Source organism: Neltuma alba, unplaced genomic scaffold (assembly GCF_004799145.2).
Source record: "Neltuma alba isolate B1F8T4 unplaced genomic scaffold, ASM479914v2 tig00012988_pilon, whole genome shotgun sequence".
Taxonomy (NCBI): domain Eukaryota; kingdom Viridiplantae; phylum Streptophyta; class Magnoliopsida; order Fabales; family Fabaceae; genus Neltuma; species Neltuma alba.
The window spans coordinates 199001-271089 of NW_021637341.1; the positions used below are offsets into that span (position 1 = coordinate 199001).

Below are 72089 nucleotides of genomic sequence, written 5' to 3' on the forward strand. Positions count from 1 at the left end.
TTCGTCTTCTTATCGCTCTAACTTCCTGCAAATCAGGCCCTCATGAACTTGTGGATCTTGTGACTTTCTGCAGGGTAGTAGTGGGATTAATAGTAAGTTTTCATAGTGGAGGGGTCTTTTATTGAAATTAGGAAGAATGATGTTCGAGAACATGTGTTCATTTCAGAAGCTGAAATTAGATTGAGGGAATTATATATTTTCATGATTTGAAGTTTATACAAGTTAATAGTAACTGGGGAAACTTGATGTTAAATATACTCAGTTAACCATGTAAATTTTGTCCTTGTGTAATGTAATTTCTCGTTCTCTGTATTTTCACTTGTGATGACTTTTTGATGAACCTGATGTTAAAAATGGCTTCATATGGTGCTACGTCAACCGACAGTCGTAAAAGGAAGTCAAGCAGGGAAAATGCTGGCAAAAGAATCATTTTGCCACTGAAGAAGCCTTCTTATGTTCAAAGACTGCGTCCTAACACATTGAGGTCACGACATGTGGGTATATTGCGGAAGCTCTTACACAAGCTTGTGAACCAACAAAATTGGGTGGAAGCTAGTGGTGTTCTTAGTGTGTATCTGCGAGCAACAAATAAAGATGCGTCCCCTTTTGAGAATCAGTTTAAGTATTCGGTATGAGTTTAATATAATATTAGCATGGAAACCATTTGTTTTGAACAAGCTTATTTGTTCTGGCGTTTTGGCATTACTGTGGTGATTTTAAAATTTGGGATTGGGGATGGGATTTTAGGTTCTTAGAAATTATTTGGCAATTTTTAAAATTTCGTCATCTAATCCTTTCCGTTGGAAGAGAAGGGCACGAGAGGGGGAAAAGGGATGGTTGAATAATTGCCATTTTCTTAGTTTGAATTAACTTCATAATAAGCTAAAAAGAGGTTGACAAAAAAAAAACTAAAAAGATGAAATCAGTAAGTTCAATATATGTTTTGACACATTTATTTATCATTATATGCTCTGTTTTGATAATTTGATTTATTGATATGAAATTTAAAGGATAACCAATAACTTAACATGTGTTAGTTAACTTCTCTCTCGAATATCAAAATTTATAGATTGGGAACTTAAATATTTGAAGTTTTGAGAGATTAGCGGATGATTTTTCATTCTCTATCCCTCCTTGTAAAATACTGGTAAACAGAGTCCAATGAAGCATTTTCTTCTTGTCCCTTTCGTTTCATTATCCCCACGCAAATATGGCACAAAGTTTGTGCAAACTTGATGTCTGGATAAAGAATTTTACAAGGTATGATAGGATGGTGCACTTTTGCCAACTCTCTATTTAAATGTAAACTGTTTTGAAGGAGGGTTTTTTTTTTTTTTTTTTTTTAATTTTTAAATTTTAAATTTTAAATTTTTTTTTAAATTTTTGTCTGCAAACAAATTATCAATAGCTTGCTTTGTTGTTGGGTTGCAATATATTCTAAAAATGTGAGCTAATATATGAAAAGTAATTCCAGACTTACAAGTCTAAATTGCTGAGAAATGTACCATTTGTATGTAACTTTCATATTTAGATGTACTGCCATAGTACTAGGTTGTGATTTATTTTTCCAGTACTGATATCCATATTTAGATTTTCAATACCATGATTTGTGTTGTCACATCTGTAGGTTTTACTGAGGCTTCTCAAACATGTGGAAAATGGTAATATCAAACCAAGAAGAATAAAACACATCTATGATATTTGGATGAAGAGGAATGGAAAAATGAAACATAAGCCAACAGAGGTATATTTCGTGGTACTTTTTCCTAAGTTGTTTTTGCCAATTGTTTTCAATGCTGCTAGATTCTAACTAGTTTTGACTTATTCTTGATGCCTTGAAGGGATTAACATGATAGATTACCAATTATTGTGGGATAAGGGGTGATGTGCGACTTAAAACAGTATCTGGAATAAATATTATTTAAGTTATTTTTTATATTTTGCATTCAATAATATTATTTAGGTTATTCTTCTGTTTTGTTGAGTGGTCCTCAAATTTAGAGTCGTGGGTCGTAGTACTAAGTAATTTTATTTATTTATAAATTATTGAGGTAATTATTCCCTATTATTCCGAGAATCTGAAAGAAAAACAAAGAGTAGCGAGCCAGGCCGAACCTAAAATACAATAGAGAATGCAAGTTCAGCGAAGGGCAGAATGGGAATAGAGTTGCCTAACTTTATAATTGCCTTGTTTACTTATATTTTGATTTTGCAATTGTGATGCCGAAATGTTTCTTGAGGCTTCTGCAATTGATATAAAGTGTTACTTGTGAAGCAGAATAAATATGCAGTTTATGTGGACTACATGCTGTTTTTTATGATGCAAGGCAACATTCAGGATGCTTATGAGGCCGTTATGTGGTATGTTCTTTTGTTCTTTAGTGCTTATCCCTTTTATTTTTGGGGTTAATACGTAATCTCTTGGTTTTGCAAATGAATATCAGTAGCAATTAGTATGCCAAGTATTGTTTCATAAATTAGTTGACTGATCATAAGCCCTTCCCTTTTATGGGGAAGGTTTTTTTGAGATTCTTTGAAACGAATTGTTCACAATGCATGCAAGTTTTCAATTATTTTAATTGTCGTTCCTAGTATCACCATTAAATATATGTTGGTATCACACTAAATGGTTTACGCTAAACAGGTTTTCCTGGTAAGTGCTTATATTTTTTTATTTTTTATTTTTTGTCTGACACAACTATGATAATCTTAAGTTAGAGCATGTAGCTGCGTGTGCCTAAATTGATTAGCTTTTAGTGAGGCATAGAAGGAGAATGAGGGCGTATTTCAAAAGCTGGAAGGAAACTGGAAGAAGTCTGAAGCCTTTTAGCATGCTTTTATTGATTAGAAGCTTTTAGGACTTGTACCCGGCTCTTGTGCTGCCCACTTCGCATATTATTTATAGTGTAGAGATGGAGATGCTAGAATGGAAGGGCGAAGTTTTAAAGAGTTACTAAGGGCTTGTTTGTTTTTGTTCTTTGTTTTCTTGTTCTCAAAACAATTTTATAAAATTGTTTTTTAGAACAAGTTTTGAAAACAAAAAACAAGAGAATTTGTTTGGATAATAATTTTAAAAAAAAATCATGTTTGAAACAAAAACCAATAGAAAATCACATTTGGTGGATGATAGTTGTCATTGGTAATAATAAGTAGTGCATAATAGGTAAGAAGAGAAGAAAATTTCTTAAAACTTTTCAAAACAAAAAATAAAAAACACAAAAACAAAAGCAGGAAAACATGTAAAAGTTGTTTTGGTTTTTTAAAACATGTTGTTTTTTTGTTTTTTAAAACAATCAACTAAAAATAACTTACTAAACAAGTTTTTTTGTTTTTATGTTTTTAAAAACAGAAAATTGTTTTCAAAACAAGAAACCAAACAAAGCCTAAATTTTAGTGTCATTATTATCTGGTGAATAATATATTAAATATTTTAATGTTTTAGAGTTCCGATTTCTTCTTATTGTCAGTGATTGCATATCTTTAATGACATTTTTCTATTTTAAAACTGACCATTAAACTCAAACTTCTTTGCTATTCTTCCTATTTCTTTCCCAGGATTAGGCAAGAAAATGGGCCTGGCGGCGATCATATAGCAAATATGGTGATGGGTTTGATATATTATGAGCTGTGGTATTCCTGTATTCCAAAAGAGTTCCAGTGGAGAAACTCAGACCAGTTTGATTGCCCTGGGACTTCATATACGAAGGGGGACAAATTCAGCAGTCAACATGATCGATTAGGGTGGCATAAGACATCTGAAACTTCGAACTCGTGTAAGGATAAGAAGATTGATGCTGACCATCAAAGGAAAATGCCTCAGTCAAACTTCCAGCCGCAAGGTTTTTACTCGGATTCTGAAGAATTTTCAGAAGATATGGATGTTGACTCCAGATTTTATGCGCGAGATGCCTATTCTTTACACAGTCTTGGTAAATTTTCAATATATATTCCTTTTATATATATATATATTTAAAACTTCACACTTTGTTGTTAGTTTTTTATATTTTTCTTTCAAATTTTTTGTTTTGTTTTTTGTGTTATAAATTTTGTAGGTGGGTTTATATTAGTTTTGTTCACTTTGTGGCAGTTTCAGGAATTTTAAATGCTTGACACATTAGGGAGAGGGTTTCATGACCTAACGTTTATGGAAATTATCTAACACATAATTCATGCTCAAATGTGTTATTTGTCTGAAAAAATAAATTTCAAAAAGGTTCATTTAACAGCAATGGAAACCCAAATTTTTTATGTGATGGGACAATCAGGAATTTTAAATGCTGAAAATGCATAGAATTCCGTGAATTTGGAGTCATATAACACCTAATCTTCAAAATAAGGGTGACAGGTCAGATTAAATGAACCTTTCTAAAATTTATTTTTCTACACAAATAACACATTTCAGCATGAATTATGTGTTGATAATTTCCATAACCTAATGTGTCAAGCTTTTGTTTTGTGAAATAACAAATTAACTGGAAGGACTTATTTGTACATCATTTTAAGTTTGAGGGGATTTATTTTTCAATTTTTAAGGGATTAGAAGTTATTTTCGCATGATCTAAAATTCAAGGATTATATGCATTTTAGCCAATTTTAAATTGAGGAAATCAGTGAAGCTTATGATACTGGGAAATGTTGCTTTCAGCAGAAACATAACTAGGTCTTGGTTTATTAGCAATTAAATTGGTTACAGATTTGGGGATATGGCTATTAGGCCAACAGAATAATAATTCTTTACATAAGCGATTCTAATTCCACCTGCACAATTGACTTATATGATGCCATATTGGACCATTAGGTAAGACATCGCAAAATTAACAGCTCTGGAGCAGGCATTTCTGAATTTTGTTCTGTTTTGCAATTCATCCATATAGGATGTTTTTTATTCCGATCAAAACATTTGACTAGAGAACATATATATGTATATATCATCTTGTTGGCTATGATAGCAACATGGGTTAAGCTGCACACTTTTTTGAGTGAAAAACATTCTTATTTCTACCTTTTTAATTTATGTAGACTTATATATTTGGAAAAAAATGTAATGTGAACTTCATTAGGAGACTTTTGTTCAGTTTTGATATAGTTGAGATGTAGATGGAGATTGACCTCATAAAACGACAAAATAGATACAGATGGAAATTAGAGGCAAATGCGTGTTTACTTTATTCTATCAACCTCTATTTTAAATTACAAATTATGCATCATGTTTTAGGTTGAATGGGGTTAACTGTTGGTTCGCCTCTGACATATTACTAATGTTTTGCATTTGTTTTAGAGGGACTTGATTCGTGGTTGTTACCCTTGCATCTACCTGACTGCAACAGTGTTGAGAATTTCACTCTCATGCACGGCAAGCTGCTTAATGAAAATTACAGAAATGCAGTGAGGTATTTACAAATAGCTCTTGACTCAACGCCCTCCGCATCGGCATCATTACTTCCATTGATACAGGTACAAAGCATCCATGATCATATCCAAATGCATTTTACATGGGTGTTGTAGTGTTCAAATAGCATGACTATGTCATTGAGAGCATTGGTTCGTCCGGTTCTGTATGTCAAAATGGTTTTAGATGCCAGTAGCCCTTTCACATTTTAAATCTTTGTTTTCCCAGCTTTTGCTCATTGGAGGTCGAGTTGATGAGGCACTAAAAATAATTGAGAAGCAGTGCTGTGCTTCTCTCTCTGCTCTTCCATTTAGGTATGTACCCCTTAGCTTTTTGTATGCAATGGATGGATCAATGATATGTCTTTTTAATGAAATACTAGCAAGAGCAAGGCTACACCTCACATTCCGTGCTTAGCTTTGGCTAAACTCCCTTGGAAAAGAAATGTTTTATCAGACTATATATAGCATACTTCTATAGTTTTATTTATTTGCCGTGCTTAGATTATATGCATGACTAGAGGAATTTTCCATAGCAGGTCTGGTTATTTGTTTGCAAGCACATTGAGTTTGATAATGAGGCTGGATGGGGGGAACTATGAATATAGAGATTTGGACCTTTGTCTAAGGTTCACGGCGGAATATGAAGTTATAGTGATAGTGGTGAAAGCACTTACCCACCACCCCACCAAAAAAAAAAGCAGCAGCAAAAAAGACCCAAAAAAAAAAAAAAGGATCTATTTGCATGAGGATTGCAAATGCTGTCGATGAATCTTGTCTACTTGTTATTTATACGGTTGTTAAGAAATTCCTACCTTGTATGCCTCTAGAGTAGTTAAGTCCAATCACCATTATAAGGAAGGGGGCTTTATACTATTATTTACTATATCCCTATTCCCTCCCTTTATGTCCCCACAATGTCATCGCTTATGTAGAAATCGTTTTTTCCCAAGCATTACCCTAGTTTTTGGTCATTGATAGAGCATGACAGTACCATGTGATCCATATAGCTGACTCTGCCTAATGAAATCTAGATATTACTTTAAGCAATCGAAGATTATTGGTTGCTGTGATTTTTATTGTTCATATAAACTTATTTTCCTGGTATTCCTTGTGGGTACTCATATTGTTGGGTGATAGCTTTTGACACAAGCAAATACTCTGAATTTGTTTTTTTCCACCCCCCTTTCACAATGTCTCTTATTTACGCACTTGTAGATTGAAAGCTATCCTCTTGGAGCAATTTAATTCAAACGATCCTCTCTTACTTGTGAGCTGTTTTGAGGATATATTAGAGAAGGATCCAACATGTTCTGAGACATTAGAAAAGCTTGTGAAGATGCATGACGATGGTACTTTGTTGTCTTCCTTTACTTTTTAAATCATCATATTTACCTTCTACAATATAATTTAGAAGCCTTCATAATTTTTAATTCCATGCTTTTCTGTTCTTTTGATATCATGCAGGGCACTATAGTGTTGAATCTCTGGTAGAAATTATTGCTTCTCACTTGGATGCTGCAAATGTGGAGCACTATGACACATGGAGGCTGTTTGCTTCTTGTTTCCTTAGATTATCTGACAATAAGCAAGGTTGTAGAAACCATAAAGATAAACATAAACAACGCAATTCTACTTTCCAAAGAAGTGCTCCTGCAGTATTTACAAAGAAGTTTTGGAGGGTGCGAGGCAGGTGGTGGTTAAACTTACATTTTAGCTCTAAAATTCTCAAGTCAGAAATTGCTGTTGGTATATATATTCTTCTGATGCCTTTAAATTAATTTATCTCTTAGAACTGTTGAAATTTCTATCTACTTCATCTCATAAATTATTGCTTTGGGCAAGACATGCTAATTTTTTGTGTCTACTTTTGTTATGGTTTAGGTGATTTGCAGTTACTCGCCTACAAAGCTGCATGTGCATCGCATATGTATGGAAAAGAGTTTCATTATGTTGTGGGGGCTTACTCACATTTGGAAAAAAATGATCAGGATTTATTGAGGATTTTGAAACATCATAGACGAAATTCGTATCGGTTGTATGAATAATTTCGATATAAAGGTGAAGTAGATTTTGCCCCCTCATGGGTTGTATGGGAAGACTGAAAACAAAGTTATCGCATCTATGATCTAATGTTGATTAGAATCAGATACGAGATGGAAGTATCAAAGCTTGGAATGCATGTTCCTCAATGGTTGTATGCTTGGTAAAACCTCTTCGACTTAGACCAAAAATGTTCAACTTCAGCAATGGATCTCAAAAATAACATACTAGGTATTTTTGGAAAGTTTGAGATGTGCAAAAAGAATTACTTAAAAATATTATTGCTTGTCTCTTTAAAAATATTATTGTTTGTCTATTTAAAATCTCTGAATTTCAAGACTGCTCTACGAAGTTTAGAAGATATGGCTTTCAGTAATTCTTCTTTATATTTTTATGCCTATATTAACCTTAATCAACAAAACTAACTTTTATTCTCACGCAAATCAAGCTTAATTGTTCACTAATACTTAGCTTAAACTTTCAAGATGTTACACAAATTGTCCAACAAATCGAGATGAGTGGAGCTCGCAATTGCATCCAGTGGATCTCTAAAATCACTTTTAAGTGACTCACTTGGGATTTCAATTAGTGCAGTACATCATGCGGCATGCCAAGCTTCCCATCCCCAACATCCAGAAGACATTCGAAAAATCTGTGACTACATGCCATTGGCAACAGATGCAACTGAAAAGAGCCTCATTTTTCGCCAATTGGGAAATCGAGCAATTATCCAATGGATCTCTGAAGTCACTTTTAAGTGACAACTTTGTCTTTATTTATATTCATTGATTTAAAAAATCAATATAGGTGTTATCTAGATTCGTGTAACGAATAACTACTCACTTTTTTATAGTCAAGTGTCTTGTTATTAATTCCAACTAATTTTGTAATCACTAAAACAATGTAAGCATTACCTAGATTCGTGTAGAGAATAACTACTCACTTTTTCATAGTCAGGTACCTTATTATTAACTATAACTAATCTTGTAATCACTAGAACAGTGTAAGCGTTATCTAGATTTGTTTAGAGAATAACTATTCACTTTTGTTTAGCCAGGAGCAAAATTGTCAATTTGTCTTAATTTCACAAATGACAGATTGGGTCATTGACCCTTTCTGTCATTTTCAAAATTCTAGGACCCAATCTGAAATTTTCTATATTCCAAGAACCTTTTTTGGAATTTTCCCTAGAGTTTATTTATAATAGATTATATAAATCAAGGAAAAAAACCTTAATGATATAAAAACGGATAGGCACCGATATTGATAATTAAATGATATGTTGACGATATAATTAGGGGCAATATAGTATTTTAATTTTATACTTTGATATTTGGTCTTCATGAATAGTTACAATATTCATGGTCCTCTTCAATAAATATTATTCTCTATAGACCTTTTTTCTAATTCTTCCTCCTTTTTTTTTTTAATCATGAAGCCATTAAGTTTTTATTTTTTAACGAAAATTGACACATTATCTGAATAGAAGATATGCGGCATCATATATAGTATCTTACATAAGTTATTAATTTTATAAAAATCCCTTAAACTTTGGATGGGTTGTACTTGTATATGGTCTCCTTAGCATTTCAAAATTTAGATTTAGTATTCAAGAATCAAGAGTTTTTTTTTTTTTTTTTTTTTTACGGCGGGCTATGCAACTGATTAAACTTTAGGGGAATTTTATAATTATTAACTTATATGAGATGCCACGTCGGATATTGCGCGCCTTTTATCGATCTTATGCGGCAATTTTCATAAAAAAAGATAATGGTCACTTACATGATTAAAAAAGCTAAATTTAAACTTTAAAATGATAGGAATGCTAAGCATAACTGACCCAAAATTCAAGAGGGTGTATAATTTAACCTATAAATGATGCATTTAACTTGCAGTTGGTATGTAAACAAAAAAAAAAACAAAAAATTATTATTAAGATTGATTAACTTCATGTTTTTCTCACTAATTAATTTTTTTCTGATTAATTAATCATTAAACATTACTAGTTCATTGGTAAAATACTATGAAATCAAAATATTTTGCAGATTTGAGACTTTATAATTCCATTCATGTGATTAACACTCTTATGATATATATCACAAGTTTCATATTATCTATTGTATTCATCATTTTTAAAATGAATATTAAAAGTTCTACGTTGTATATCATTTAAGTGCTATTATTTTCTAGATATTTCATTGATGCATTTAACATAGTCCGGATCACATATTTCTTATATTATATAAAATAAAATACTTCATTTTCTTATATTGAGGATTCTATTCTATTCTTGTTGCTTTCTTTTTAGGATTACCTATAAAATTATTTGACCTTTTTATTTTAATAATTTTCTGGCATTATGTATCCCTCCATTTTTTTTTCTATTTTATAGCTTATGTATATGTATTTAGTATTAATATCATTTCGATTATACATATATATATATACACATATTAAAAGAAAGTGATAAAGGCACAAGTTCAAGTTCATCCAATATTCCTGAAATCAGAAAACTAAACTCATAGATTAGCAGAAAGATTAAATTACAACAAATAAACTACATAAAGTAACGTATTTATTGATTAAAAAAACTGTTTTTGGCAAAAAAACTAGTCATCTCCATCTTTTCTACTCCTTGATGGTTTATGATAATACTCATTAACAAAATTTGAACTTATGAGGTTGATGAAGCAAATTCTATTGTCAAATCTTTATTCCCAATCAAGATCCAATCATATGCAGTCACTTGGGAATATGAAAATAGTAAAACTGTTAATCATATAGCTAGTTATCTTAAGTCTAATGTCAAAATATGTAGTTCTATATGTGAACTAAAGTAATAAGGAAAAAAAATTATAAATCACAAATCTAGCATTTCAAGATTATCCATAACATCCAAAAAAATATTGTATTAAGCCAATATAATATAATTGCCATTCAATATTTTCATGAACCAAAATAATAAAACAATTATTGTATTAAACAATTTTACCTTGAAAACATTATAAAGTTGTAATCAAAACAAGGTAAGCTAATAAGCATTATCATGACTAACAAGCAATAGTAACAAAGCCACACTAATTCATTTAATCCAAGAACAAACTACAAAACGAGACTAACTTAGAGGGCTTCAACTCACAATATCCATATGAAAGTACTACAAATATAGGAGCAAAAAAAAAATCAATTCACAACACCCAAATCAGTGGCAACAATGCTCACACTTTGTGGATTCAAAAGACAAGATGTTTTCAATCTTTTTTTCGATCCAATCCAGCCTTTTCTCAAACTTCATTACCGCCATATGCATGATCCGAATATCAACTTGTGCAAGCTGAGCACAAGCACGAAGTAAAATGTAATAATCAGCATGAGCAACATAAGACAAAATACCATCATCCTTTTTTCTCCCATAGTAAATATAATTGAATTTTCTTGGTTTCATCCTTGGAGGTATGTAATTAAATCCCTTCTCTTGCATGTCCAATTTCAATGTTTTGAGAGCTTCATTTTCTTCGATGCCTGCAAATTTTTGTTCATCAGTTTTGGGTTCTGAAACCTTTGACACCCATGAATCCTGAAATCAATGAGAAAAATCAATGAATTATGTTTCAAATTCTGAACCAATTCCAATATTTTGAAATGATTTCTCAACTTAGTAATTTGTCAAAAGTAAACTTTTTCTCATTAAGTTTTTGAGAATTTATTTCAAAATTAATGAGTTGGAAATAAACTTTACAAGAATATTAAGGGTTCTATTTTACCTCTCCATCTTTAATCATCATGTTCTCTTCGTAATCTTCAAAAGGTAGTTCCAATCCAGCAAAGACAGAATCCTCACAATATTTGAGATATGTTTGCAAGTCCTTTGCATACTCTGACTCCATATATCCAAAAACATCAAGTTCTTTAACAAAGTTACCATAGAAAGAAAATTCATATATAAATAAACTAAAAGTGCACATTCCATCTACTAATTTCATACAAAATAGTGTTAATAATCTTCTAACGCTAACAATATTAGTTTCATTACCCCAAAAATATTTACACTACACCGTTAAATATAGACAAAAAGTTATCAAATAATGATATTTTAATATAATCATTTTTGCTTTTTTAAATTAAACTTAATTTGTTAGAAAACTAAATGCATACTTTTGTTTATATGTAACTTATGAAATAAAAAACTAAAATAAAAAGCTTCAAGAAGTTCATACCATATTGTTTTGGAACCCCAGTGTATAAGGAATGAAGGTGGGAAAGCAGCTTGGCAGCTTCCTCTTCAAGTTGTTCCCGCTCAAGATTTAAATCCATTGAACATTTTTTTTTGCCTCTAGAACCACTTGGAGCCGCATTAGTGGACAAACTCCTCTCCCAAAATCCAAAACCATTAATGTTATACAACATCCGAATGGCTACAATTATAATTGAGAGAACACATAAGCGAGTTGGAAACCTTGACTGATTTGTGGATAACCATAAGCCGGGAGACAAAGACCATTCATAGATAAGCATTGCTTTAGGCAGAATCTTTTCATAAGGAAGCTTTAACTGCCGGATATATCGACTAGCTATTTCAAAAAAGTTCACAGGAGGCATCTCCAAGCCTATAAAATCAGCAATTGTTGCAGCCAAAGTCTCAATCTTTTGTGGCAAGACATCTCGTGAAGGTTTGAACATTTGATTGAAATCTATAGGACATGAACTGTTAGATGGCCCCATACGCTTCTTGATTTCAACAACGGCAGATAAATATGGAAGTTTTCCTTCAACAGCCCATTGTGAGATGTCTATAGGTAACACTGCCTCATTAGTCATGTGACAAGCCAAGAATAAAATTGCTACAGTACAATCCAATGGAATCATCTTGCTTAAAGACTTGTACCATATCATTACAACACGTTCACCAAGGATATTGTGAAATTCTCTTTTGTGTTTCACAGGTAGTTTTTGAACGTTGTCTTCAGACCCTAAATAAGTAATGAAAATGAGAAGCATAGACATGCACAATAATAGGAAAGTCTCAAAAATTAGAAAGTAATTGATATAGTTGCAAAATATGCATATTATCTCCAATAATCAGTACTTCTAATAATGAATGATCATAAACAGTTAGAAAAAGCCTATAAGTCCATTCTTGATGGATAAACTTAACCTATTTCAAATAGAGCACAAATAGAAATAAAAAACATAAGATATGGGTAATATAACCATTATTGAATAGAAGGGAGTTTTAACATGTTGGAAACACTTGTACAAAAAAAAGGAAAGTAGATATGTTATATACACACGGCAAAACAAACAACTTTCACATTCAAAATTTTGGTCTGTTCAATCCAACTACTCTTTCTCTCCCATATGTATAACGTAGTTATGTACATGTATATATGTGAATGCATTAAAAACTAAAGTAGATTTTATTTCTTCTATCCCAACTAATGAGATAATAAGTAAGTATGTATGGTGTCATTCTTATTAAGCTAAAAAAATTTGGAGATCCAAACTCCAAACAAAAATCAAGATTTAATCATTTGGAATTAGTGTGCTACAATATATCGTGCTTGATGTGATGTTTAAATGGTTTAAAGAACTTACACAAGAATGCGACACACACTATGATATCTCTAAAGACATATTATTTCATTCAATCTAAATGTAGCTGTAAAAATAAGTATTACCTGCAACTTGTTGCATTTCAGACTCAAGAACAACTACATCAGCCCAGTCGCAACCCAAGATATTAGTCTTCTCTACATACTTCAACCAATATTCCGCAGCCAAATCACATATCTGATGATTCACCTTGAACTTTTTTACTAGTGTTTCGCATTGAAGCTGCAACATAATCTGTAAGCCTATTAGATACCTGAACCTCACGCTATTGTAGTAATCTTCATAGCTTGGAGCTATTGCGTTACTCAAACATCCAAAATCATCAAGAATCGAGGGGTCATCTCTTCGTTGAGGGAACTGATCTTCCAAGCCCAGGGCCTTCCACAATTGAGGTTGGGAATCGTACAGGGGGTCATGCTGAGAAACAGGCATGACTTCCATTACATTAGTACGCTTACGGCGGTGCCTGACCGAGTATATGCCGCCAGGAGCCATGTCCTCATCAGCCATACCCGTTTCAATTAAGTCCTCCGATTGAGAAGAGCATCGCATACAATAGAAAAAACCATCATCTCCGCTCTGAAGGCCTATGTGGCCACAATATTGACAGCACTCGTCCCGATAATTCTGCATTTGTTTCACTTTCTTAAAGTATTTAGCTGCAAATATTGAAAAAATTGTATTTAGCGACATTAAAATCATTCAACCAACTTTCTTATTTCATTTAGCATTAAAAAAAATAAAGATTTTGAAAGAGCAAAACAAGAAAGAATAAAGAAGCAAAACTACATTTTTTTATGGCAAGACAACAATATAGGGTAGCAATAACTTAGGGCCCGTTTGATTCAATCCCATTGCACACATGCAATGGTAATTCTTATTGCATTACCACATATAACTTGTTTGGTTGGACTTATTGATGGTAAAAGACATTACATTGGTAAAAATGATTGCACATTTTTTAGTAATATTCATTCCTAGGGGAACCCTTATGAATGCTCATTGCAAATATATAATCTTTTATGAAATATCAATTTTGTCCTAAACAACATAACGAAAAGACAGAATTTGCCCTCATAAACAAATTGCCTAATCAGATCAATCATGAGCAAATCTCACAAATCATACAAGCAGATTGTTCATCAGCAAAATCTCATGCGACCGAATTGTTCATCAGCAAAATCTCACAAATTATGCAATCACGTCATTAATTAAGAAAATCCCACAAATGGTGCAATCCACTTATTCATTAGCAAAAGCCCTAGCATATATCTCCAGAAATACAAACAAGGGAGCGGCACTTGAGAACAAGGTGGGTTTGAGGCAAACGGAAGGAGAGATGTCCTTACTTGCACTGATGAGGTAAGTGTTGGTTTTTTGTTCTCTTTCACTGTTGTTTCTTCTACTTTCGCCATTCGTTTTGTTATTGTTTTCCGTTAAGTTTTGATTGAAGTTGCTATCTTGTGCGTCTGTGAAGGGAGGGGGTTAAGAAAAATAGTTGAAGAATTTGTCGACCATGATTCCAAGTTTCTAGTTTCAAAAAACCCAAACAAAAAATGCTGGCAACTCTATCCTGCGTGTGTCACTAGTTCATATACTCTTATATACTGAAATTGATGAACTATGAACAAATGAGATTTGAAATGTTGAAAGGACAAGACAATATATTTTTATATACTTTAAAAAAAATTAATCTTTTTTGATATTTTGGAGGGGTCGAGGGAATTATTTGAGGGATAAAATGGTCTTTTTATTGTATTTTAATTTTATATGATCATTAAAAAAATACTTCATTGCACTCTCATTTAAAAAACATACCAAACACTAATGACATAATTACTATTACATTGTATCCCCATTACATTGCACTGCATTGTAGTGTGAAGTGCAATGGGGTTGAACCAAACAAGCCCTTAGTTAGTTACAGAGCTTTCAGGTCTTAAACAAAACTACATTTGATCATGAAAAACCATACATAGCACTTATCAGGAACACATTTATTAGCGTAATTGCAGTGGCTTTAATTTGAATGTATACAGTATACACATAAATATACCTTGAGATAATTTGAATTCATCATTAGTAGGCATTAAAGTTAACACGGAACAAGACAGACTAGCTAAGAGAATCCAACACGTCTGTCCGAGTAAATTAGAGAGCAAGAGAACTCATGCGAATGATGCTAAATATATGGCACTCAATTCTTCTTATTTCACAAATATCCATATTAATTGCATTGTAGAGAAATATTATGTAAAAGCAAAATTAAAAGTAATTAAGATTTCTTGATTTTAATAACTAGAGAGTAATTTTGAAAACCAGTAATAATTTTTAATCTTTTTAATGAACTATTTTTTAACTTTTTTAATGAATGTTTATAAATTTAGGAGTGCTTTAATATAAGAATGAAAATGATAACATTTTTAAAACATAAATTATAAGAAAAAAACACATAATTATGGGGAGGGCGAAGAAGAGTTTTTTTTTTTCTTTTTTTTTTGCCAGCATGTATGAAATCTTTCATTCATCTCTACGGCAACACATTCAAAATCCAGGAACGGAGAATACAAGTTATCCATATATATATATGTATGTATATCCATATATGTGGCATTCACTGATGGCTTATGTATATAGTTATGTTGTGTTTCATTTTGAATCTTGTTTATTTTCATATTTTCTATTTTCTTTAACTTAAATTAAAATAAAATTGTTCTTCTAAAATATGTGTATATATATGTCTGGGTATGTGTATCTATCAAAATGATATCATTTATGTGGAGGCTTATTTTAGTGACTGAAATTAAGACAAACTATAAGGGTTTCAAATTAATTTCTCCTAATAATAATTATTATTAAATGTAATTTAACAAATGAAACGCACACACATATATATTTTTTTCGATGACAAAATGCACATATATTTAAATTTAAGAAAAGTAAACTCTAAATTCAAGTTTCAACTAAAAGTCATTATGAAGTATAGTAAATACCTCAACAGACCGAATCAGCTAAAAGTAAAATCAACTACACTGGAGAGTACATTAGCTATATAAGGCAATGGAATAATAATATTGAAGGCAGGAAGCAGTTTGAGACCAAGAAACCGAAGACAGCCACCCAGAAGAGAAAAACCAACAAATCAATCAGATAGATAAAACAAACTGAGAAAAGGAAAAAAACATGCTTACCGTCTGATGCTGAGACAAACGAACTGGATGGACCGACTGCCAAGGGAACAGTTGGAAACAGAGGAAGAGAAGATTACGGCAATCGCTGGAGGAAAAAATAACTCATATTTGGAAAAAATCACCCCTTTGGTTCGCTGGAACTGGAATCGCTGGAGAGAGGAAGAGCCCCTTTTGGTTCGCTGGAACTGGAATCGCTGGAGAGAGGAAGAGCCCCCTCTGGTTCGCTGGAACTGGAATCGCTGGAGAGAGGAAGAGCCCCCTCTGGTTCGCTGGAACTGGAATCGCTGGAGAGAGGAAGAACCTCCTCTGGTTCGCTGGAACTGGAATCGCTGGAACTGGAATCGCTGGAGAGAGGAAGAAGAAATTAAAAGCAAGCTGGGCTATCTCGGAAGGACAGGGAGGATGCTACGATGCAAGTAGAATAATTAATTTGCACATAGTGGGGCTGAATGACGGACGGAAGGGGGGGCTGAACGACTAATTTTGCGCAAAGTTTCACTTTAATCACTTAACTGTAAAAAAATACATTTTTAACCTTCTGATATTAAAATTAATAAAAAATGATGATATTAACATATTAAATATTAATAAAAATATTATCAAATACTAACTCATAATTGTTACAAAAAATAATCAGACTACTTTTTTCTAAGATTAAATGACTAAAAATATACTTTTCAAAAAAATTAAGGAATTAAACTAAAATCTTATATAAACTTAAATGAGATTATATATTACTACTTCTGGTCCTTAATATAAGACTTTATTTGACTTTTATTTTGATTCTAAATATAAGATTTCAATCCATTATGTGTCTCATATTTATATTTTTTTTCCAAGATAGTCCTTCTAACAATGGTAATTGTAACCAATACATTTGATTAGTAAGGATATTTTAAAAAAGATAACACATATTTATTACAAATAATGAATTTAACTTCTTTTCTTAATCACTTCAAATTAGTCAACTAGCTCTTATAATTAAGACCGGAGGTAGTATATAGATTTGAAAATTGAGTAATACTTTATAACTCACAAAATTGTAATTCTTTATGTTTGTATTACGTCTGTAAATCATGCAGTATTTTTTAAGTTCAATTGCTGGAAGAAATGATTTTGAAAATTAAATAATACTTTATAACTCACAAATCTCATATATAAACCGTTTTTTGGCGTTAGCCTCACTTGCCACCCCCAAAAAGAAAAAATCACTGTGCAATTTTGTGGCAGCAGATCGGGCTTTTCACCCATTCACAAAATATGCAAAAAAATTTGTCAAAATGTAAAATTGCTCCAATATTTAAGAAAGGCATAAATTGCAATGTGTGCGCGCGTATGAAGTTGTAAAATCAAGGGATAAAAATTACATATTGCGGATCGAAAATCAATGACTATGAATTTATTCATTTTTTTCAAATATGAGTTATTTTTTCCTTTTGACCAAATTTTTTCTGAATTTAGTGTGATGCTGAAAACTCATTCATTCTCCCACCCAGGAGTATTGAGATAGAATCGAAACCATACTTTTAAAAATATTTTTATAATATACAAAATAAATATATGAAAAAATTTATCTTGATTTGTAAGAAAAATAATTTTAAAAATCACTTCCCATGATATCCAAACAAATCTCAACCCCTGAATATATGTGACAAAACTATGCCTGGCAAAAGTAAGTGACAAGACTAAAATATTGAGTCACTGGGTTTGAATGAATATAACGCAATTACGGGTGCAAAAAGAATATAACGCAATTACGGGTGAAAAAAGAATATAACACAATTATGTATATAACGAAACATAAGACCTGATAATAATGATAAACGTTTAATTGAATTAAATAGTTGAATGAATTAATATTTATATAAATTAATATGATTTTTTTCCTGCCATCGCTCATATGATAATTATCCCTTTCTTTCTTTTTTTTAGCCAAAATTATTATCCCTTTCACAGCCTCAAGTCTAAAATGATTTATTTAACATCAAAAATATATCTAACTAAAAATATATTAAGTATACATTTTTTTAATTTTATAAAATATTTTAATTTGATTTCTTAATTTTAAAAAACATATTTATAGTTCTTTAACTAAAAAATTATTATACTTAAATGACTTTTTTTATAACAATTATTATTATTTTGATAATTAGACATAATATGTTAATATTTGAGAATTTTTTATGAATATTAAATATCTTAATATTATCATTTAATAATTTTTTTAGATTAAATAATTTGGATATTTAGATATTTATAATTAGAACAAAGCGAGTAATAAATCTAAAGCTCAAATATCTGTAATTAACTATATATTTTTTCCGGTTTAAAATATAAAATAAATTCTATGCATTTAGGTTTATTAAAAAATTTGTTAAAATCAATTTAAAATAATAAATATGTAAGGCATGTGTTTTTTTCTAAATATATTCTTATTAAATATGAGGAGCAGTAAAAAAATTTAATAAATGAATCAAAAGAAAAAAAAAATTATATGTTAGGAGTAATATTATGTTGGGACTAATATTTTTAGACAAAAATAAATGTTATTTTATAAAAAAAATTAAGTACCACCGACAAATTTTATCTCATAGTATAGCATTTAGTAGGCGTTTTTATCAAAAACCTATAAAAAATAAAAGATTTTATCTAAATCCTATACAGTAAAAATTATTTACCAAAATGCTTCACTAAAAATCATTCATATCAAAAACAATTTCAATTTTACCAAAAAAAAAACATTCCTATCAAGAACGATTTTATTTTTACTTTAATATCTTTTCTGATCATATCACTCAATCACTATGACAATTATATTTTTTTCCATGAAAAATGTGAAACTGTTCATGCTAATAATGATTTCACATTTTCTCTCTTCCAATTTGACATATAGCATGAGAATTATTTACAAATTAGTTAGTCAACTCCTATGTTAAGGACAAGAGATAGTAACTTTTTTTTATTATTTTTGCAAGGTCAAATTGAATTACTATTAGAAAATTTCAGGCAACATATAACTAACAGAGAACATTTTTTGCGCAAAAAAACAATTTTAAGATTAATTTAAGGTTAATAAATCTTTGATTCTTCAAATCTGCTCTCATTTTGATTTTGGTCCTGTAAATTTCAAATTATAAGTTTTAGTCCTTCGAGGGGTAAAATGGTTCATATTTTTATTAAATTATAAGGATCAGTGTTTTATATGGAAAGAAACTTGAAGGATCAGAATCTATAGTTTGAAACTTGAGAGATCAAAACCAAAATAAAGACAAATTTAAGGAACCAAAAATATATATTAACCCATTAATTTATACTACCTCTTGTTAATGTAACACCTGATTAACTAATTAAAAAAATTAAGAAAGTTAAAAAGATTACTTAATTATAACCTATATTACATGGTTTCTCTAAAATACTTATTTATGTCATTAGATTATGTATCAAATTATAAACAGGCCAAATAGTCAAAGTTGAGGATATTACATTATTTAATAGGATTAGGACCAAATTATTTTTCCGCCCAATCCCATTTACAATATGGTGTAATTTTACTTTATTATAATTATAATTTTTCATTGCCTTTCCACATATATATACACACACATATAATTATAATTATCATTTGATTCATTTCTGCAAGATCAAATTGAATTACTATAAAAATTAACTCTAATATATAGTTAACAAGAATTGAATATGCATTCATAAGGGACTAGAGTGAAAAGGAAAAAAGACAATTTTTTATTTTCATACTATTTATTGTAAATGTCATATTGAGAAAGTAAAAGAAAAAATGAAATCGTTCTTAATATAAACGATTTCATTCTTTTCATTAAAAAAATACAATTGTTAAAATAATAAAATGATAGGATGGGAAAAGATATTAAATTAAGAATATTTTTGACCCGAAAGATTTTTAATATAGCATTTTGATAAATAATTTAAAATTTTTTTACTGTTTATAAAGCTTTTGAAGAAATTGCCGCGTTTGGTATTTTGAAGGGAAGGGGGTACTGCAGTGGAGGGGAGGGGATGTGTGCTAGTAGTTGTTTGAAGTGGCGCGGCAGGCGTGAAATCCGAAGGTGGCGTCACATTAGAAGTTAGATCATAATTGGACCAATCTTTTAGTACGGTACATTTCACATAAAGCATCTATATTCTTGCTTTTCGCCTTTTGCCATTCATTCCCACATTTTTGGTTCTCTCTCCCTGTCAGCGCGCAAGAAGTCAACCACTATTTGTAGCCGCAAGGTCTGCCTCAATCTGTCTTTTCCTACACTGCAGAGCTTTGCTCTCTCTTTGCTGTCCTTGGAAGTTGTAACAGGAAGCATATCTTCGTTCTTCCACTTCCCTCTTTCTTCTTCTTCTTCTTAATTTTTCTTGAATTTTTTTATTTTTAAAAATTACATACTTGTTAGTATTTTTTTTCCCGAAACAGACACTCTGCAAACCATATAATCCAATAGAAGCAAAATACAACCAATAACCAAAAAACAGGATCTCCGAAATTCTTTCCTTACCTCTGCGTGAACAATGTAAAAATTCTCCTAACTGAAGTAGGTGATCAGCAAGAGAGCTATCCTCTCTTCTAACATGGTAAAACTCCACCTTCCGATCCCTACAAATCAAAATTCCAGTTAACAAATCATCACAAGCGCAGCTTCCAACTAACAAATTAATATTCCTCCGGTTCTTAATAAAAAAACTAATTTGAGAGTTAATGTTAGTTTTATATATATAACTTATTTAACACGTTTATTAATTTTTTTAAAAATTAATCTTATTGTTATTTTCTTAATAATAACCAGATAAGAAAATAAGAAAAGAAATTTAAAAAAAAATTAGAACATTTTAAAAAAATAAATCATATTAACTAATTTAATTAATATTTTAATATATTCAAATAACTATTTTTTATAAAGCTTCTTTTTTTTTTTTACCAGATTTTTCTAAAGCTTCTTTGCCAACAAAGACCAAGGCCATTGATAGAGTGATAGTGCCTAACGCCTATCACCTCCGCAATGGTCCCTGGAACCAACATTAAAGTAGGCGTGTTTATAAAACAGGTGGTATGAGGATGATCCCATCCCAGTCTCATTCAGATATTCAAAACAGGACGTTTTTTTTTTGTCTCATATCTTGTCTTATTCCAATAACGCCGTCTTCCAATTTAATTTTGAAAAAAAAATATAAAATGTTTACTATAAAGAATATCATATAACTTATACAAAACAACTTATAAGCAAATAAAAAAATATCCACTGATAAATATCATTATCAAAATATTATTATATTGATAAATAAAATAAATTTATAACAACTAAAAATAAAAATAAGGGAAAACCATATTGAAGGTACCTATACTTTCTCTTTATTTTTAATTTGGTACCTATGTATTTTTTTCCCTTTAATTAAACATTTAATTTTATCTTTTTAGTAATATTAGCTCTTATAACTTTGTTCTATTGATATTTTTAGTCTCTACATAAGGATTAATGATGTTAATAGAGGAAAAATAAAGATTTAGTTAAGAATAAAAAACACATAGGTACCAAATTGAAAATTGAAAAAAAGTATAGGTACCTCCAGTATGGTTTTCCCTAAAAATAATATATTGGGACGATACATCCCATCTCACGTCCCGTCCCATTCCAAAATAATTTTGTCCCATCCCAAAATAACTAAAACAAAACAGAGACACTGGGACGAGATATAATTAAATACCCATACATTAAAGCTTACATTTAAAACCACATATCTCATGGCAAGTATTCATGTCTATGTAACTCCGCCACATACTTATTATATATTATCTATATTGTGATTCTTTTAAATTTTTATATTACTGATATAATTTTTATTGAATGAATTTTCTTCGATATTATGAAATTATTTTAAGTATTTTTAATATAATAAATAGATGGTTTTTAATATAATAATCAAATATTAAAGTATTGAAAAATTAACGGTAAAAAAATGAAGTATTGAAAATTTGCCCCCTCAGGCACAGAATGAGGATGTCATTATTGACTCCTCAAATTGGGTACGGCAACATCTCTCTTTTTCTTTTTCTTTTTTTCCAAAGACTCTTAAAAGTTTTAGACTGTTTGATTTTGATCACATTTTGAAGATGCTGATGATAAAAGAATTCAATTAGGTGCCAAGAGAGGGATTTAATTAGCCTAAAATTTATTGATAATTGAAGAGCATGTAATGACAAATTCTAGCATAGAGAATGACATCTAATTTATACTGTTCACTTGTTAATGAGATTTTTTAGTAATTAAATTTTTTTTGGACCTCATGATAATTCTCTCATAATAAAATGACATTCCTATTGCTTTTTTTTTTCTCCTTTGCAAGAGAAAAAAAGAAGAAGGATAACTTATTTTGAATTACCAACTACATAATACCCTTATGGTTAAAATAACTATAAACTCTCATTATAAAAAAATGTTAAAAAAATTCAAATCTAAACATTAAATTTTTAGTGTTATCTCATTATTTATATCTTATTCCCTCCTCCCGTTTTTGAATAAAAAAACAATCTCTTTTGAGATTTTAAATTACTATTTTTATTTTTAATCCTCATTAAATACACTCATTTTGCTACTTATTATAAATTACAAATAATTGACTTGCATATTAAAAAAATCAGTTAAAATTAATTAAAACCGATAAATAGATTAAAAATATATTTTTGTTTTTAAATATATTTTTATATAAATTTGAAAAATATGAAAGAGAATATATGGAAAAAAATATAATAAGAGATGATAACAAAAGGAGAGAATAAATTAATTATAATTAAAATAAAAAAATGCTCTAAACAGTGAGAGAAATTCAAAATGTAGCTTATAAAATGAACAACTCCTTTCTAAAACTTATAAATAAGAATGAAAAGAGCATGTTAATTATTACTTTCTTGCAATAAATTTTTACTTATTATCTTTCATTAACTTTTTTTTTATAGATAAGGATATAATTAAAAAATGTACATATATTACATTTTTATTATTTTTAATTAATATTATGAACAATATGATTGTGGCAAGCGTTTTTTTTTTTGTAATAAATGCAAAAATCAAAGACCATGAACAATGCATTCACCAACAGAAAGTGGGATCTACAGTCTATCAGTAGTTGTTTGAAATGGTGCGATGCTGTGGGTATGAAATCCAAAGTTAAATTGCCTTCGTATTTTATGCCCAAGAGTTACGTCATAATTGAATTTATCACTAGTAACCAGTAACAAAGTAGGGGCCCAACAGACTACTGGCATATTTTTTTCTCCTTCTTTATGAGCAACATACAGAAGGTGCCTTTTCTCTTCATTCTTCCTTTTGCCCTCTTGCCATTTATTCCCCGTCTCTCTCTCTCTCTGCGCAGCCAGTTAAGAACTACTCCCTCCGTTCCTGAGACACTTGATGCTTATGCCATGTTCCTATATATAAGAGACACTTACAAGTTGTCTCTACTTTTTTGTGTTGATTTACTATTTTACCCATATTTATTATCTCCAACTCACACTCTCTCTCCCTCCCACTTCTCTTTCTTTTAATAATTTAATTGTTCTCTCTCATGCTCTCTCTCCTTATTAATGAGGGCATTTTTGGAAAAAAATTATACTTTTTATACATTAATTGTACTTAACTAACTTTAACTGTTTTTTTGATCAACGTACTTCGGTTATTTGTCTCTTATAATAAGGAACGGAGGGAGTATTTGTACTCTCTCTAGTCTCTACCCTCCAGCCTCATTACCCCTTTTGTGTAGCTTTCCTCGGAACTTTGGAAGTTGTGCTAGCGAGTATATCTTCTCCCCTTCCTGACTTCCTCCCTCCCCTTTTCTTTTCTTTTTGTCCTCGTCCTTTTTTTTTTTTAACTTTTTGCTACAATATCAAATATTAAAGTATTGAATAATTGCTTCTACCAAAAAAAAAAAGTATTGAATAATCGCTCGTTAAACCACTGACTAGAAGATAAAAAAGAAAAAAGAAAAACTAAAGAAGAACCACAAGAATTATATTTGTTCCAATTTTTTAATTCATCAGGACCCACACCACAAGGGACACGGATAATTTGTTTGAAAAAAGAAAAAGCTGCGAAAATTCCCTCTTTTGCCATAAGCAAATTAGAGGGGAAAAAAGAAATTTTTTTAATAAACTTAATTTAAAAATTACAAAAATAGGGTTAAAAGTTTTTATTTTATTTTTCTTACTCTGTTGTTTTATATATTATTTTTATCAAAATTTTATAACAATTTTTTAATTTTTAAAATTTTCTTTATCCTTCCCTCCTCTCCTCTTCAATTCCCTCATTTAAGGAAATTCACTTTCAAATAGTGCTAAAATCATAAAATCAAAATGAAATGTGACGGCAACATCTAATATTAATCATATTAGATTAATATTAATATTAAACACTAAAGCACCGTTAAACCACTTTTATTTTTTTTAGATTAATCATATTTAATATATAATTTTTGATATTTTTCATCATTAATATATTCAATTTTTCAGTGCTTATTACTATAATTTATTAGATGTGTTTTCAATTAAATATTTTAATATAATTAGAAATAAATAGATTTTGTAACTAAGAAATAATGATATTTTATTACAATTACTTATCATCCCTGAAAATTAATTTAGTGTCTGCTTGAGTCGGTATTTGCCGGCCCAAATGCAACTTATAAGTGCATTAAACCTGATTGTAATATTGGTTCTGTTTGACTGGATGTTTGTAGAGCTTAGAAGGAGCTTATTGAGGTCATAAGCTCGATCTACAGTTGTTTACTAGTTTGGCATCACTTTTGAACCATCCTACTTATGGCTGAAAACCAGTACTTAGGCCCTGTTTGGATGTCCCTTCAAACCATGGTTTGGGGAAAAAACCAGCCAAATGGGGGCAGAAAATCTGAAAACATGGTTTGGGATCAAACCATGGTTTTGAATCCCAAAACCATGGTTTCGGTAAAAGTAGTTTGAAGTTGCTTCTCGCTCAAATTTTCCAGATGTTTTTGTGGGCCCAACAGCATATGACAAAGCAGTCCATATAATTGATGCCTCACCTTGTTTGGTTTGATTAAAAAGGAGGGGAGGGAAGGGTATTTAATGATTCCTTGTTTGGTTCAAGGAAGGGAGGGAAGGGATAGTAATAATCAATTTACCATTTTATCCTTACATATTAGTTTATGTTTTTTATTGATGTATTATATAAATTAATTTACATCTTAATTTAAATTATATAATTTAATAAAAATTCAGTCTTATCATGTTAATATGTGTATTAAAAAATTGGTATAGTAATTTTTTATTCTAATTAATATAATAATATATTTAAAATAATCAAATTAACAAATTTTATATGCTCTAAGAAAAATGAAATTTTATTTTCTTTAGGCTATCTTTTTTTCCAGCTTTAAAATATATTTAATAAATAATATATTTATAAAAAACAATTAATTTTATAATATTATAATTTTTATTTAAATAATTTTTTATTTTTAAATAATTTTTATAATATATTTTTAATTATAATAATGTATATATATTTTTATTTTTTACTTAGGATAATATATTTTTTATTTGAAATAAATATTATAATAATATATTTTATGGGTAGAAGTGGAATATTAAAAAAACCATAAGGGCCTAATAGTTCAAAATTTTGGCTCCCCTCCAAAAACCCTCAATTTGAAGGGGAGCCAAAATGAGGGGAGGGAGGGGAGGGGAGGGGAGGGGACATTTTAGCTCCCCTCCCTTCCAAAATTTTTAACCAAATGAGGAGAGGGGCTCCCCTCCCCTTCCCTCCAACCAAACACACCCTATAAAAGTAGCTTATTTCTGATTTTCACCGTGATAGTATCAGATAATTATTAGTTTTTCTCTCACTCTTCCTCATTCTATTCTCCTTCATTCTCTTATATTCGAAAGCGTCTCCCATCGACAGAAGGCAGAGCATCGCAGCCTCCACCGTAAGCTCCGTCACGTCGTCATTGTAGTCGCCGTCGAGTCTGCGGCATCTTAGCCGTGAACGCCGTCTACTGCTGGGTCATCTTAGTGCTTTATCATCTCCTTTGCTCTTCTATTGTGCGATCTACCAGCAGTGTCGAGAAAGCAGAGCATAGCAGCGTCTCCCCGTGATGTCCATCACATTTTCACTGTCGCGTCTGTCGCGTCTTCACCGTGAGCTCCGTCTGCTGGTGGGTCATCTCTGTCTTGGTCCTTTGTCTACTCCTTGCATTGTTGGTCACTGTCCGATCTACCCATCTGAGACTTCATTGCTATCGGTCTGGTATAGGTGTGCTTGAAGTGCAGAGGCGATCTGATTCTTGGTGCTTTTTCCTGCTATATATATATATATATATATATATATCTGTCATAGGAGTAGTTGGTGTTGATCATATGTGTGTTTGGCTGGTTTGTTGAATTTTATTGTTTCTTTGTTCTTCGTGCTATTGATACAGGAAGTGTTGGTCGACTAGTTTGCATTGCTAGTTGAGTGTTTGGCTGGTTTGTTGGTCAAGTAAGTTTTATGAGACTAACATTCTTGCGCTTCGATTTAGCTTGTCACCTCTATCTGCATAAATTTTGACTCAAGCTTTCTGTACTATTATATGTTGGTCGAGCAGTGTTAGTCGGTAAATAGAAATAAGGAAATTGAACATCTAAAAAACAAACTTACCCGCTAGGATAATTATAAGCATTCTGGTTTTAAAATAATTTAAGTTGATTGTATTATGTCAATTCATTTTCTTTATCATGTTTCACTTTATATTTACAATATTTTTTATGATTTCTCTAGAGTTTTTAAATTTAATTCACTCATTAAATTCCATTTTTTCATTATATTATCTAAATTCGTTTTTTTTTTCATGTTTCACTTTATATTTAAAATATTTTTTATGATTTTATTAAAATTTCAAAATTCAATTCACTAATTAAATTTGATTTCTTCATATTAAATTATTTTAATTTTTTTATGTGAAATCATTTTTTTAATCATATTTCATTATTTATTAAAACTCATACCCATTTTAGTTATTTTACAACTAAACTTACTTTTACTCAATCATAATCCAAACAACTTTTTACCAATCTCACTTTTACAAACCAGTTTTTCTAAACTCCAATCCAAATACAATTTAGCTTATCCAATTTAATTTTTATCCAACTTTACTTTTTCAAAAGTTAAATTGACAATAAGCTACTTATCCAATCATTAATCCAAACCGGCACATTAGGGGTGCTTGAGAGGGCTATGAAAGGATCTAATATGGGACCAAAAGCTGGCAGTAAACATGGCTTTTGGAGAAGCTAATTTTAGGAGCTTATAGCGGTGGAAAAATGAAGAGAGAGAGACAAAATGTGAATCCCATTTTTGTGTTTCAGAAGAGGAAAAAAGCATATTTTTGTGTTATGATCTGAATTCTGATAAAAAAAAAAAGAGTACAAATGGTAAGTGTGTATTAGTTATCAATTCACGTCTCTTTCTTTTCTTTTATTTTTTTAAAAATTAATTCACTCATTAAAATTCAGTTCTTCATATTAATTTAATTTAAATTCATTGTATTATGAAAAGACCTCTTTTTAATACATAATTATAAAACCATTTTTAAGATGATAACTATGGTAGAAAAAGAATTGAGTTAGAGTGTTAAAATACTACTATGGTCATAAAGAGTTTGTTTTATTTTGAAAACATCTCAAGAGGCTTAGGATACATAAAACACCCATAAATTTAACCACACGTACCACAAGGACTCAAGACACAGTAACCGCCTACAAGCCTAATATAAACATTCATCCCACAAAGACTTAGGACACAAGAAACACAAGATGCTCACCACAGTCATACACAGAAGAGCAACACAAACGATAGAATCGTATGGCCTCCAACTATTCTAATAGCATTGCATCAAATACAGTCATCAACTCAACAAAGGAAAGTATATGTCAATAAAATTATGGGCCCTAAGATAGCAATATACATAACATTACATACTCAAACCAAAAGAGGACTACTAGGCTATACTCGCCTATGCCTCTGGTTGTTTCCCTTCACGCCGAGCCAAACTAGATGGCTCTTCTGAAAAGCATCGATGAATAGTGTGGGGAGACATAAAGTCTTAGTAACCAGGTATTAATTTATGACATATATAAGTAGGATGGCAAGTTGGTGAAATTGTGCTTAAATATAATTTAAGTAATAAATGGTAATTTAATAGATACAATCACAAAAAAGGAGTATATCTCATCATCCACAACACGATTCATATAAAAGTACATATATACAATAACAATGAAATATGCCCTCTTATCACCTTACTCCTCCATATGATTTCTTAATAAGGACCCGAGCTTTCTGTGCTAAGTAACCCGATCAAAAGTTACCTCACTTACATCAAGCAACGGGCCCCTTTCTATACCTACATCGCCCAAGAATGGGTTATGGTTCAAGAGGTATCTACCCAAGAGTTTGTTCTCAATTCCAAGCCAAGGAAAAGGAAGAACTACAGGAGTCTAACAAAAAGCCAAACACTAAGATCAGTAGTGTAGGCATGCCGCGTGAGCTTCAAGAACAATTATTCTCCACATAACAAAATCCTAACATCCACATATGAACCCCATGCATAGTCACAATATATATTAAAAATATCATAGTTCTTTAAAATGAGGTGTGATAATTTCAAACGAAATACAACATATTTTTATTTTATTTAATAACATAATATTAGTATATTAAATTCAACACCACAAGAAAAATAATTTCAAATAAGACACAATTCAGAATAATTAAATCAATATACTTCCCACTTTACCAAAATTTATCATATAAGAAAATACATACTTTATTCACAAGCATACTTTGACAAATTAATTTGAAAAAATAAAAACATAACAAACACCTTACAATCCAAAGCATGTATACAAAATAAATTAACCCCGGTTACCTCTACTGTAAGCTTAACCTTACAGCTTAAAAAATAAGAGCACAAATTACAAACTTTGAAATACAAAATAATCTACAAATAATGTAGATACAATTTAATATACATACAAATAAATAACCTAAATTACATAGGATTTATTATTATTATATATACGTATATTTACTACCCAAAAATTCTTACTTCAAATAACAATTTTTTCTCTACCCCAATAACTCATGTAAATTATAAAAAAAAAAATTCTTTTTATCTAACATTGTAAGAATCCAATTTATAATTTAAGTTTCCAGCTTAAAAATTTTTCTAATAATATATCTTTAACCTATTTTACATTTTAAACCGATTAAAATATTAATAATATATTAAGTAACCCAAATAAGTTATTTAACTTAAATTTAATCGGTAAAAACGTTCTATATATCTTGAATAATATATTTTCTAACTAAAATTTTAGTTTAAAATTCTCAAAACAATAAATAAATAAATATAAATTGATTAAAATTTCAATAATATATCAAAAAATTCAAATAAATTATTTAACTTAATTTTTATCGGTATAAATATGATATATATTATAAATGACAAATTTTTTAACAAAATAAATTTGATTGTAAATATTATCAATAACAAATAGACAAATCTAAATCGATTAAAATTTCTTAATAATGTATCTTTAAATTTCTATAGTCAGATATTGTCAAAACTCAATATTTATTTCATACTCAAATCGCAAAATTTTTTCTAAATATTATAATGATACTACTAATATAAAGCTCTAAATATATAGAAAATGTTTATAAAATTTTTTTAATAAAACATATTTTTATGTACCTATATGATCCCTAAAACTTGTATTACCCTTCAAACTGCTAGCACTTCTCTGCCTTTCTCTCTATCTCTCTTTCTGCGCCTCTTTCTTTCTCTTCTTTGCCAATACCTCTCCTCTTCTATTTAATTTTTAACCTCAACTGTCCATCCCCATTTTTCCCTTTTGTCATTAAATGGCACCCCTCCCCCAAAATTCTTCTCCTTCTTAAATGACACTCTTTTTCCACCGAATTCGGTGGGAAAAGCCGGGGTGTTTTTTTAAAAATAAAATATTATTTTATATCATTTAATTAATATATATTTTAATTAATTTAATTTTTTAATAATATTTGGAATGTTATAGCTTATGTAAAATTATTTTTTTAATCATGTTTTATTATTTATTAAAACTTATACTTATTTTGGTAATTTTACAAACACACTTATTCTTATTCAATCATCATCTAAACTATGTTTTATCAGTCTTACTTTTATAAACTAACTTTTTAAAATTCTAATCTAAATATAATTCACCTTACCTAATTTAAATTTTATCTAATTTTACTTTTTTAAAAGTCAGATTAGAAATAAGTTACTTTTTCACCGCCAATCCAAATGGACCCTTAGAAATTAGTGATAAGATTTCACGTTTTAAAGATAAAGAGAATTCAAAGCATAGTTATGTGAAAATGACATACTCTACTTTTTAACAAGAAAGATTAAATTATAAAGGTGATTAATTGGATTATACAGAAAAAGTAATTTAAAAAATTACACTCAAAACTTAAAATTTAGCTTTGAAATTCTGGTGTAAAATAAGAAGAGGGAATGAAAAAGAAAAGAGGAAAGAGGAGGCAAGGAAGAGGAAGATGAGGAAATTAAATCACAGAAGGGAAGCCAGGACAAAAAACTATATAATTGCAATATTCCAACATTTCCACTCTATTGTAATATGAAAATCTAGATCTATCCATACTAAAATAATAATAATAATGAAAATGATAATAATAAGTGAAGAAAAATCATATGGGGGTAACTTAAATTTTTTCTCAATTTTTGATTTGATACCTATATGTTTCTTCTTAATTAACTCATTTAATTTTACTTTTTTTTAAACTATATTAGTTCTTGTAATATTGTTCTATTAGTGTTTTTACTTTTTATGTAAGGATTAATAATGTTAATAGAAAAAAATGCATAGGCATCAAATTAAAAACTTATAAAAATATAGGTACCTCAAAAGTGGTTTTTTCGAACAAGTAATTCTAATAATAAAAATACTAAAATATCAATAAATCTAAATAAATTTTGAAATGATAATAAGTCTAAATAATTCAAATATCCTTGAAATAATATAAGAATAAAATTATTTTTTATCCCATATTTCATCAAATTTTTTTAAATAATTAAAAATGAGTTATAATTCTTTTTTTTCCCTCAAGGGCAAAAGCAAAAGAAAAGTAACAGGAGAAGAGTATGAAATCGAACGGTCTAAATTTTTTTAAAGAGTTTTTGAAAAATTATGAAAAAGGGAGATGGCCATGTTCCCAATTTGAGGCGCGAATCCCATCTTCATGTTTGGCCGGATCCCGCCTCCCTATTTCACAACTCGCAGTCAACCTTTCAGTTTCGAGGAGGGAGAGTTGAAGACACCGTCGTCTTCGAGAAGTTTCCAATCGCCTCAGGTACCCTCTCATCTCTTCTCTTGTCAAAATGTTTTTCTTTGTCTTAAACATGATTTTCTGCTGCTGCTAGGCAAATGGAGGATTTTAGTGTGGATGATCCCTCAAATCCCTTCGCCCGCTTCGCATTCACGTATGTACAAGTCGTTTGTCTCTCTGCTTCTTTGAGATATCAATATTCTTAGGAAAATAAAGAATCATTGCTCTTCTATCTGTAGAGGCAAAGTTGATCCATGGAAGCCGGGATTTGCTACCCGTACTGCACCATCCAGGCTAATACCTGTTAATAATAACTACAAAGCCAACATGCCTCCTCTTTCGAAGGGTGTGGTTAAGAAAAAGCGCGTGGGTGTAGCTAAGAAGAATGGTTTGGACAAGAAAAAGAGTGTGGGTGAGAAAAGGTCAAAACCCAAACCTCTTAGAGCTGATGAGAAAAAGAAGGATGCCTACAAAAGAAAAGCTCCTGATAACACTTGGAAGCCCCCACGATATGAGCCTCCTCTTATCCAAGAGAATCATGCTCATGACCCTTGGAGGGTGTTGGCTATATGCATGCTGCTAAATTGTACCACTGGAAAGCAGGTACAATTACACATCTCCCCTTTTTGCCATTTAATTTTGATTAGTGTTTTCCTTCGAATCTTAATGTCATTGATGTTTCCATGTGTTATGATATTTAAATTTGGACATATTTAATTCACACATGTAAGCTCATATGTGATAAGTCTATTTCAATTAATATCAGTTAAACTATCATTTCCTTAAATCTTCTAAAAAGATGAAGGCTCTTTTAGACTCGATGAGATCATAAATATCTCAATTATATGAAAGGTAATTTTCAAAGCATAGTAATGAAGAATATTTTTGTTTAGGGGACATAATGCCGGTACTATAATTACTCATAAAAGAGTTTTGTAATGCAGGTTAAAGGAATTATTTCAAATTTTTTTGATCTGTGTCCGGATGCACAAACATGCATTCAAGTTTCTTCTAATGTATTAGAAGAGGAAATTAGAAGTCTAGGTTTGCAACACAAAAGGACAGAACAGTTAAAACGCTTTTCTCGAGAGTATTTAGGAGAAAATTGGACGCATGTGCCCCAACTGCATGGTGTTGGCAGGTAAGTTGGATGATGCCACTGGCTTTCTCCCTTATTTTTCATATATTTCACCTAGTTTTATCTAATTGATGCTATCCTAACTAACGTCAAGTCTATTTCGATCAGGTATGCAGCTGATGCATATGCGATATTTTGTACTGGGATGTGGAATGATGTGGAGCCGAAGGATCATATGCTAACTCGTTATTGGGAGTTTCTTCGGGGAACCAGAGGCAATTGATGGAGTGCTTTGTTTTTTGGGAAGACACCTGCGATTATTTTGAGGCAAGTAAATGGTAGAAAAGATTAACCTTTAGGATTCCCATATGACGTGTTACTCATCGGCATTGCAAGGTCTTATTTCGTTTTCCAAGTTACTGATCCTGATCTTTAATGGCAAGTCTTTCATGAGTTGAATTGGTTGTTTTAAGTTGTTTCAAATCTTTTGACTGTGTTTTATTTAAATGCTACTCCCTCCGTTCCTTATTATAAGAGACAAATAACCGAATTACGTTGATCAAAAAAGCAGTTAAAATTAGTTAAGAACAATCAATGTGTAAAAAATATAATTTTTTTCCCAAAAATGCCCTCATTAATAAGGAGAGAGAGCATGAGAGAGAACAATTAAATTATTAAAAGAAAAAGAAGTAGGAGGGAGAGAGAGTGTGAGTTGGAGACAATAAATATGGATAAAATAGGAAATCAACACAAAAAAGTAGAGACAACTTTTAAGTGTCTCTTATATATAGGAACATGCAATAAGCATCAAATGTCTCTTATAATAAGGAACGGAGGGAGTAATATTTTAGATGACGAGCTGTGGGATTAGGTATTTTAATGTATGTTTGTTAATCAACTGAAGACAGTCTCATATCATCTGAAAATGATATAACCACATCCTGAGATAGATAGAATAATGAATCCAGATGATGAGGCAAGCAAATGAGAACTTATAGCTTGTTATCTACTGAGTTTTTCTTCTCCACATTGGATATATTTCCCAATAGCTGCTTGAGGTTGATTAACATTTCAAGTGTTTACTCTGTCTTTCAAAATTCGCAAATCTTCTTAGGACTAGTTAGATGATGATAGAGCTGAAGCAAGCACAAGATTCTACTTCTGTACATGCTAACCATTTCCAGGACTCAGGCTTTTTTACAGAACACTTCCTTTCAATGACTATGTTATCGGCTCCCTCTATGCATAGAAGAAAGTGATATTTTAGTTTAGGGTATAGATTTAAATTCTAGGACTAGAGTTTCATTTGGATATATAAATATTAGGTGTCTCTTTTCTAGTTTCAAGCATGTCCTTAATCTGGCTCTAGACTTTTATACTAAGTTTTGGAGGACCAAGGAGCATATCAGCCTTCTCGTCCTTGCTGTTGTTTAATTATGATAGGTTTACTAATGGCTCTTTGTTATGATGCAAAGTGTTACAGGTCGACGTTGCTATGGTTTTGAAGCTTAGATTGTTGACGTGGAGATCCTTTATTGACAAATGAAAGTGGGAAGTCTGGGAGAATTGTAACTTGGTTCATGTAAAGCTTATGTTTTTTGCAAGGAACAAAAAACCGGACCGGACATCAAACCGGTCGAGATAGCGGGTCAAGGGTTACTGGTCGAACCGAGGTTGAACCGGGGTCGGACCGGTCATATTAAAATAATATAATTAATTCATAATATTAAAATAAAACAAAATTCATAAATAATAATCACTAAAAAAAGATGAGAAGCTACAAAAGTAGTAGTTTAAATATTTAATAGTACGAAGCAAACATTAATGAAATGTATATCTTAACTAGGGAAAATCAAAATCATCACTAAAATCATTTGCATGGGCTGAGATGTCAATAGCTGGACAAGGAAAAGCAGGAGCAACAACATCATCTTGTAAAGGTGGAGGGTCAGCAATGTTCATATCTTCATCACCTATATAAGACAGTAACCAACATTAAAGATTATACAAATAACTATATATTGGTATAAAAATAGTCTTAATTAAATATATAAACCTTCATTAGCACTCTCAAGAGTTGTTGAATTAGCAGTGCCGTCATTGTTAAGGACGTTTTCCAATGTATCCACATCTCTATCATCAAACTCCGGAGTGGGATCTTCTTCAGCCACCCAAAAATCCACCATATCAATGTTTTCATAGTCAATTGGATCATAACTTTTGCTCTTCTTCAATGTACTCCTTTAATGACAAACAAAATATTAGATAAATATAAATCAATTAAAAAAAAAACTAAAGTTATTCACTGTTTCCAAGATTACCTATGCTTCAATCGCAGATTATAATTGGTGAAAACCAAATCATTCAGTCTTTTATGTCCCAATCTGTTTCTTCTTTTCGTATGAATTCTTTCAAATAAGCTCCAATTCCTCTCACAACCAGAAGAAGCAGAAGTTTGACTAAGAATGCGCATTGCAACACGCTGCAATTCTGGAACTGAACAACCATAATATGTCCACCATTCATCTACATAATAAAATATATTAGTATCCAATACTATATAGAATTAGTGAATAATCATGAATACAATAAATAATAATAATACTTACAGGGGTCTAGTTTTTGAGCAGCTTTTTGACATGAAGGCCTGCTAAAAGATTCCTTGCCTTCGCGATAAGTAGTCGCTTGTTTCATCACTAGGAAGCCATCAATATCTTCATCTGAGTAAGACTCAACCACATCAATCAAAGCCATCATTAACTTTGACTTGCTAGGACAATCTGGACCATATGTAATTGCAGGATTCAACAAATACGATGCCGCATGAAGATTGGTCTTCAGATGTCTATCCCATCGAGTTTGAATGATTCTTGTGTAAGGCTTATACAATTCCTTGTTCTTCTTAAACATCTCCTTAATTGCTATTTTTGCCCTTCTCATCCCCTCATAAACGTAAGGCAATGAAGGCTTCTCATCTGAGTCCACAATTCTCAATAATTTGATGAGAGGAGATACAATCTTCACAACTTGATAACAGTCATTCCAAAACCGGTTATCTAAAATGATTGCACTAAAATTTTTCCCTGCCTCAGTCTTTGATAATCTATGGTCCACAAAATGCTTATCAACAACCAGAGCCTGCAAGTCATTTTTATGCATATATATGCTGTGCAATGTAATAAATGTCGTAGCAAATCTTGTGGCACCAGGACGCACTATTTCTTTCCAACTCGGTCTCCTCCTCAACCATGATAAGAAAACCATATGATTATATGCAAAGATAGTTACCTTGGATGCCTTTGATGCGAGGTCTGACACATTTGGCATGCTGGAAAAGTCTTTTAATATAAGATTCAGACAATGAGCAGCACAAGGTGACCAATAAATATTTTTATACTTTTCTTTAATCAACCTGCCACATGCTACATAGTTAGCTGCATTGTCAGTTACTACATGGACAATATTCTTAGGACCAATCCACTCAATGACTTCACAGAATAGAGTAAATAGAGTTTGGCATCTTTGACTAAATCTGAAGCATCAACAGACTTCACAAACACCATTCCGTGTGTAGAATACACTAAGAAATTTATCAAAGTACGTTGCCTCACATCGGTCCATCCATCAGCCATGAGTGTGCAGCCATTGTTTTTCCATTTAGCTCGATGGCTATCAATTAGTAACTGACATTCTTTTCTCCAATCACTCAGCAAATTGGTTTTGAAATCATAAGCACTAGGAGCTTTAAACCCAGGCCCAATTGAAGCAATACCATCTACAGCTTTTTGAAATAACGGGCAATCAAATGCTTTAAATGGAATGCAATTCACAATGGCCCACTCAGCAATCAACATTTTTACACTGTGTTTCGCTTCTTTGGTTGCTAATGCACTTTTAATACCCGGTTGAGAATCAGGGGTTGTGCGAGGAGCAAAATAATTATCCATACTCCCTATAGATTTTCTCTTTTTTGCACTACTCATGATAATTGGTGAATCAACATGAGTATCTTCAATTTCCTCTTCTATATTTTCAATGGCTTTTTTCTTTGAACACTCTTTCAAAGATTCTGTCATTCTATGACGTACATCATGCGAAACTTTTTTACAAGAAGATATTTGACCAGTGATACCAGCAAGGTGTTGCTTCATCCTATTTATTCCACCACCTCTATAACTATTACCACAAAAAAGGCAGGTGTATACATTTTGTGTCCCTTCTTTCTTATAAGCAACATGTGCCCATGCAGGATCAGTTTTTGCACGCAATGAAGAAATTGGTGTAGGAGGATTGGAAGTTTCAGTGTTGGGAGTGGAAGATTGAGTATTAGGAGTGACATTATCATTTCCAGAACTTTGATTATTTGAAATATCCATCACTGCTACCTCTTGAAAAGAAAACAAAATCCATATAAAATCAATTTAATCCAGAAACAGATGTACTAAGATGGCATATATGCAATGACATTGACATTCAGGAAAACATAATTCAGCTTATTAGTGATTAGTTTTTGACACTTTTGCAAAATCTTTCACTCTTATAAGGCTGAATAAAAAATCAACTCAAAAGTGTTATATTTTGATACAGGCATACAGCTAGTAAGCAGGCACACAGCTAGTAAGCATCACATCGCTGAATAAAAATCTAATTCATAACAAAACTAGTAAAACAACGAAGCTGCTGGCTGGAGACCCTATGACATTTAAAGCTAGTAAGCATCACATGCCTGAATAACAGAATAAGTCAATAAACAATTAAACATCAACATTGCAAACCCATATAAAGAACATATATTAGCCTTGAGGAACCGGGAATGACAGCGGCGGCAAACCCATAAATAACATCATTATCACGAATTCACAATATACGGATATAATCACAGCAAGACTCATTCAGCAAGACTCATTCACGATATAATCAGTAATCTCAGTAAAACAGCAAAATTCATTCAATAATAAATTACAAACCAAAATGACAGCGGCGGAATGAGGAACCGGAAAATATTAGCCTTGAGGAACCGGGAATGACAGCGGCGGCAAGGAGACGAGGTCACTCTCACTACTCACGAGCAGCAGGATGCGTATGCCAAAAAGCTTGGAGAGAGTGAGAGACAGACGAATTAGGAAATAGGATTAGAATTTCAGGGGTTTAGGGGTTTAGAGCATAAAGAGGAACGGGGGAGGCAGTATTGGAACTCATTCTAACCGTTTCAAGAAGAGGAGACTTGCGAGTTGCGAGCTCAGATGGTTGAGGGAGACCGGAGATCAGACTTGCGATGAGGTTGAGGGAGACCGGAGATCCGACTTGCGATTACTCTGGGATTTTGGAGCCTCGGAGGTGTGTCGGAGTCTCGGAGACCGTCGTGCCGTCAGTGACTCTAGCGAGCAGGGATCTTGGAGGAGGCGATTTGGTTTCAACGAGGGAGGCCGGAGGCGAGCTGCTGCGGTGCGATGGTCGGGGAGCTGGAAGAAGTGAAGAACCGAAGAAACGAGTGTAGAGAATAGAGATTCAGGGGAAATCACATAATGGGACTCGGCGGCAGAGGAGAAACTGAGAAAGGAAGGAAGGAAATTTTTTTTTTTTAATAAAAACGACGTCGTTTAGGTTATAATATCAGGCAAAAAAAAGGGAACCGGGTAACCCGCCAAACCGGGTTTACCCCGGTTCTGTACCGGTTCTGACCGGTTTAACCGGTTTTTTACCGGTTCGGTTCTCCCCCGGTTCAGCTAGTGAACCAGACCGGACTGCAGACCGGTTCACCGGTTTTCCGGTCGAACCGGCCGGTCCGGTCCGGTTTTTTTTTCATTGGTTTTTTGTGGTTGACTTAGAGAATGACTATTTAGTGGCCTTTATTAGACTTAAGTGTAATTTAAGGAGTGTTTGCCCGTGAACATCGATACTCCTATTCTGCCTCCTTTGCTTTAGTTGAAAACTCAATCTTATTTATTAGTTCAAATGTTTTTTCTGGTTTATGCTTTTGCCGGTTCAATGCAGTGTTTTGTGTCTTTCTTTTTCAGGCATTCATGTATAGTTGGCTTATTTTATTATTATTATTTTTTTGAAACATACAATATCTGTTGAACCGATGACTATATTTTTTCTAGGATGGTTTAAGTTTTGACTGTTTGAAATGGGTTTCTATTCCGTGATGATTTTTCAAACTATGTGTGTCATTTGCTTAAAAGCCATAAATTTGGGACTCTATGGGCCAATAATCTTATGTCGGCCACGACCAATTCTTTTTGGATGAAAAATGATGTGTTTGGCTGATGAAGTAGTCGTTTTCATTTTTAGTTCACCCTCCAGGTTCATTTGCACTTTGAAGTAGTTCAAGTTTCATGACGAAGCGCAAGCTTTTTCCGATATAGTTCTCCAATTTAGTTCGCAAGAATATTTTCTTGATTGCTCCCTAGCTTTTCTCCAAAAAAAAAAGAAGTCTCAATTGCCTCTCCCTCTTCTTTTCACAGACTTCTTACCCAATGTTTTAGTCCCTTTTTTAATCCTATTATCACTATTATTTGCATAAAGGAGAATCCTACAAAAAGGAGTTCTCAAATTAATTTTTTTTTGCCAAAATGTATTATTATTTGCTAGTTTAATGTTACTAAAATCTATTAAAATATTGTTATTACATCTGCTTTGGTATTAAAGTGCCATTACATTTAGTAATTTCAAATTTTTTGTTTTGAAGTTTTCCTTTGCTTTTTTCCGCAAAAAAATCATTTGAAAAATTGATTTAAATCAAATCTAATCTAAATTAATAAAAGCATAATCATACTCTTGGCATATGATGAACTTAATCACTGATAGCGATTTCAATGTCTTTGTTGCAGGTTATAATCACGGGCATCGAATTTAAAATTTAAATTTATGTTTAATTATTAGTGGCTAGAATTTTAATCGTGTGATACCATATTCAATAAAAAAATAAAAAAAGATATTAAAATACCCTTAAAAATACTAAAAGATCAATTAGAATGGGTGAATTTTAAAATTTCAAATCAGACTCCTTATATTATTTTTTAATTTTAAAATATTATGAAATGACAATATTGTTCTTATTATCAGTTATTACTTTCACATAGCTATTGACTATTCTAATTTCATTATTGACTACTTTTGCTTTCAAAATTCCGGTGATTACATTTGTATAAGTATTAACTACATAATAGTAATAAATAATTAAACAAAAAGTAGTCATTAGGTCTCTAACAACAATAAATGTATTTTTTTGATTTTTGAAACAAAATTAATCAATAGGGAAACTATAATAGTTAATAATTAAACAAGAATAGTTACCAAATTTTTAAAAATGAAAGTAATCAATTGCAATGCTAGAGTAGTCAGTAGCTAAACACGAGTAGTTATCAGAATTCTAAAAACAAATGTAATCAATAGCTAAAAAAATAGTCAATGCATAAAAAAGGATAGTTACTGGAGCTTCGAGAGCTAATCAGCTAAGTTCCTATGACAAATCGCTAGAGTTTCGACAGCAAGCCAATAGTAGGGTTGTCAACGCCTAAGCTCCGGTGGTCAGAAATTGGCTAAGGTGGCAATATTTAAAAAAAAAGAAATAGTGAAGGGCATTTGTGCAATTTTGTAAGATTTGAAAATTCCAAAATAGTAGTAGGTGTCTCAAGCAAAATTTTGAAATTCACCCATATTGATTTGTCCTGTAATAATTTTCAGGATATTTTATTGTTTTTTTCCCCCTAAAAACAATTTGGGAAAAGCTCTGAAAAATTTCTATTGTAAAGTTAATTGCATAAAGGACCAACTACTGAAGAACTTAGATTCATGAGTAGGAGTAATTTTTCTTTAATTGCATGCAACTTATATTAAGCTATTTGCTTTTCTTCTTTGGCCAATGTTTGGGTTCATTTAAACAATAAATTTTGTAACCTAGATTTCCAACCAAGTAGAATTAGAAAAAGTAATATTAAAATAAAGAATACTCGCACGTAACTTATCAAGATAAAAAAAACATGGTAAAATTTTTTTCATATTAAGTTCTGGTATCTCGGGATTTTATGAGAGTTTTTTCTTTTTTAGCTTCAGATATTGGTGTGTGGATCCTATTACTTTTTTGGTAATTAATAAAATTAACTTCTTTTTAGCCAAAAGAAAACTCTTTTTTCACGGACTCTCTAAATAATGAGCCTATCACTCCCATAAAATTCAACTGTATTTTTATTTATTTCATGGTCTTATTTTATTCCAAATTATCATAATTTCAATTACTGGGACTAAATAATCTCTTAGACTCTTATTCAATATATTTATAGATTAAAAAAATAAAATTTTTTTTTGAAAGTACCTCTACGTTTTTTAATTTTTAATTTTGTACCCAATATAACAAAATTACAAGAGATAATGTTACTGTATAAGTAAAATTACATAATTTAATTAAGAAAAAACACATAGGTACCACATTAAAAATTGAGAAAAAGTATAAATACTTCTAATATGATTGTTCTCAAAATAAGTATAAAAATAAAAATTTCCTCTCTCAGTCAAGTCTGCAGTTACTAACTCTGTTTCTTGTAGGAGAATCCTAAGATCCTAACCAAGATGATGATGATGAGGCTCTGCTCAGAAAGTTTGAAGAATACTAACTCAAAAGGAGTCACAGACCACCTTCATACTACACAACAGGAATTTATGATTCTGATGCTGACAACTCTGACCCAGAAAATGTCATAAACCTATCCCCAAGTTATGAACCCATATGCAAAAGCTTACGATCAGCATAATTATCAAGATATCTGCTTTGTGTCATATCAAAAGATAAGGAGGACTCGTTAGGAATTTGCTTTATGTGATATGTCTACTTTAACTTTACCTTTATTAAAGTAGTTCATCTTGTTATAGTAATTAAAATAGTTTGTCTTGTTGTAATAATTAAAAGGATCTTTGCCTTTATGTTATATTGTAATAATAATGTCTAGAATCTTTACTATTAGGTTTTGTCATGTTATGACCCAAAATCTCTATATAAATCATGCTTTGCTCATAATTAAAGGCAGAAGGAGTTGTAATAACTTCCTTGTATAATATTAGTGTGCTTTTCTCATGACTTTTCTCTAAATTCTTCTCTTCTTCTGAAAGCCTCATTTATAATACTTTTCTTCTGTCATCAGAAATTCTGAGTATGTCCTGCACTTGCCTCTTTCAGAGGATCCTGTGCATCAAAAATAGAATCTGACCATGATTCATTAAGGTGTATTTAGTAATGACTTTCCTAGTTATCTTAGATATGGTATTCAAAGATGAGAGTTCTAACATGGCATGTTAATGAGTTGAAAATAAGTGGCTTTACCTGAACTAAAACTTTGAATATTAGACTACGTTAGCTTGGTTTGTTTTAACACACGTTTAATAAGGAATTATTCAAATTAATTCGAGTTTCAAAATTGAAGAACTAATTTTAATTAATTAAATTAAATTAATAACCAACACTAATTAATTTATTTTCCCATCATTTTATAATTAATAAAACCCTTTCTTTTCCTGAACAATGAGCCTATTAATTATGGCGATAAAGTTTAGATATGTTTTTGAATGGGAAAGTTAGAAGATGTGATAGGAGAGAATGTAGGAAGTTTTGTTAGGGTAATTTAGCATTTGTAAATTTTACGTTTTAAAGTTTGCTCCTTCTAAAAAAACTTGGGATAGGGTGAGATACCATTAGGATTTTTGATATTAGTGAAAAAGTGACAACCTAGCTCTAATACCAACTAATACAAGATGGAAAAAGGGAAAATGAAAGGGATAGAAGAGATGGGTTAAAAGAGGGGGAAGAGGAGAAGGAAGAACTGAAAAAGAGACGAGAGAGAAGGGTGGAAAATATTAATTCTTATTTAATCATCAAAGTTGAATATAAATGAAAATCTTAACCCCTTTTTATAAAACTTCTAAAAATATAAAATAATAATAAAATCTTAAATTAAATACTAATCATAGTCAAAGACAATAAAGATAATTGCAAAATATTAAAAGACAATCAATATAATAAATCTTAATTCTAATGAATATATACTTTTATTCAGATCTTTAACGGATTCTCTAGATATCTGATTAAATCCTAATTATTTCATATCTCATTCTCCATTGTTTTTACTTTTAAGATCCTCTCCAATTAATATAAGGAAAAAAGACAACAAAAAAATGATAAGTCAATAATAAAATTCCCAAATAGTCACTTAAATAAGCAAAATTTTAGTTTAGGTATAGGTGACCAAATTGAGATTTGCAAATTTACTGAAAAGACCATATTGTCCTTTATATTTTTTCAGGAAAAAAAATACCAAACACCCTCATCACCCTGCTGGTTGCCCAAGCTTCAATGTTGCCGGCAGCAGCTGGAGTTCTGATGGCCTGTTGGCGACTAGTCATTGGAGCTTTGGCGGCTGGAAACCACTTTTTTGGAGATTTTTTTGAGTCAAGTAATGCAATTAACAAGTTTTTCTAATTTTATTAACGAGGTCGGTACAACAGTTAACAATAGATTTTTCAAAAAAATTTACAAAGTGACATTTTTACAACTTTAATAACGCGGTTAACAAATTCTGTAATACTATTAATAAGTTTGTTGTGGCATTTAACAGTTTTTTGAGAAATTAAAAAAGTGATATTTTTATACCTATGGTAATAAGAAGTCGTGTCACGATATTAACAACTCTTATAATATTATTAACAGCTTTAGTAACAAGTCATGTAATGATATTAATAACTCTCATAACCACAGTGATAGCCTAATAAATGAAAATTTTTTGTTGTACAACCCTCATAGGAGTTAATATTAAAAACATTAACCTTCATAAGGAAATTTTTGTCAATGGCACTATGAGAGTTGTTAATATTATTATATAACTTGTTAATTATGTTACTGAAATTGTAAAAAACATCAATTTTTGAATTTTCTAAAAACCTGTTGTTAATTGCTATACTGAGCTTGTTAATAACGATATAGAAGTCGTTAATCGTGTTATTAAAATTGTAAAAATGTTACTTCTTAAATTCTCTTGAAAATATTTTGTTAACTGTTATACTAAACTTATTAATAATATTAAATAACTTGTCAATCATATTACTAGACTTGTAAAAATTCCTAAAAAATGAATGATGGTCATTGGAGCTCTGATGACCGATCTTCAGCTAGCCGCTGGAGCTCTAGTCACGGCTGCCAACCTGAACTTCGGTGGCCGCCGGCACTAGAGCTCTGACAATTGGCTGACCGGTAAGGGTGCTTGGTTTTTTTTTTTTTTAAATAAAGGGTAATATGATCATATTTGCAATTACCAGTTTGGTCACCTATACCTAAGCTGGAATTTGTTTATTCTGGTGACCATTTGGGGAATTTAAAGTTTAAGAATCATTTTTTTGTCATTTTTGTTTATTTATGTCCTTCTCTCTAATTTTTGCTAAATATACTCTGTAATTGTATACATCCAACAAAGAAAATAGTAAAATAATAATATATGTTCTCCATTTATTAAATAATTGTCATTTTTTGGCTCAAAAACATAATTGCCATCTAAGTTATGTAGACATATGATAATATTTAATAAATGACCAAATTGGCAACAAAAAGTTATAGATACTCATATTAATATCATTACGCTTATCATCAAAATAAACTGTTTGAATGGTAAATTCTTTGCTTCACGTTTTCTCACCCCATAAATAAATGTATTTTAGGAAAAAAATTATATTTATTGTCTCCAACTAATTTCAACTAGCTTTTTTTATCAATATAATTTGTTTAATTGTTTCTTATAAAAAGAAACTAGAAATATTCACGATTGATACGATGGAATATAAAATTAGCAAAATATGTCTACTTGCCTATATTACCTTCTTGGCTGCTTTTTTCTTTTTATTTTTGGAGAGTTGGAATCCGCAATCTTAAAATCAAAATTTGAATGAATAGGCTTCAATATTTTATAAGATAGATTTTTAATCATGGTTCTAGGCTATTTAGATTAAGTTTTTGGAATTTATTTATTATTCTTCAGAATTATATATTTTAATAATAATTTTTCAGAATTATTCACATTTTAATTCTTAAGATAGGGAGTGGGAAAGTGGAAAAAAAAAAGAAAAAGAAAAGAAGTCAAATCTGAGTGACTTTAAATTTCCCATTTTAATTAATAATATTACAAAATCAACGATCAGATTTTTGCATGGCACCTATTTCTTATCATTGCTTTTTAATTTTTTATATTGAGTCATTGATTATCTTTTTTGTTTTGTCTTAATTACAAGAATCTTCTCTCTATTTTGATCATATATATTTTAGTTTAAACATTACTACAGTTAAAAAATATAATAAAATTTTTTTTACAAATATTTTTAATTAAAAAATACTACCTACTGTTTTAATTATAAGACCTTGTTTATAGACTACAAACAGGATCTTATAATTAAGACAGGAGGTAGTATATTCTAATAAATCTTGTTTACTATTTTACCCTCATTGTATTAAACCTATGTATAGTTTATCTTTTAATATTAATATTTACTAATGGCCTATTTAATATGTTTACTAAATTAACTTAATTAAGACATAATTTTATAATTTAATTAAAAATATATATATGTACACAATTACAAAACATTCTCTCTATTTTTTTTTCCTGAATTACAAAACATTTTCATCTACTATATTTTTAAAAAAATTACAATTCAAGTAAGTTTTAATAAATAAATAAGATTAAACATTTAAATTTATTGTAAAATAAAAATTTGTATTTATAAAACTAATGAAATTCATAATTTATAATATGGTAATCAATTTAATAGTATAATAAAAAATGTTAAAATATGTATTGAAATTATTTTTTAATTTTAAATAAAGATATATCATATGTTATTAAATAGTAATTATTAAGTAATATTTGAGTTGAGGAGGGGTATTTTGGTTAAAATAATGGGTCAGCTCTATGATTTGATGATCAACTAATGGTTGGGTAACTAGAAGTTGAATTTTAAAACTAAAAAGAGGTTTGTGCAATATATATTTTTATTTTAAAAGAAGTCCATAGAAATTTCCAAAACAAAAAAGATCTCTGTAATTTAGGTTAAATAGAGAAGATGTTAATATATTTTACTCTTTTATATTTTTTTTCAAAAAGTAATGTCATTTAGATATAACAGTAAAAGAGGCATTATTATTAATTTATTATGATATTGAGCGTCATTTTCAAGGCTTGGTGTAATCTATAGTGGCCATGCTAACTATTAATTATAGAACATAATTTTTTTGTTAATTAATATATTATGTTATGATACACATTGAAGAGAGAAAGCAAAAAAAATATATATTTTCTTCATTTTTTTAAATAATCGTCATATCTGGCCAACAAAAATTGTCATTTTAAGGTTATGTATACATAATAAAATAATTAATAAATAACCAAATTAGTAAAAAAGGGGTGCACAACATGTCACCCATTCGCAAAAGGTTCGGGGGGTTGGGGAAGGGTCAAATCCCGTAAGATTTAATGTAGGCAGTCTTATCTTAGAAATTATTTTCAAGAAACTGATTCCAGGACTTGAGCCCATAATTTTCTGGTCACACGGAGCCAACTTAATCAGGTGCTCTAATGCTCTCCTTCCAAATTAGTAACAAGATGTGATGAAATTTGAGAAAGTGGATTGCTGCCAATTTCCACACACAATTTTAAAAGTGGGACTAAGTTGACTTATTCAAGTTATTTATCTTCCCTTTACCAGAGCTAGATTTTAACGCACAGGGTTGATAATGATCATAATCTACTTTTTACTATGATAAATAACTAAAAAAAAAATTATCTTGGAAAAAAATACAACTTCAAGAAAAAAGAAAATTATAAAAAGACATAAATGGAATACAATGACATGAAGTATTTGGGAATAAAAAACTTGCTATGTTCTTATATATTCTCTCTCTCTCTTCATGTTTCAAACATTTAAAAATTTTAAATGAAATTAAAGGAATCTGTTTTGAGATTTTAATTTAAAAGAAAAACAATCTCATGTATTAGAAAAGCATTTGAAATGAGATTGATATGGAGGGAGCAAGTGTGATGTTTTGACCAACACATCTATTGCATTAAAGCCAGCCAACACACAGCCTAATACATCAATTTTTTTTTAATGTTTTTAATCATTAAATGGCTTGTGAATAGTGAATTGTGAGAGAAACCATCGAGATAGCTTGGTGGAAAAGTATTTATATATATATATTAATTTTGAAACATTAAGCTTAATAATTAAAATACATTCTAATTCATGTTAAAACTATGAAAATTTATGCCTTAAATGGCTTGTGAATAGTGAATTGTGAGAGAAATCATCGAGATAGCTTGGTGGAAGAGTTTTTGTATGTAATAATTTTGAAACGTTAAACTTAATAATTAAAGTGCATTCTAATTCACGTTTTTTAAAACTATGAAAATTTATTTATTAAATGGCTTGTGAATAGCGAATTGTGAAAGAAGCCATTTTTAAAACTTAAATGGCTTGGAGGAAGAGTATTTATATATATTAATTTTAAACTGTTAAACTTAATAATTAAAGTACATTCTAATTCACATTTTTTAAAACTATGAAAATTTAATCATTAATTTCAATCCAATAATCTATAGCCATAGTGGTCTCTCCACTTTACTGAAGACGGGCATTCCCAAAACATTAGTTTATGAAAATTTTGAGATATTACCTACAGGGTTAAGTTTAACGAAAAGAAAGTGTTTTATAATATAACAAATTAAAATTTGAGCTCCTTTCAGAAGAGGCGGCTATGTGTGGTGTCCAATAATATGGGTGTACATGAACTAAACCATACAAGGTTAGCTGCCAACTCGGGGTTTGGTCTAGTAGAGACCTCCAGCTAAAAAAGGAAGCATAAAGTTTAGTCCAATTTAGTACCAACTTAAAATCATATTTGACTCAACTTAATCTATTGAACTACCTAGACTTGTTCAGGTAGTTTAAGATCTCGATTTGATTTTTTTTTTTTAATGGGAGGTAAAAATTCAACTCAATATTTACAATAAGGACAACAAAAAATACCCATAAAACTAAACTCAATATAGGTAGATGATTGAGATTGATTAACATTAGAAATTTGCTCATTATCCATGATTGCACAAAGATAAAATGCAAGTATTAATAACAAAATAATTATTGAAGATAAAATGTATTAATAATAAAAAAAATTAATGAAAATAAAATTTTGTAATTTGAGTGATAAAATCCCAAGTCCAACTCTAATAATTTTCAAGCTTAAACAGGCCAGCTTGACAAGCTTAGTCTATTTTCAAAACTCGCACGTTCTCCATGGACGTAAAGCCATACTCAGAAGGGAGAGATTTCTTCATTATGAATTAAAGATAGGGTCCAAAGTTACACAACATTAATTGAAAAGCACACACTAGTTAGGTATATATTTAGCGAGAAAAGAGCTTAAACACGAGACTCCTTTTTTATTACTAAATTTTATTGCAATGTAAATAAACATATTAAATAAAATCAAGGATCAATTTAGCATGTGCTTTGACTCTTGAGCATGACTCTTACTCCCCAAAATTCAACATAAAGTCTGAGAAATGGAGTGCAATATAAAGCACAAGTAATATGGATATACTAGTTGTAACTATAACTCAGCAAAAATAGCTTTTTTGGACGATTAAGGATCACCTAAACCATTAACTTAGTAACTAGGGAGATAGATAGTTACAAAGGTTCATTTGAGAGCTAGTCTTACTTTAAGAGGAATAAATCATGTTCTAAGAGTTTGAATGACAGAAAGAACTGTCATATGAAATGTCAACTCTACATGACCAAAAGATTTAAATTTTAAACCCTCTCAACTTCCTGCTTTGATTTTCAAGCAAAAATGCCACCATTACTATGTTTAAAGGATCTGCAAGCTAAGTCAACATCTTCAGCTTGAAAACAGACATGTCCAAAGAGTTGGTTAATTGAAATAAAGTTGAATCATAGTAATTTGCTCTAGCAGCTTCAAGCTCATCCGAATTTTAACATTAAACATTAGGACCAATTAGTTGGGAGAAAACTTAAATCCTTGCTATGTTAATGCTAATCTTTCCTAACTTTTCATACCTCAAAATAACTGCAGGTGACTTTCAAAAGCACATGAACTTCTCATTTGATTTTTTTATGAAGAAATTTCCAGTAAGGAACCAGCATGTGATCCTAAGGTACTACATCCTTCCATCTTCCCCTACAAAATATTGCATATGCATTAGCAGCGTACTTGATTAAAATAGAATCACTCAATTGGATAAAGCTGACTAAAAATTATAATCAAATAACCAATAAAACAAAAAAAATAAATGCACATTCTAACCTTACCTGTCAATGCCATGTAGTTCAGTGATATGAGTCCAATGATCACTCAAATACTGTGATGAAAAGAGTTTTATGTTCCCTGCCCTCGTGTTCTGGAAACCAAGACTAGTGATTACCGTTGTTATTTCATCAATGGGAACTCAAACACAAGTCTCTGCATCAGGACATAAATAAAAAAAAAATCTTGAATCACTGGTCTCACCTGCATTTCAAAACTCTCACAAGTTACCATAGCACCAAAATTGGATCCATTCAACCTAAATGTTTCATTTATTGCCTCCAAAAACCATCTCATGAAATCAATATAAAAATATGAAGAACTTATTAAGGTTCTAGGAAACAATACAAACCATCAAATATTTTTTATCCGGCAAAAAATTAAACCCTGAGTTCGATTTAGAAGCACACATATGACCATCACTTTCCATGGGTCATAAGCATGCTCCTCTTGGAGTAAACGATACACAAAGCATGGAAGCTTCCAAGTGTTGTCTGGAGTCTTCTTTCTATAGGCTTCCCTTTTTTCCTCATGGTCTCTAAGAGGGCGTATTCTGTCTTTGGGTTCCTTCTTCTTCACACCACTGGAAAGAGGAGGAATATTTGCTTTGGAGTTCTTCTTAGTGATACCATTACAAGTTAGGCACAATTCAGCATTACGAGTAGCAATCCACTTTAACATACAATTTCTGACCTTTAATTCTTCTCGCTTGATTGAGTCTTCCTTCGTACCTCTACCAATAAAGGAGCAATGATTCGTTATTTTACCAAGAGAATCATAATACTACCCCTGATTACAGGACTAAACGAGATAATTAGGATCAGAGGTAGTAAGATTAATATTTCAAAAAAAAAAATAACGATGATAGGAGAAGCTTATACATACTTAAACTCATAACACGCAAAAGGATTTTGGTCCTTCCTCCGCTGCCGAAAATCATTGAAAATCTCAGCATTTCTTTTAAGAAATTTTGTATGCAAAATGATCTACCCATCATCAAGTTTAACAAGTATTAAGCCCATCTTCTCATGCGTTGATTTTACTCCTTTGAAGTTGTTATCAACAAAATGCTCCATTTTTCCTAACAGCATAAATCATGAAATAATTGTTAGATTTAAGGTTTTGATGATAACAAACTTAAACAATATTTGTTTTAGTTGGTTGATTGATTGCCTGATCGATCGAGAGATTATCAATAAGTTGATGGATAATTTTCCTGTGCAAACAAGTAACTTAGCAGAAATTTTTTGATCGATAACTTGATAGATAATGTGTTGATTGATCAATTGATTGATCATTGTTAACTCAGTTATGTATAAAAGTCCGCAAAAAATTATCGATCAATTGATCGATAATTAAATGATCGAATAACTGTCAGATAATGGGACACAAGTCTGGTAAACTTTTATCGATCACATGATCGATAAATAGATCATCGATGAGGAGACAGATAAATGGTAAAGTGCTCTACTTACTTTGTATTTTGTCTTAATCACCATTTATCGATCACTTTATCGATCAGTGATTTTTCGATAACGTGATTGAAAATTGCTTTATAACCCACTCAATATGCAGGTTGTTATCCTTGTGGCTTATCGATCACTTGATCGATCAGTAAATTATCGATCAAATGATCGATCATCAGTATCTTGTCTTTAAATTATGGTTTTTTGATCACCTTATCGATAATCCAATTATCGATAATATGATCGATCACTCATTTACATGTATGCTTTATTTTCACATAACGTGATCGATAAATCAGTTTTTTGTCTTTACAGGACTAAGTCTCTATGTTCTATTTTATCAATCACTTGATCGATCATTCCTTAATCGATAATTTATTTGATAATTTATATAGTCTGTGTTTTCACTGAATATATTTTTCTTTATCATTTATCGATAAGTTTATTCATCATCTATTTATCGATAAATTACTCGATCATTACTCCTTGGAAATCTATTTCTACCTCTCAGCTTTATCGACAACATGATCGAACAAATATTTATCGATCATTTGATCGATCATTGACTTATTTCAACCGGTTACAATAACTATCAAAATACGTTGATTATTTCTCTTCGAGCTTTTCTCAACCTTCTTGATTATCTTAATTCTCTATTTTAAAGATCTCAAAACAGAAAGTGATCTTGAGACTGTTCTTTACATGTTTTTTTCTTGAAGTCATTCTTTTTACTTTTCGATCACTTGATCGATCAATGATTAATCCATCTCTTAATCAATGAATGTAGTTACCGGTTTTAAAAGTTCTCACTTTGAATGATCGATCAATCAATCATTGATCATGACTTCAATCAAGGATGTTCATTTCATGTTCAATATTATCAACTACTGATTGATTCTATTTTTCAATAAATCAATATTCATTTGTTCAGTTGTGTTCTTGAGTCTTACGCTGCAAGGAAAACTTAATTGATTAAAGTATTGTTACAGATTGCAGAGAAAAGTTCAACGGTTATCCAACAGTTTCTTAGTAGCCTATTACCTACCATGTCAGAAGCATTAATGGCGAGAACCGTTGCAACTGGAAAAACACGCAACCGAACTCTCAACAGCTAGAAGCTCTTCCGTCTAACGGTTACTAAACTTCCTCAACTATAAAAGGTGTGAAGAAGAATTGAATGCAACAATTGAATACGCAAGCTGCCTTCTGCTAATAATTTACTGTTGCATTCAATACTCTGTTCTTGATAATATTGAGCTTCAATGATTCTCATTTATTTACTTTGCGAGAGAGCTTTATCTATCATCTTCAATTACTTTCTGAGTGAAACTCAAGAGTGTGGACTTTTGAGTGGGTTTATAATCTTACAGATAGTAAGGGGGAGTGATTGAGTGAATCAATTGCTGTACCATGACACCAAGAGCCCGATTAATCTTGGAGTATAGTGAAATTCTCAGAGGTGTTCTAAGGACTGGACGTAGGTCAAGTGGTTGAGACCGAACCAGTATAAATTCTGTGTCCACTCTCTACGGTGAAATCACTCTAACTCACGCTCTCTGTTTCTATTTAGCTTACTGTTTTAATATGCAAGATTTTTATAACTCACCCAATTCACCCCCTCTTGGGTGAGACTGCCACTAACAATAATAAGATTAAAAAAAATTGGCAGAAGCCAACACAGAGAGAATATCGATTAACGCATATCTAAGAAACCAAGAATGTGGGAAGACGATACTGCGATTAACGAGGAGGGTTCTTGTTGGGAACAAGACAGCTCCTTTGCCACCGTGAACTTGAAACAAGCAAAATGGGTCCGGCAGAAGATAAAAAGATGCCAATGAGCATACCTATTAAGGGCAAAATTGTCCTTTAACAAAGATAAATACCACGGAGAATTATCTTGAGGTTCAAAAGAAAAAAAAATTAATAAAAAGTCTCACCAGTTGTCGATAGACCTTGAAGTAATTAAATTACCTTATTAGGACTTGGTTGCAATTCCCCCTAAATACTAGTATTTCCCAAAATGAGATTAATAGATCACTTCGAAAATTTTAGGGCTTATTTAGGGAAAAAAATTTGTTTGGTATTTTGTTTTTAGTTGATTGTTGTAAAAACACAAAAAAAACAGTAATGTATTTTTAAAAATTAGAAAATCACAACAAATTTTACACGTTTTCATGCTTTTGTGTTTTTTTTTTTTGAAAAATTAGAAAAATTTTCTTTTCTTCTTATCTATCACCCACTGCGTATCATTACCGGTGATAATTACCACTTTTCCAAGTATGATTTTTTTTTATATTTTTGTTTCAAATGTGGATTTTTAAAAAATTATTTTGCAAAGAAATTTATTTTCAAAACTTGTTCTAAAAAACAATTTTATAAAATTCTTTTGAGAATAAGAAAACAAAGAAAAAAAATAAACAAGCCTTTAAATTGTTTGATCTTCTTTTAAATATAAAAGATAAAAAAAATTTATGAAAAGGACCAAAATTTTAATTTAACAAGAAAAAAATTTCATGTGACAACTACCACTTGTCCAAGTGTAATTTTTTAATTCGTTTTCAAATGTGATTTTTAAAAAAATTATTTTCCAAACAATTTTTTCAAAATTTGTTTTAAAATTTTTTTATAAAATTGTTTTGAGAACAATAAACCAAAAAAAAAAGGCGTTTGGTCTTCTTTTAAATATAAAAAGTAAAGGAAAAGGTTTATGAAAAGGTCCAAAATTTTAATTTAATCGGAAAAAAAATTTCAAGTAAAATAACACTATGAGGGAAAAATTTTGAACTAGACAGCCTGTCATTTTGATTAAATGGAACAAATTTATTTGCGAATAATAATAACCGTTAATATTCAAAAAATGAAAAATACCGTTATGATTAAAATAATTTCAAATTCTGATGATAAAAAATGCTACAAAACTTAATTTAAGTGTCAATTATTTTTATTTGGGAGAATTAGAGAGAACGACAAATGAGGAGTCATGTTTATGGAAGAGTATCATAAAAAATTAAAATTATTTAAATGAACCAGATATGCAAGTATAAATTTAAAAATACCACATCGTTCCTATTCAAACCTCCTATATTTTCTCATATATTTCTTCCTACATTTTATTTTTAAAACTGATATGAAAATAAAATTTACTAAATTAAACCTGATTTTTTTAAAAGTTTACAAGTAATATAAAAATGAATTAAAAAATATGCAAACATTGTTTAGTCAAATTTAAATTAAATTTCTATTTTCTTTATAAAAATAAAATTCTGTTTTTAAGACCATCAAAAATTTTAATTAAAAATAAAAGTAATATAATTTTATAAAAATTTAGATTATTAGATAATTTATTACACACACAATTTTAAAAAATTCAAAGAAAATCTGTATAATTTATTTTTTTATTTTATTAGAAATTTAAAGCGCATTGAGAAATAAAAATTACTCCTCTGGTCCTAAATATAAAACACATTTTGTAGTATAAAGTTGTACTATAAAATAGATCTTATATTTAAGATTGAAGGAATAAAAAAAGTGTATGACCTAATAAGGACAAAATCATCCTTTCAATGAAAAGATAAACATTTTCCAAAATCAATCTCCTACCCCTAATACTCTGTTTAAATGGGAATAAAAGTTGAGACGAGAGAAAATAGAAGAAGAAAAAATGGAGAGAAAATGTTACCTTTCTTTCTGTTTGGATAAATGAGAGAAAATGGTTAAGAAAGAAAATAAACAAATATATAAATGACTAAAATACCCCTATTTTCATATCAAAATATATCATGCTATAAATCAAATTAGCTATCCTAATAAAAAAAATCATATTAACGACAATATCATTAAATAATTTAGAATCAAATTACTTGATAAAAATTTATTATCATGTGATTATATTTAAAAGCCAAATAATTTAGTAAAAAACTATTCTTTTTAAAGATAAAAATAAAAAAAAGTGGATCATTTTTTTTAAATCAAACATAAATAAAATGAAATAAATAAATAATGTATTATTTAAGATTATTAATAAATAGTTAAAAATTTAATATAAAAGTCAAAAGAGATGAAGAAATTATATATATATATTTGCATGAATTTTCTACATTTTTCATTGAATGTGAAAGAATGGAGTTCATGTGTAGCTTCTAATTTTGGCCACAACATAATGAGATAATTTTGTTGAATTATAAAATAGTCATAAGTAAAAATAAAAGGAAAAACTTGCATTAAAGGTTGAATGTGATATTATTTAACTATATTTGAGGAGGGCATATGGAAAATATGAGTTTTCTTCTCATTTTTTTTTCATATGTGGAAAGAAAAGTTGAAGCAAAAATAATGTAAGCGCCACATCCCATTTTTTCTCTCACCTTTCTCTCCTCATCCAAATAGAAAAAAACTTGTCTCTTCTTTCATTTTCTTCCTTCATTTTTTGCCTCTTCCATTTTCTCTTCATCCAAACATGGGGTGAAGAGTAAAGAGAAAGCTTCCTGTCTTTGAATGGAAATATATTTCTTTTTAAAAGATCGTTTAGAAAATTTTAAATTGTTTGATCTTATTTTAAATATGAAAATAATGGAAATTTTTAGGAAAAGCAAAAATATTTAATATAACCATGAAAAAATTCCAGGTTAAAAAAAACCACTAAGGAAAAAAATTCAACTATACGGCCAGTCTTTTTTATTAAGTCGAACATTTTTATTCGTGATAAACATTAATTGTTAATATTAAAAAAATTGAAAAATACGTTTATGATTAAAATAATTTCAAATTCTGATGATAAAAATGTATAAAAAAAAAAACTTAGTTGTAAGTGTCGATTATTTCAATTGTGGAAAAATCACATTTTAAAATTTTGATTTGAAAATAAAAATATTTATCTGTGAAATTTTTTATCACTTATTATCATCTCAATGTAAATCTATTTTAAGTTTTTAACCAAACCGGTGATTTATTTAATCTTCCATGTTAAAGATTTTTTTTTTGGTGGTTAGAATTTTATTTCATAAAATTAAAATTTATATATACACAAAACATATATTTGCCGTGTTGATAAGATGATTTCAAATTTCAAGGTTTGAAATATAGCTTTCACAATTTATTTGTTTTCATAGTAAAATTTTTATTATTTTGCCATATTTTTAAATTTGAATCATTATAAAATTGCTAGCGATAGGTAGAAATTTTTAGGCAATACTTATATCAAATTCTTTATATTTACTATGTATTCATACATGGTCATGTGACCTATTTTTTAACTATAATAAAGCCGCATGAAAATAATAGGTCACATGGCTATATGTAATTAAAGAACTTAATCTAATTACTATCTATATTTTTTAGATAAATATTTTTCTTTTTTCTTATAAGAATAAATATTATATCTTGCAAGGAAAAGTTTTTTCCATAGAACAGTATGGGGGGGGGGGGCTAACCCTTTGTCTGTCCTCACGCTTGCTCCTTTGAAATTTATTGTTGCTGGTTTGTTATGGACCATATAAACCCATTAAGAACAAGTACAAACCGCGTGAAAATAATTTTACAAAATGTAATTTTATCATTGGAAAAAAAACTGTGTAATTTTATGCATAATATAGGACAACACTTAGGTGAAGTCTTTTTTTTTTTTTTTCCCCTGGTGAACTAGGTCAAGTGCTTTATATCATATTCATTATGTCACGTTTTCTAATCATTTATTGCTATGTGTTTTATTTTTAAAATATTAGCATTTAATATCATTTTATTATAAGTTTAAATAAAAAAAACATGGTTATGTGAAATTGGAAAGCTTAACATAATAGATATAAATAACTTAACCTAGCTTATTATTTGGATGGAGAGTAAACAAGGATGGAAAATAGGGAGAAAATGGGCTCTAATTTGTTTGGATAAGGGAGGAAAGTAGTTTTAGGGAATTAATTTTGTGAATCATTCGAGGATTTCCTTGTGGATATTATAGCTTTTAAACAAAAATATAAATTTTTAATTTAGGATAAAAATAAACGATAATAATGATTTATGATTTTGAAATTAAACGGATTAGTTTACCTTATTTTATTTTAATCTCTTTCCTCCTGTTTTATTTTTATTTTTTTTCATTTGAAAAAATCACCTGTAAAGAACCTTGAAATTGTGAAATTCCCAAAAGAGTATCTCAATATGCATAATTCCAGAAAAAAAATGTTATAACCTAAATTAGTTTGAAATTTAAGGGGGAAAAAATAGAAAATAGTTCCCCACCCCCTCAGCGATCACATAAGTGGTTGGCTAGCTCCACAGCCTCCCGCTAATAGAAGGAATATCTTTAGGCAAGTGGTGAATGTGGGAGCTGATCCCAAAACCACATGCATTTCAAAATTATGGGTAACCACTGAGCCATTAAAATATATTAATAGTATGATGAAAACATTTATACAAGCAAACTCCTTAGATTTGACTGCAAGTTCAAGCATTGAGTATCACAATATTTGCATAGGTTTTGATTATATTTCATTGGTTAAAAACAACTTTCATTTAATAAGTAAATAGGTCATTCATAACAAACATTAGTCATATTTAATAATTGATAATTGGATGAATAATAGGCAAGGTGAATTACTGAAATGCTGTGGATTTACCATGCCCTACCAACGGGTAATATGATCCTTAAATATGTATTGCTATGTTTTATTTGAAATTTAATAACTTCAAATGTTGCCCCATATCCATTCATTTTCGTGTTTTTTAATCTTTATTAATTTAATGATATTATTTTGTGCAAAACAAAAGCTGATGTAGGATATGATGTGGATGACATTTATGTTAAACTATTTTACATGGAAATGGGAAGCTATGGTCACTTAAAAATGATAAATAGTTTAAAGTATTAGACTTATTTTTTTTGGGACAAAAGTTAACTTTTTGAGTTAAGGTACAATTTTGACAATAAAATTTACCTTAAGAAGCATTAGGCATTGATGAATTCCCATTTTATTATATAATTTTATATCTATTACAGCAAATAAAGGAAAAATACAATAAACGCAATTAAATGGAATAAATAATAAAAGGGTTTTATTTGTCTATCTTATTTATAATTTCTCTTTGATGGATTTATCTATGTGGATGAAAGGTAGTTCCTTGTTTGGTTCGAAGATATTCCAAAGAGGTTCATAGGCTAGGGTTGAAGACATTGACATAAAACCCAAACATTGTTGCAAGGATTGATGATGGACTTAAAAGTGTTAAAAACGCAGGCGTGGGGCATCTATGACGTTTGGGGCTTTTAAGACTGTAATGGAGCCAATCTACAATATGGTTAGAGCGCATTCATATTAATTTATCACATATGCTCTTCAGTTTGGCCCTTAAACCATCACTTAAATTGTAAGTACTTTCATGGCCACGTAGCTCAAAAAAGCAGCTCACATTAAGGAAGGGTAGAGCGGTGATTTCATAAAGCTACTTCCTCAACAAGTCAAGGAAGGTGCCACATAAATTAATGAGGGGCTTGTTGGTAACTTCTAAGATCATCAATCTTTTAATTAATTTGCGTAGCCATTATATTTAATTAAGCAAAAGATTTAATATCCCACAATATCTCTTATTTAATTAAATATAATGACTAATCAAATTAAAGGAAATATCTCCTTATCAAATTCATATCAAAATTCAAATGATTATTCCTACGAAATCAAGCCACTCATGAGGAAGAAAATACAAAGATATTCAAGAAAAAAGAAAGATGAAGCAAGAAAGATGAGGAAGAGGCTAAAGATTCATCAAGATCAAAGATCAAAGATTTAAATTATATTATCTCGATTATCTTTACACCTCTACCTTTTTAGGTTACCTAAAGGAACACATCTCTTAGGCTATAAAAAAAGGACTGAGATGCAGATGAGGAACATGCTGCACTCACAGAACATATCGCATGAGCATATAGATTTGTGGTGCCATTCCCTCTCTCAACAATGTTGTCGTCTTCTAGCCACATGAGTGGCTAGTTCCCCTTCTTTCTTGGGGATGAATCTTAAGGATTAAGCTTTAGGTTTTATCTAGGAAGTTGTTATTTGATTTTCTTTTTATGAATTTAATGATTTCTTAGGGTTTTAGGTTTTGAATTTTCATATCTGAGACTTTTATTTTTGTCACATCTCAAAAAATTTTACTTGGATATAGGGAATAAAAAATTAGGATAAGAGTCAATGTAAAAACTAGATGGGGAGACAAAACAACTTTTGATGTGAAACCTCAATAAGATCCGGGTGGCATTTTCGTAATTATCAGTCTAGGAAAGGTAAAACCGGAAAATTTGAGAAAAATTTTAGAAAATTCCTAAAAAATAGAAAAAGTGTAGATTAGAGGTTTTAGAAGCTCATTTGAGGCCCGAAAGGTGAAATTACGGTGAAAATGAATTATTATGAAATTTTCCATAAACAGAGGCTTTTTTTAAAATATTAGAAAATAAGAGGAAAATAATTATTTTAATTAGTTAGAGGCTTTAATAAATTTGAAAAAAAGGTGTATAATTCATATAAATATTTATTTGAATTTATAAAATTGATTTTAGGCCTTGGAAGTTTAGGAATTAATTTTAGAGAATTTATTTTCCCGCAATGACACTAATAGAGGTCTAATAGGAGAAAATTCAAAATAAATATCTAGAGGTGGCAAAAAATTCTAAAAATTTTCAGATCATGTTATCATATTAAAAGGTGACTTATCATGAAGATAAATCAATTTTTAGAGGTCTGAAAAAATTATAGAACGTTACTAATGAATAGTAACTGATAAAGTTTCAAATTGGTTTGTGATTTTGATTTGGATTATGGGCCATCTTTTTCAGCCAGCCCAAACCATTTGTGGGGCCCACATTGAGCCCAATAAGGGCCCAGTTTCGTGCAGCTTCCAGGTCCCTCAATTTTATAAGTTGAGAAGTTGGGTGTTTTGAATAAATTAGGAAAAATATTATAAGTTATTTATTCTAATGAATGGGGAATGATTAATGGAAGAAGGGAATAGAATTGTAATAATGATTGGAGACATAGTTGATATATGGTTATTTTTTTAAGAGTTAAAGTAAGCACTTTCTGGATATTTTTGGATGATTTGAAGGGATTATCCTTATTAATAATGTGAATGAGAGAAATAGAGTTGGAATGTACTAGAAATTGTTACTTGGAAAAATAGATGAATTATTATTTTTCCTAAAGATAATTTTTTTAAAACAAATAGGCCAATTATGGGGATTCAGTTAATAAGCTATTTTAGTGCTATATTAATTAGTCTTTTTATATTAATACATGTTTATAAATTTATTATTGTAGAGTGAGTTTTGGTTGGGCTCTTGGGTCTTGAATCCTCCTACTTTTAGTTCTTGTGTCAAAAACTTGAGGTAACCACTTTCTAATTTACTTTGTATGCTTGTTAATGTGATTATAAGTATATATTGATATTGTAAATGTTATCATTATATGTGATAGTGTTTTATGTATAAAAAGTGTGGAGCAAAAATATGAAATTTATGTTTTGGTAAATTTGTTAGTTAAGAGGACATAAACTGTTTTACCTTGAGATTATATTGTCGATGTTGAACAAATTGAGCATTGAATATAGAAATAATTTATGGATATTGAATTGTGTGAAATTGAATTGTTGAATTGCTCACGGAATTGTATTGGGTTGTGATGGAGTATGATTGTGAGAGGTTTAGTTATTTTATACCACATGGTATAGCCACCCCTTGGCACCTGGTGGTTGGCTTTAACATTCTTAGGACCCTCGGTATCACCCTTCCTTTGGCCAGGTCAAGGGTCAGCTCAAGGGACATGACACCTTTCTATATTTCAAGGAAAGGGAACCCATGGTTCAATATGAACTCTGTAACTTTTAGCCAAGTTACACCTCATCACTGGAGAGCTTGGTGCCGTCTTGTAAAAGAGACAAATCTTGTTATGTGTGAATAACCCATGGGTTCTATCAGAGGTTACAAGGAGGTTATAAAGATGGTTGATGAAGTTTAGGCATGCAAGTTACTTTTTGAATTATTATATATTGTTTTCTGTAAAGATGTTTATCTTATATTTCATTTAAAATTGTGATTTGCTAGCTTAACTATCTTGTAATCACTTCCTGTATACTGGTTGAATTGGAATTGTGGTTACTGGGTCAATTTGACTCACCCTGTGGTTATTTAATATTTTTCAGACAAGGGTTCAGGTGTTGGTCCCAAGGGGAAATTGTCCGAGGCTTGAGTCTTCTTTTCTGCTCTGTATAGCCTCTATTTTGTTATACATGCCTTGGTTGATGTATATTGCCAAGCTTTAGGGCTTTTTTGTTATACTTAACATAATTTTAATTTTTCCGCTGCATTTTGGAATTGTGCTGTTTGGCGGAGTCCTTTTAGACACATATGTGACTTTTATTTTAGTTGCGATTGTTATGGGCTGTAGTAACTCTTATTCTGAGGGGCTTCGAAGGCCCTAGCCCATTTACAACTAGTCTTAATTGTATTTTGAAATTCCAGAGTATTGCTGATGGATTTGATACATACGTGAAAAATCAAGTGTTGATTATTTCTTGTTTCATTAACTATCTTTATTATTCTAGAATAGTAGCTAGTACTCTGTTAAGAATATAAATTGTTAATGACTATGGTAGATTTATATTTGATTAGTTTTGTTCTTCCTACCATAGGTAACCTTTTGAAGTAATTATCATTTTGGAAATGTTTATTTACCGCTTATTATGGGGGGTTGTTACAACTTGTATTGTGATATTGGTTGGTTGAATGATCGTTATTTATGCTTTGGCCAAATGCATTGATTGGTGTTAATATGGAAGTGTTGATGTTCTTTTCCTAGCATGAGAATAAGTATAATTTTATGTGACTTGAGAATGTCTTGAAATTCTATAATGTGTCGCATGATAACTTGCTTGGTTTGCATGATAATTGTAATTTAAATGCTATTGAGATTTCTATGAAATCTCATCCCTCCTATATCAAATTATGTCTTTATAGGGAGTGGCTCATCCATGGATCAAGGTAAGGAGTTGGTATTGGGATAGAGAAGTTTGATGATTATTATGTTATTTTGGAATGTCATGTGATGTATTACTAAATTTTATGCCAAGTTTGTAATAGATTATAAATGGTAATAGGTTGTAAATTATATTGGTATGACATGCCCAAGTGTTGAAATATTGAGTGGTAGAATGCCTAAAGGGTATGGAAAAGGAAAAAGGAATACAAAATTTAAGAAAGAAGTGACTAGGGGATAAAATTGCCTAAATCAAAAGTAAAATGGTGACACATAAAATAATAAGCAAATAATAGAATTTGGACATGATATTTTGCAAGCAAATAGATCTTATTTTTAGCTTTAAATTAAGAGGTAAACCATCAAATTGGGAATTTTATGCTAAGAGTCATGCCCCTCCAAAATTGGGTTAAAATCCTGAAAATTTGAAAAATGACCATATGAACAGTGTATTTTGTTGAATTTTTGGTACTGTTCTAGATGAAATTTAGTCCAATGAATATTTTTTTTCTTATAGAACTTTTAGCAAGTTTCGTGTAAAAATTAGAACCATCTCATTTCGATTTTTTTAGAATTAGTTATGAATTTTCAAAGTTGACTTAAATTGATATGAATAGTGTATTGATAAAATTAAATGTGAAATTTTGAAGCTGAAATTTTTCACTCAAAAATACTGGGAAATGTGCTATAATGGTTCCAATTGATGTATAATGGGGTAATAAAGGAGGTGTTATAATTTTCAAGTTGGTAACTTTCGTATCAAACTCTGTGATTCCGATTTTGTTGTTGATAATCCTTAAGGTTGATATTTTGATTTAGTTAATTGTAACTTCTCATCATTTGAACTGTACTAGCCTGCGGTTTATCCTTAGGAAGCTTCATCATTGGTAATTATCTCCTACATTTTCCACATTGTTTCCTTAAAGCTCCTTTTTCTTACTCTTACTCAAAAAGAAAAAAATTATTTTTACCAATTATTTTCTTCTTTCTTAAATCTTTCTTAGATTTTTCTCTTTTCCCTCTTTTTGTTATTTTTTCACAAAAATTAATTAATTAGGAACTAAGCTTTCAATTGACTCCACAAGAGATCGACCTGAATTGTTCCTATACTATATACGTTTAGCTTAGTATTAATTTGTAAGCCTAAAGACAGGACACATTAAGCATCGTAAAGTTTACTCTGGTGTAGAAATATACATGAAGTCGTCAAAAGGGGTATCTGACGTCATGCTGTTAATGTCTGTTACTTCACCTTTAAGGGGGCCTATAAAGTTAGTTTTAAATTGTATTTTCAACAATGAAGTTTACATCAAAGAATAATGGGTACCATAAAGTTTATTGAATGCAAAAATATACATGAATTTTCTAAAAGAGGGAAAGAAACAAAGTTCATCAACTCATATAAATGTTCGTTAATTTTATTCTTTTTGGTCCCACCAAAGTCATGTTTTCTCTCCACAGAAACTTGCAGACCAAGTCAGCTTGAGCATGGAATGATCAAAGAGTATTCCCTAATAAGGAAAACGCGTATGGGCTCATATTTTCCACTGTGCTTTTTGAAATATCAACGAATGATGATGCACAGGTCGATTAAAACTTATTGACTAAGGCAAGGTACCATATATTGAGTACATCAGTAGTGAAGTTTTGACAATGCAAGTCAGCTCTCGGATGGAGGCATAAGAAGGCTAATAAAATGCTTGTCTGCCACATCATCCTATCGATGCTTGGTGAACCTCTTTGACATGGACAAAAAATGTTCAACTTCTGAAATACATAACAAACCTCATCGGTCTCAAAAATTACAAACTAGGCATTACTGGTAAGTTTGAAATGTCTATTTTTAAATGAAAAAAGAATCACTAAAAAATATTGTCGTTTGTCTCTTTAAAATCTCTAAATTTTTAAGATTGCTCTAAAAAGTTTAAAAGATATGGCTTTCAATTATTCTTCTTTATATTTCTATGCCTCTATTAATCTCAGTCAACATTCAAAGGAGCAGAAAATCTGCGATTGCAAGGCTTTTTGAAGGGAGAAACAGCAACAGTCGATCCTTGAAACAATCTTCCTAAATAGCCCATAAACTTACTTTTTTTTTTTTGAAGATTAACTTCCAAAAATAACTTTCTATATCTAAACCATGCTAGTAATAAACTCAAATTTATCATAATAGAAAAGTGTAGGATCTAATCATACACACTACCATGGATAAGGAACTTTTCTTAACTCATTCACATACTAACCTTGTTAGAAAGGATCAACCTCATCTAACATGGCTATAAGACAACATATTGCATAGCTCCAAAACTGAAATAGTAATAATTAAGTGTCATTCATATTTTATAATAAATTCATAAAAAACAGATCACATGCGATCCTTGACCTCTGACCAACTACCAGCATACATACCACAATATAACAAATAAAAGAACACAAAAACACAATAACACGTGAATCAATTAAATATAATTTATCCTAAGGTGATAATATACAAGAAATAACATAACTTATAAATCGAGGAGTTACTGCAAGTCTATTTCTCATTCTATTCATTATATTAGAATGAGAAATATGTTAACGACTTACATTAAAAGACATATTTCTTGTGCAACATTGTTGTTAAACGTGGTGTGAAGCTTAATTATCACGCTTAATACACAAGATTATCCTTAATTGTTGTTTATTTGACATCTCATTCTATTCATTTTTTATCTCTAACATTCAAATTTATTCATACGAATATAACATTATCTCCTTTATCTGGACCAAAATTGCAATGTTTTTGGTTACAAATAAGAAAAAGTGTAAAATACTCTGACTATCTTTCTAGTTTGAATCAATTATACAAACCTTCCCTCTGTTACAAAAATATACATTTCAGTCTAATTAGCTAACACCTACAGAAATATTCAAAAACGATTCTAAAATATTACTTTTAACTAAAATTTATATTGATATAAATTTTATTTACTATTCTACCCCTCATTCTAATAAATACCTAAATTATTATTATTTTTACAGTTACATGAATTTAATTCAGAGAAAAACAAAAAAAAACAGAGAAATAACCTAAAATATTATTATTTTTACAATTAAACTGATGTGTTTAAAACTTTTGAAGTATAAATTTGAATAATTTATATAACATTTCAAATTTATTGTTGCGCACGAATCCCAATCTTTTCATAAAAGGGCAAAAAAAAGAGGAGTCGCACCAAAATTTTGAAAAGTTTATTTTGAAAACCTAAAAGGCATGGTTTACGAAAACTGGACAGGGTTTTGGGAGTCAATTATGTACGGGGAAAGTGTTAGACACCCCATAATACTTGTTCAGGAGAATGGCTATCCTAAGTCAACTACTCATAATTTATATGACCTTTTTTTTTATTACATTTTAATTACCCTAAAAAAGAAATAAAAATAAAAAACTTTTTATTGACAAAAAGGGAAAAAATAATTTATTTGCAAAACCAGACTTAGCCTAAGATAAAAACCTAGGGCTTATATATCCTTTAGAGGGATCAAAATCAATGTAATTTGGGTATGAATGTGTGTTATTTGGTTGGTGTTTTTTTTGAGAAAAAAATTTATTTAATTTATAAAAAAATATTTTTATGGCTTTGTATTTTTATTTGGCAAAAAAATTTCTTTTTTCTTTATTTAAAGAAAAAGAAAGCTTTTTGAAAATTTTTTGGATTAAATTTATTGAGAAAATTTCAATAATTTCACATGGAAAATTAATCAGTTTTGCCTAAGGAGATTCTAAAAATCTCATAGGCCATGAAATCATTTTGAGAAAACTGTTATTCCTTTTTCTTAAAAAACATTTTAGATTAACTTCCTAAGGACATTACCATAATCTCACCTGGAAGAATAACCCATTTTACGCGAGGAGATTATAAACACTCACACAGCATAAAACTCTTTTGAAAACAATATTTTTATTTATCATTTCTTTTATAAGAAAAAGAAGCTTTTCTGTTATCAAAAATTTATTTGTTGGCAAAAAGGTAGATCAAGAGAAATATTTCATGCAACTATTTAAGCCAAAAAGAAAATAAAAAGCCATTGGATACGCAATACTACTCAATAAAAATTATTACAACATGTAACATTCCTTTTTATAAAAAAAAAATGGCGTGTGGGTGGCAGTGGCCACCCACTGCCTGAAGAGGGAAATGGGTAGGGGTGTTCAAGGCCGGCCTATCCCGGGCGGTCTGTTTCGGTCCCTGTCTTATTGGGACGGGACGGATCCGTCCCGAAAAGACAAACTGGAACAGGACAAAAAAGGGATCGGGACGGGACCTGTCCCGGTCCTGGTCCTGTCCTGGTTCCTTTTTTTAAAATTTTTTTTATCCTATTTATATAATATCATTTTTTTTATATTTTTTTTAAAATTTGAGACTATTGTATAAACTATGGATATATTTATTTAGAGTTTTTATATTTGTTAATGATTTGATATTATTGATGATTAGAATTTTAGCAAGTTTTTATTGTGTTAAAAGCTTTTGTTTAGAGTTTTTAATGACCATTATATGTAATATTTTGAGCTTTTGTTTAAAAGTGCCCAAACAAATAAAAAATAAAATAAAAAGATGTTTTTATAAGGTTTAAGCCCAAAAAAATATAATTAAAAAAATTAAAAAATTTAAAAAAAAAACTTCGGGATGTCCCGATCCCGTCCCGCCCGACCGGGATCGGGACAATCTCGGGACGGGCCGGGACACTGGATAGATTTTCTGTCCCGTTATTGTTCATCGGGACGGAAACGGGATGGGCCTGTCCCGGTCCTGATTTGTCCTGTGAACAATCCTAAGAATGGGGTAATCCCCCTATTTGGGCCGTGGCTTTTTTTGTTTTTAAAAGGTATTAAATGAAATGAATAGTGGGTCACGGGATCCACTACTATCATTTCCCTTCATTTTTTTCCGTCTAGTACCCTCTGGTGCTTCGTCTTCGCTTTTCCTCTATTTCGCCGCAAGAGTGAGTGATCGTGAGAGGAAGGTGGAGAGTGTGAGAGAGAAAAGGGTCTTGCTTGGTTTCACCTACGTCGTCTAGGTAAGCTATTTTCTTCTTACTTTTTCTAATTAACTTCTTCTATTTATTTTCCAAGTTTATGGCAGAAAAATAAATTTATTAGGGCTTGTTAGATTTTTAATTTTTGAGGTTTCTAACTTATTATCAGGATATTAATAGAGCTTATGGGGTTAAAATAAGAGTCTTATGACTTAGATTTTTAGTTAGATGGTTGATTTGAGGCAATGTAAGTTCGTAGAGTTTGGTTGGAAAATTGTGATTTATGTTAATGATTATATTAATTTTGAAATTTATCTCTTAGTTTAGTTCATTGGAGGTTATATTGAGGATTCAAGCTTGAATTTTGAGGATTTTTGTTGAAATATGAATGTTGATGATCTTTGGAGAGACTTTAGCTAATGGAAATTGGGTTTTTGGAGTAAATTGGGGGGAAATGCTAAAATTTAATAATCGTAACGAGTGAGAGGTGATTTATGGAAGAAGGAAATAGGATTGTAATGATGAAATGAGGAATGGTTAATATATGGCTATTTTCTTAGAATTAAAGTAAGCACTTTTGGAAAATTTTTGGATTATTTGGAAGGAATTACCTTATTAATAATTTTGATAAGTGGAATAGAATTAAGAAATTTTATGATTTGTAATTTGGAAGGATGTTTGGAGGAATAGATGAATTATTATTTTTCCTAAAGATAATTTTTTAAAGTAAGCCAATTATGGAGATTTAATTAATAAATTATTTTTAATGTTATATTACTTAGTTTTTTTTATTAATATATGTTTATAAATTCATTATTGTAGAGTGAGCTTGGGTTGGGCTCTTGAGTCTCGATGCCTCCTTTTTTTTTTTCTTTCTTCTTTCAAGAGCTTGAGATAACCATTTCTAATTTACCTTCTATGCTTGTTGATGTGATTATAAGCATATGTTGACATTATAAATGTTATCATTATATGTTACAGTGTTTTATGTATAAAACTTGTGGAATAAAAATATGAAATCTATGTTTTGACAAATTTGTTAGTTAAGTGGGCATGAATTATTTTATCTGGAGATTGTATTGTTGATGTTGAACAAAATTAAGTATTGAATATGGAAATAATTTATAAATATTGAATTGTGTGAAATTGAATTGTTGAATTGCTCATGGAACTGTATCGGGTTGTGATGGAGTATGATTGTGGGAGGTTTGGTTATTTCATACCACGTGGTATAATCACCACTTGGCACCCAGTGACTGGCTTTAACATTTTTAGGGCCCTTAATATCACCCTTCCTTTGGCCAGGTCAAGGGTCAGTTCAAGGGATATGAAACCTTTTCATACTTCAAGGAAAGAGAACCCATGGTCCGATATGAGCTCTATAACTTTTAGCCGAGTTACACCTCATTATTGGAGAGCTTGGTGTAGTCTTGTAAACGAGACGAATCCTGTTATGTGTGAATAACCCATAGATTATGTCAGAGGTTACAAGAAGGTTATAAAGGTGGTTGATGAAGTTCTGTGCATGTAAGTTACTTTTTGAATTATTATATATTATGTTATGTAAAGATGTTTATCGTATATGCTATTTGAAATTGTACTTTGCCTGCTTAACTATCTTGTAATCACTCCCTGTATACTCGTTGAATTGGAATTGTGGTTATTGGGTCAATTTGACTCACCTCGTGGTTATTTAATATTTTTTTCAGACGAGGGTTAGGTGTTGGTCTGAAAGGGAAGTTGTTCGAGGCTTGAGTTTCCCTTTTCACTCTGTATAGCCTCTGTTTTGTTATACATGCCTTGATTGATGTATATTCCCAAAATTTAGGGCTTTTTAGTTATACTTAACATAATTTTAACTTTTCTGTTGCATTCTGGGATTGTACTGTTGGGCGGAGCCCTTTTAGACATATATGTTACTTTTATTTTGATAGTGATTGTTATGGGCGTTAGTGACTGTTATTCTGACGGGCTTTAAAGACCCTAACCCATTTACAGCCGGTCTTAATTGTATTTTGAGATTCCAGAGTATTGCGAATGGATTTGATACATACATGAAAAATCAAGTGTTGATTATTTCTGGTTTCATTAACTATCTTTACTATTCTAGCATAGTAGCTATTACTCTGTTAAGGATATTAATTATGGTAGATTTTTATTTGATTGGTTACGTAAATATTTTTGGCTAATTCTTTTCTATATATTGATTTTAAAAAATAAATTATCATTTTGAAAATGTCTATTTACCATTAATTATGGAGGTTCTTACAAACATACCACAATCCTAAGAGGCGATGGAGCAAGCACATACCTTGTAAAGCTTCTAACTCATAAAACCGCACAAGCCACAAAATAAGAAAACAAAGAAGCAAGAGAAACATATGCACTAAAGGGCATCTAAAGATGAAGAGTCAAATTAAAGCAAGGCAATATATTCATAAAAGATGTATTCAAAACAAACTCTAGCAACATAAAACGAAAAGAAAAGGAGGCAAAAATAAGATCGAAATTGTTTGGTCAACCATGAGTGATCATACGAAATATCATGGAAAAAATCAATTAAAAAACTTGAGCATAAAGAAGGAAAAGCACGCTTGGAGCTCTATGTGTGTGTGCCTCGATATCATTGATACATTCATTGGCATTAGAGAGCATTTTGTGCACATGGTGAAAGCGAGATAAGATGTATGAATGCCTCAATCTCCTTACGGATATTCCTTGGCAAAAGGGCTCATCAAAACACAAATCGAAGTAGACAATGAAAGCAACTATTGCTTAGAGTAAGAATATCCTTCCCTTCCAGCTCGTAAGATGATCATTAGAAGAATTAGTGTAGCCTTTCTACCTTTTCCTCTTGCCTCTCTTTTGCCCAGAAATTCTTACTGCCTCCTTTTTTTTTTTTTAAAAAAAAGGAAATCATCCTCCCAACGTCAACTCTTGCTATCCTATTTATAGACTTCAACTAGGGTTTCTTATTTTTTTTAATTTTCTTCTTTTTATTTTCCCTCAATTATGACTCATAATGTCAGAAATATTAAATAGAAAACAAAGTGTGTATCAGGTCGAATCCATGTTCGGATCCAGGTCATTCCTTCAAAGCTTCATGACTTAATCTGCCAATACTCATGCAAAGTTTAGACTACTAGAGTCTAAACATAAGTGACATAGTAGAGCCCACACAAGAGAGAATATTAGAGATAGAGAAAGGATAGAGTAGGAAAACTCAACTACTAAGGTGAGTTAAATTGATGAATGTAGGCCTCTATTTATAGCTTTAGTCGGGGATATTTTGAGAATGCAAAATATCCACTAAATCTATTAGTTTGAATTTGAATTCAAATATTCAAATGTCTCTTAAATAATAAGATTATGAATTTGAATTTAAATCTAGAATCAACCTTAATTGATTCTAAATATATATCTCTAAGATATATTTAATCCATACAATATAAATTAATTTAATTTATAAAGTAAACGATTGGATTTAATTCAAATTGTTTGACCAAGTCAAAATATCGTAATTTTGCTTGGGTATTTAATTGAAATATTCTTTTAATATCTAATCAAATTATCCGACACATCAAGGGCAGATCCAAGACCTTATATTTTACGCATAACCAAAGTCTTTGACCATTGTTCTTATAGTATGGTGATCATGCAGTGTCTTATTTTCTATATTCCCCCTGAACACAGAAGGCGGTTGCTTGTGTGAAAAATCCAACCTTAACCAAACCGCATACTAATTATTATACACCTCACATATGTATATATTTGTTTAAACTCAGCATACATTATAGTAATTTATTTTTTTATTATCCAATAAAAGAAATTCAAAACCTTATATTCTACGCATACCCAAAGTCTTTGACCATTCACTAACAAATCCTTAATAATGGTTTATATAAGGAAATCTATCAACTCTTTATGGGCAGAGTGGCATTGAACTGTTTTTGACTTTTGACAATCCTATCTCTCACCAAGAGATAATTTATGTCTATATTTTTAGTCCTATTTGAGAAATTGAATTTATTTTGACAAATTAATTTAGGATTGTCAAAATATTTATGTTTTTATTTTGACAAATTATGTTTTTATTTTGAACTTTTTTTATTTATGTTTTAATTTTGACAACCCTATCTCGATACATTTATGTTTTTATTTTGACAAATTAATTTGAGAAAATAAAAAAATAATAAACACCTTGCAATCTAAAGCATGTATATAAAATAAATTAACCCTGATTATCTTTACTCCAAGCTTAACCTCACAGCTTGAGAAATAAGAGCTCAAATTCGAAACTTCGAAGTATAAGATAATCTACAAATAATATAGATACAATTTGATATACATACAAATAAATAACCTAAATTACATAGGATTTATTATTATTAATATATATACATATATTTACTACCCAAAAATTCTTACTTCATATAACAATTTTTCCTCTACCCAAATAACTCATGTAAATTATAAAAAAAATTGTTTTTATCTAACATTATAAGAATTCCAATTTATAATTTAAGTTTCCTGCTTCAAAATTTTTCTAATAATATATCCTTAACCTATTTTACATTTTAAATTGATTAAAATATTAATACTATATTAAATAACCCAAATAAGTTTTTTAACTTAAATTTAATTGGTAAAAAAATTCTATATATCTTGAATAATATATTTTTCAAATAAAATTTTAGTTTAAAATTCTCAAAACAATCAATAAATAAATATAAATTGATTAAAATTTCAATAATATATCAAGCAACCCAAATAAATTATTAACTTAATTTTAATCGGTATAAATATGATATATATATATAATATATGACATATTTTTTTTAACAGAATAAATTTGATTTTAAATATCATGAATAACAAATAGACAAATCTAAATCGATTAAAATTTTTTAATAATGTATCTTTAAATTTTTACAGTCAAATATTGTCAAAACTCAATACTTATTCCATACTCAAATCACAAAATTTTCTCTAAATATTATAATAATACTATTAATATAAAGCTCTAAATATATAGGAAATATTTAGAAATAAATTTTAATAAAAAATATTTTTATGTACCTATATGATTCCTAAAACTTGTATTACCTTTCAAACTGCTAACACTTCTCTGTCTTTCTCTTGATCTCTCTTTCTGGACCTCTTTTTTTCTCTTCTCCGCTATTACCTCTCCTCCTCTATTTATTTTTTTACCTCAACTGTCCATCTCTATTTTTTCCTTCTCTCATTAAATGACACCCCTTCTCCAAAATTCTTCTCCTTCTTAAATGACACCTAATTCGGTGGAAAGAGCTGGGTTTTTTTTTTAAAAAAAATATTATTATTTTATCATAAAATATTATTTTATATCGTAAAATTAATATATATTTTAATTAATTTAATTTTTTTAATAATATTTGGGATATTACAGCTTATGTAAAATTATTTTTTTAATCATGTTTCATTATTTATTAAAACTCAATCTATTTTGGTAACT

At 30.2% G+C, this 72089-nt stretch overlaps 4 protein-coding genes and 1 pseudogene across 4 annotated transcripts; 2 read left to right on the forward strand and 3 right to left on the reverse strand.

Annotated features, from left to right (window-relative positions):
* The first annotated feature begins 353 nt into the window (after positions 1–353).
* On the forward strand, positions 354–7493 carry LOC114733215 (uncharacterized; annotated as a pseudogene).
* Positions 7494–10613: 3120 nt separating this feature from the next.
* On the reverse strand, positions 10614–11967 carry LOC114733208 (TATA box-binding protein-associated factor RNA polymerase I subunit B-like). The gene is made up of 3 exons (XM_028920622.1): positions 11649–11967; positions 11196–11308; positions 10614–11008 (listed from the first exon to the last, which is right to left on the reverse strand). The coding sequence occupies exons 1-3, from the start codon at positions 11944–11946 to the stop codon at positions 10634–10636; spliced, it is 786 nt and encodes a 261-aa protein (XP_028776455.1). The 5' UTR covers positions 11947–11967; the 3' UTR covers positions 10614–10633.
* Positions 11968–31626: 19659 nt separating this feature from the next.
* On the forward strand, positions 31627–34438 carry LOC114733216 (methyl-CpG-binding domain protein 4-like protein). The gene is made up of 6 exons (XM_028920630.1): positions 31627–31681; positions 31752–31811; positions 31897–32260; positions 32602–32798; positions 32904–33010; positions 34341–34438. Exons 2-6 carry the CDS (start codon positions 31756–31758, stop codon positions 34436–34438), a joined length of 822 nt encoding a protein of 273 aa, XP_028776463.1. The 5' UTR covers positions 31627–31681; positions 31752–31755.
* A 139-nt stretch (positions 34439–34577) lies between these two features.
* Positions 34578–36062, reverse strand: LOC114733217 (uncharacterized). Its single transcript, XM_028920631.1, has 4 exons — positions 35345–36062; positions 35057–35261; positions 34792–34976; positions 34578–34708 (listed from the first exon to the last, which is right to left on the reverse strand). Exons 1-4 carry the CDS (start codon positions 36060–36062, stop codon positions 34578–34580), a joined length of 1239 nt encoding a protein of 412 aa, XP_028776464.1.
* A 122-nt stretch (positions 36063–36184) lies between these two features.
* On the reverse strand, positions 36185–37111 carry LOC114733218 (uncharacterized). The gene has a single exon (XM_028920632.1). It carries the CDS (start codon positions 37109–37111, stop codon positions 36185–36187), a length of 927 nt encoding a protein of 308 aa, XP_028776465.1.
* Between the last annotated feature and the right edge of the window lie 34978 nt (positions 37112–72089).

Excerpts from the sequence above, each read along its gene's own strand:
- LOC114733208 (XM_028920622.1), bottom strand. The coding sequence starts at position 11,946 with ATGCTTATCTATGAATGGTCTTTGTCTCCCGGCTTATGGTTATCCACA. Across the intron at positions 11,309-11,648 it reads TGGGGTTCCAAAACAATATG|AGTATGCAAAGGACTTGCAA; the intron begins GTATGAACTTCT and ends ATATGGAGTCAG. Across the intron at positions 11,009-11,195 it reads TGATGATTAAAGATGGAGAG|GATTCATGGGTGTCAAAGGT; the intron begins GTAAAATAGAAC and ends CATTGATTTCAG.
- LOC114733216 (XM_028920630.1), top strand. The coding sequence starts at position 31,756 with ATGGAGGATTTTAGTGTGGATGATCCCTCAAATCCCTTCGCCCGCTTC. Across the intron at positions 31,812-31,896 it reads TTCGCCCGCTTCGCATTCAC|AGGCAAAGTTGATCCATGGA; the intron begins GTATGTACAAGT and ends TTCTATCTGTAG. Across the intron at positions 33,011-34,340 it reads GTTTCTTCGGGGAACCAGAG|GAACAAAAAACCGGACCGGA; the intron begins GCAATTGATGGA and ends GTTTTTTGCAAG.
- LOC114733217 (XM_028920631.1), bottom strand. The coding sequence starts at position 36,062 with ATGCCAAATGTGTCAGACCTCGCATCAAAGGCATCCAAGGTAACTATC. Across the intron at positions 35,262-35,344 it reads TGCTCAAAAACTAGACCCCT|ATGAATGGTGGACATATTAT; the intron begins GTAAGTATTATT and ends TTTATTATGTAG. Across the intron at positions 34,977-35,056 it reads AATCTGCGATTGAAGCATAG|GAGTACATTGAAGAAGAGCA; the intron begins GTAATCTTGGAA and ends TTGTCATTAAAG.
- LOC114733218 (XM_028920632.1), bottom strand. The coding sequence starts at position 37,111 with ATGGATATTTCAAATAATCAAAGTTCTGGAAATGATAATGTCACTCCT.